A 72,089-nucleotide genomic window follows, 5' to 3' on the forward strand; every position below is an offset into this window, starting at 1 on the left:
GTTATCTTACCATTAACATGTACTATTTTAGCACAAGTCCCATTTTATTCGATCAGACCTGGGGCCCTGTTTACTAAGCTGCGCTGTAAGTGTGCTAGCATTTTTAGCGCATGCTAATGTGCTAATGCTAGAGATGGGTGTCTCTAGCATTAGTGTGTGTTACCTTTTAGTGCGCACTAAAAATGCTAGCACACCTTAGTAAACAAGGCCCCTAGATACTAGTAAATGGGGTTAACAGCAAAATAACACATCTAAAAGATAGCGCACCTTGATAACTTCTCTCTTAAGCCATGCATATATCTATGTGTTGGCTGCCCAATGAACATAGACTCCAATATTTCTAAGCTAAACAAGAATGTAAACTCTTAAAATCTGTAAGTAAATTATTTGTTCATTTTATAGGAGATATTTATTGAGAGCAACAGTACTGTTTTCACTATGCTGTTTTAAACTAAACGTTCCTTGTGTGTTAGCATTCTTCTTACTGCAAGGATTCCTTATGTTTGATTATATTAGCAGCTTCCTGTGCTATGCTTTTCCCCTCTGTTTGCATAACAAACATGTAATGCACTTGGCCTTTGCAAGCTGTATTAGCATAACCTCATGCTCTAGACTATTAGTTCTTCTTAAGCCTGTCTTCTGTAAACCTCTAAGCTCTGTAAATGGCCAAATATCTTAAGATATTCAGCTCACAGCATTTATTTTTATCATGGTGCAAAATGCGCATTTAGGTTTATGAGGAAAAGTCTGGACCTCTCCCTCGTGCATAATTTTTTGAACACTTTTGATTTTGTAGAAACATGGCAATCATAACAAAGAGCGGAAAAATAATGTATCTATGTAAACAAAACACAGACAAAACACCTTATGAATATTTAATGCAAGTTACAGCACTGCTAACAAAGGCTACCTCTGTATGAGTGCATAACCTGTACGGATGCCCCGCAGTAGAGAACAAGCCCAGTGCCAGGCAGGCATTTACAATCTGTGCCCTGAAAATGGCAAAGACAAATCAAGATCAAGTATACATAGGTAGTATCACATCATACCTTATGCTACAAGTTTATCTTGTTGGGCAGACTGGATGGACAGTGCAGATCTGTCGTCATCTACTAGGTTATTATGTATTTCCAATTTGTTTTACATTCAATGTGCTTTTCCCCAATTTTTGTTTGCTTTTTAAAATTAACTCGGGGCCGCACATTGGCAGCTTTGATAGGGAAGAGGGTAGATGCAGCTTGCTGTGCTGTTAGGTCGATGTTGGCTGGAGAAGCTTCGGTTGGGGAATCAGCAAGAGCTGGGGAGAGACAGAGAGAGAAGGCATGTCGAGATTCTCCACGCTGACATCTCATGTCACCGCGTTTGAGAGGAGGTGATGTCAGTTGCGCGTGCACAGGGGAACCATTGCAGGCCTGAGGCTTTACGGGGAGTGCGGGAGAACAAATTGCAGCTCTGGATTATTTGCAAGGAGCATGGGCAGTGTCAGAGGAGCGGGACCCTTGCGGTGGAAGGGAGTTTGAGCTTCGGGAGAGTGTGGATCCGATTTGCTGTGCGCGCATGCACACTGAAGATGCACAGACAGCGGGAGGACGAGGAGGTGGCGCTGGAGTGTGCACGTGCCTGGTAGCTGGCTTGAGGAAGTTGCATGCTGGCTGAATTTATAAGAATTAACTTCCAGATTTAATAAAAAGGAAAGGTATGTGGAAGAGGGAAAAATGTATCTTAAGTTATTTCAAAGTTGGAAAGTTTTGCTGTGACAAGTGAGTGATGTGAACATTTAAAGCTGTGAATGTCTCCTGGCAAAGGGGTCATGAGGCAAAGGCTTTACAAAGATTCTAAACTGCCTGTATGGGCAGTTGGGAGGGAACTGTGAGTGGGTGAATGAGAATTTAGGAAAAAAATTTCACATGCTCATCTTCCAATGTGGCATATATCATTCAGTGTAAAAAATGATGCTATATTGAAGAAACAGGCCAGATGCTAAAAACAAGACTTAATTTACATAGACATATAGACATCACATGAAGAATGCTGGCGCCAGCCTGCTTCCCACCCCTGTGGGGCAGCACTTTACAAAACCAGATCACTGTACCAGTGACTTCATAAAATCCTGAAAGGTAACTTTAAAACAATACAGGAACGTAAGACCTTTGAAGTCATAATGATTTAATATTTTGACACCCAACAGACAGGACTTAACAAAGATCTGGGTTTTCTAGCCCATTATAAACCATAAAGTTGTATTGCTCTGTTTATCCCCCTCCTCTCACCTATCCACTCCCTCCCTGTTAGACTATCTCTGAAATGCTTTGATGTTCCCATGCATACCTCCTACCCACCCCCACCCTGTTAGACTATCTCTGAAATGCTTTGATGTTCCCATGCATACCTCCTACCCACCCCCACCCTGTTAGACTGTCAATGAAATGCGTGGATGTTTCACTTATATATACTGTCATCTACCAGATTTGCTTATTTCCGATCTGACGAAGAAGGGCAACCTTCGAAAGCTAATCAAGAAATGTATTAAGTTATGTCCAATAAAAAAGATATCATCTTATTTTCTTTTCCATGTTTTATTTTGTTTGATTTCTATTGATTACAGAGAAAACTTTAAAAATCAGGATTTAATGACTGATGTGTGAAGGTGCCTGAGTTAGTTAAGTTTGAAGCCCGTAGCAAAATATAGCTTCAGGAGACTGAGTGGTTGTTTTCTTGGCTGGAAAGAATTATTTTAGAATCAATTTTACTTATACTTTTGATACACTTGATTAAAGTGACATCTGGGGTTGATTTTACCCTGTTTCGGGTCATAATTGTTTATGACAAAGGCAGAAGCAGGTGTTGTAAATAAAAGCAAATAAAATAGAATAACATCAGCACTGTGTGAGAGTTTAAAGTAACTGTCACAGAGGAAAGCTTTCTCGTTATAGCACAGTAGCGGTCAGAGATATTTAAAACTGTGAGCAAATTTAAGAGACAGCAATGCTGTAGATGCAAGTATTGAGAGAAAAGAGATAATAATAAGAAGCTGACATCATTGTAAAAGTATTGCAAGGTCTAAGCTGAGAATTTAAAGGCCAGGAACTTGAGGAAATAGGGTTTTCACTTAAGGAAATCCTCCAGTCAAATTGTTTATGTTTAAAAATAAAATAAAATAAAATAAAGGAAGGGGAAAGTGTTTTTAGTGCTGCTCATTTGACCAGTGTAATAAAGCAGGTATCCAACACAGTGACCAACACGAGAGTGACATAAGGGAGGGCTCCAGAAAGGTCTCCAATTATCTTTTCTTTTCTTAAAATAGCAATAGGGGCCCAGAAGGGGTACTTACTCAAACCAAGCTCTGAGGTTAGTTTAAGGTTTTGCCTATATTGAATTAATCATAGTCAGGCTGTAGGTACTTGCAGCAGAAAGAAGAAGAGAGCTCCAGAGGCAAGAAAGGAGAAGACAGAAAAAAATAAAGGCTGGTGAGACTACACAACACAACACAGAGACAGAGACTAAGACAAATGACACATAAAAAGGAAAGAGAGAAAGAAAGAGAGAGAGAGAGGAAATAAAACAGACTTCCCTGTAGTTTATTTCTCTTCAGCGCTTATTTCTGTGGGGAAAAGAAACCACAAAGAATCAGTTATTTTAAAGAAAAGGCATTTGTGGAGTTAAGTTCTAGTACTGAGAGAATAAAATTGTTAGGGCCCTGTTTACAAAGGCACGTTAGCATTTTTAACACACGCTAAAACTTAGCTTGCACTAACCGAGTAGATGCCCATAATATTCCTAAAAAGCTAGCATGCTTTTGTAGACAGGGCCCTTAGATACTTATCTGATATTTAACTTGCTATTTGTCTAGTTTGTAAGCTGGATTCAGTTAGGAAATCTAAGAACAAAATATAAAAAAATATTTAACATGACTTTAATCAATTTATCATGCACTATATTTTAAAAGCATGCTAATGACTCAAATGCACAACAAATACAGATACCCTAAAAATATGACTGCCAGACCCCGTTTCTCTCCATACGAGAAGCAATAGTTAAAAAGGGTGGGGTTTAAAAGAATGGTGGGTTTGTCTCCTGGCTGGACAAAGACAATCAGAAATCAGTTTCCTATAAGATTATGTTGGGAAGAATAGAAGAAGGAGGAAGCAAGATTTTAAAGGTAAGGTAGTCTGCTCAGGGACAGCTTTAGCTCATGGAGAGTAATTCTATGACAGGGCTCCTTCTACAGGTGCTGGGTATGGCACCTGTTTTAAGACTATGCTATCAAGAAGAGTAGCTATCAATTTTCTTTACAGAATAGTAGAGCAAGTGGCTCAGAATGCATGTACATCGAGGCGCAACCACTTATGAGCCCTATAGCTGGAACAAATGCCCTCCCCTAGATGTATGCATGAATGTGTAAGTGATAGTATTCTATAATTTGTACATCTATATGTGCACTTCATCCATACTCTGCCCAAACTCTGTTCACTGAAAAAGTACACACCATCAAAGCATGGTACGTACTTTTCTGCTAGTCAGTATTCTATATGACATCATTTACACAGAGAAGTACCAACTTACATGCAGAAATGACTAAAATATGACCATGTATGCACCTTCTTGCTCCCAAAACGAGGCATTTCTTTATAGAATTAACCCACACTTTTGTAGTTTTACAACCAGATTTCTGGTAATGAGTTGAATAGTGTCTGGAAAATGAAAATGATAGAGGGGGACTTCTGCTAGACTACAGCTAGGAGTCTATTGTGCCAGTTTGAATTGACGTTGCCAGCAGGGCAGGAGAGACTGTGGAATGCTCCTTCCTGGACCACTAGACACAAGGGATTTTATTAAGGTAGGCCAAAGAGGGTTGGGGGGGGGGCTGGGAGAGTCCTCTGTTGGGTGAAGGAACAATTCTGGGTGCAGTGTTGGCCACTAGGGAGGCACTTTGAGTTGGGGAGTCTGTTTGAGGTGGCACTATAGGGGGCTTTGATCAAGGGGGGGGGTATGAGGAGTTTTATCTTGGAGGGGGTGCTCTGTCCATTGCTATTACTGAAGGGTGCCAGACCCTTTAACATGTGGCCTTGGAGCTTGGCAGCCTGATACTCCTGCGTCAATGGAATAACAATGCTTTTTACCACACCTTGATAGCTCCCCCATCCTCTTAGTCTGATACTCTCCCACCTCCCAGTCTCTGAGATCTTAGATCTGGTCTTGTTTATGGACTTCAAAACCTTAAATCTGGCCCTGCTTGTTACCCTTTTAGAATACTTACTTGCTTTGGCATTTACCCAATTACAGACTTTCTTTTTAACTTTTATTTTTTATCTCTCTGCCTAGGCATACATAGAAAGCCATCTAAAGTTCATGCCTCTATCCATACCAGACAAGTACCTTTTACTTTCTTCCCCCAGTTTCCTGATTGTACTGTGTAGAGTTAGCAGATCTTTTCTTATGCCCCCATAATTTACACTATAACACACCTACTGGAAAAAAAAATCACATCTTTTCATCAGTTACTCAGAAAGTGAATATGCTCCAGTTTTGTGAAAACCACTGAAAAACAAATTAGGGATCAATCATGAAAAGTGGTTATTAGCAGCTAGCTTGTAATAACTTGTGATAACTGAAATTCAGCGTGTTCAGAGGAAGATAAGGCCTGAAATAAGCTTAGTACTTTAACCAGTTCTGGGCATTCTTGTGACAGAGGTATGAAAGGGATTGATCATGTCGATAAAGGATATAGAAAATGGGTGGGAATTTGGTGTTGAACAGAGTATGTTCACCTATCCAAAGTAGAAGAAAAGTGACTGAGCAGATTAAGGTGAGCTGATTTGATCTTTTTTCTGTCATCATGTATTATTTTACTGTGTTACTATGGTACAGTCAGATGTTCAAGGTCAACTCTTCCTGATCCAATGGAAAAAGAAAGAAGATAGAAATCGTATTCAGTTCTGCACTCAGGTACAATATTTTACCTCTAACAGATACATATATTTTAAAAATTAAAATATTGTAATGTGCACGTTTTTCTTGCTCAAGAAAAACTGTATGTCAAAGCCTTGTGTGTGGGTGGATATGTTCAGTACTAGAAGGCCTTGTGAATGACATTATAAGCAGGGATTAGTCTAAGTGTATCGAAGGTTGTGCATGGATCACCTAGGACCTCATAAAATGCTTGGTAGAATTTTGTGATGTTTAACAGAGACCTTGTGAAAGGAGACAAACATGTAAATGAAGTCAACTTTACAGACCTCTGGGATCCATTACAGCACGAGATAGTCTTAACAGATAATTAGCTGGGACTGTTAATCAAATTTAACAGGTGTTGAGTAATGAACCAAGACAGGGCATCTGCTATGACCTGCCTCTCCCTTAATCTGGTTAGGGAACCTAATGCCAGTTGGAGCCCAACACACTCTGGAATGAGCTTCAATATTGTTGTTGGGGTTTTTTTTTTACTCATCCATTAGTCATCTGATCATTGAAGAACAGTGACATTCACAGCAGGAATCCATAAGGAGCCTGTACAAAATTCCCCAAGTGCAAGGTATAAATTAATGTGTGTTCCTTCCCTTTAAGATGTCATTTTCTTCCCTTTTCTCAATATGTAGTTCAACTCTCAACCTTGTGCACACTTTTAGCTGCGAAATGCTAATTAAATTACCAGTTGAGAACAGCAGGTTGCTCATGCTCTGAAAGTTAAATACCTTTCTTTTTATACTTACAAAGCATTTTGGAATGTATAGACAATTCTTTCCAAAGCGAACAAGTATGTCTGCAATATTTGCTAAGCTGAAATGGAAATGTCAATGGTATATGCAACCATTTTATTGCTTATACTCTAGTAATCTGGATTTTTGAATCAGCAAGCAGTAGATACTAAACTGATGTTTTCTTATGAAAGTGGTGGTACAAAATGTGATTTCTTTAGAGCATTAAGAATTAATTTTATAATTGATTTCCACAGCTTAATTATTAAACCAGTGAGGTAGAATGGGACAAGATAGCTCTGGAACTACAGTGGGGGAAATAAGTATTTGATCCCTTGCTGATTTTGTAAGTTTGCCCACTGACAAAGACATGAGCAGCCCATAATTGAAGGGTAGGTTATTGGTAACAGTGAGAGATAGCACATCACAAATTAAATCCGGAAAATCACATTGTGGAAAGTATATGAATTTATTTGCATTCTGCAGAGGGAAATAAGTATTTGATCCCCCACCAACCAGTAAGAGATCTGGCCCCTACAGACCAGGTAGATGCTCCAAATCAACTCGTTACCTGCATGACAGACAGCTGTCGGCAATGGTCACCTGTATGAAAGACACCTGTCCACAGACTCAGTGAATCAGTCAGACTCTAACCTCTACAAAATGGCCAAGAGCAAGGAGCTGTCTAAGGATGTCAGGGACAAGATCATACACCTGCACAAGGCTGGAATGGGCTACAAAACCATCAGTAAGACGCTGGGCGAGAAGGAGACAACTGTTGGTGCCATAGTAAGAAAATGGAAGAAGTACAAAATGACTGTCAATCGACAAAGATCTGGGGCTCCACGCAAAATCTCACCTCGTGGGGTATCCTTGATCATGAGGAAGGTTAGAAATCAGCCTACAACTACAAGGGGGAACTTGTCAATGATCTCAAGGCAGCTGGGACCACTGTCACCACGAAAACCATTGGTAACACATTACGACATAACGGATTGCAATCCTGCAGTGCCCGCAAGGTCCCCCTGCTCCGGAAGGCACATGTGACGGCCCGTCTGAAGTTTGCCAGTGAACACCTGGATGATGCCGAGAGTGATTGGGAGAAGGTGCTGTGGTCAGATGAGACAAAAATTGAGCTCTTTGGCATGAACTCAACTCGCCGTGTTTGGAGGAAGAGAAATGCTGCCTATGACCCAAAGAACACCGTCCCCACTGTCAAGCATGGAGGTGGAAATGTTATGTTTTGGGGGTGTTTCTCTGCTAAGGGCACAGGACTACTTCACCGCATCAATGGGAGAATGGATGGGGCCATGTACCGTACAATTCTGAGTGACAACCTCCTTCCCTCCGCCAGGGCCTTAAAAATGGGTCGTGGCTGGGTCTTCCAGCACGACAATGACCCAAAACATACAGCCAAGGCAACAAAGGAGTGGCTCAGGAAGAAGCACATTAGGGTCATGGAGTGGCCTAGCCAGTCACCAGACCTTAATCCCATTGAAAACTTATGGAGGGAGCTGAAGCTGCGAGTTGCCAAGCGACAGCCCAGAACTCTTAATGATTTAGAGATGATCTGCAAAGAGGAGTGGACCAAAATTCCTCCTGACATGTGTGCAAACCTCATCATCAACTACAGAAGACGTCTGACCGCTGTGCTTGCCAACAAGGGTTTTGCCACCAAGTATTAGGTCTTGTTTGCCAGAGGGATTAAATACTTATTTCCCTCTGCAGAATGCAAATAAATTCATATACTTTCCACAATGTGATTTTCCGGATTTAATTTGTGATGTGCTATCTCTCACTGTTACCAATAACCTACCCTTCAATTATGGGCTGCTCATGTCTTTGTCAGTGGGCAAACTTACAAAATCAGCAAGGGATCAAATACTTATTTCCCCCACTGTATAGCTCAGCAGCAAAAAGTGGAACGAAACTACTCTACATTTGCTATTTAGTCCAGTAAATGTGGTAAATGTGCCCTCATCTAACATTAGCTAGACATTAAAACTGTCCACTATTTACTTCAGTCTCATGTGAAATCTACCCATCAGGTTTTAAAATGGTTCATTAAAAGCTTGTCTTAAGCATTTAAGCTGTAACATGCCTTCTTGTGTTTTTAAATCCATTCTCTGGAATCTCCAGGGATTAAAAAATAAAATTAAATGCCCAGCCTGAGCTATTGCAATAAAATGCAGTACTATACTGTATTCTGCCATCACAATACTGAAAGTAAATAAAACAATAAAAACAATTAGCCCATTCAGTATGTACAGCTAAGACTCTTCCTCTGTGGGCTTCTAACACTGCAAGGCGCAGATAAAGAAGGCCAAGAGGGATTACGAAAAAAAGATAGCATTAGAGGCAAAAAAACATAGTAAAATTTTTTTCGGTATATTAAAAGCAGGAAGCTGGCAAAAGAATTGGTTGGGCCGCTGGATGACCGAGGGGTAAAAGGGGTGATCAAGGAAGACAAAGACGTAGCGGAGAGACTGAATGAATTCTTTGCTTCGGTCTTCACCGAGGAAAATTTGGGTGGGATACCGGTGTCGGAAATGGTATTTCAAGCGGACGAGTTGGAGAAACTTACTGACTTCACGGTAAACCTGGAGGACGTAATGGGGCAGTTCAGCAAACTGAAGAGTAGCAAATCTCCTGGACCGGATGGTATTCATCCTAGAGTACTGATAGAACTGAAAAATTAGCTTGAGGAGCTACTGCTAGTGATATGCAACTTATCCTTAAAATCAAGTGTGGTACCGGAAGATTGGAGGGTGGCCAATATAACGCCGATTTTTAAAAAAGGCTCCAGGGGAGATCCGGGAAATTATAGACCGGTGAGTCTGACGTCAGTGCCGGGGAAAATGGTAGAGGCTATTATTAAAAACAAAATTACAGAGCACATCCGAGGACATGGATTACTGAGACCAAGTCAGCACGGCTTTTGTGTGGGGAAATCTTGCCTGACCAATTTACTTCAATTCTTTGAAGGAGTAAACAAACATGTGGACAAAGGGGAACCAGTTGATATTGTGTATCTGGATTTTCAAAAGGTGTTTGACAAGGTACCTCATGAAAGGCTACAGAGAAAATTGGAGGGTAATGGGATAGGAGGAAATGTCCTATTGTAAATTAAAAACTGGTTGAAGGATAGGAAACAGAGAGTGGGGTTAATTGGGCAGTATTCACAATGGAGAAGGGTAGTTAGTGGGGTTCCTCAGGGGTCTGTGCTAGGACCGCTGCTTTTTAATATATTTATAAATGATTTAGAGATGGGAGTAACTAGCGAGGTAATTACATTTGCTGATGACACAAAGTTATTCAAAGTTGTTAAATCGCGACAGGATTGTGAAAAATTACAAGAGGACCTTACGAGACTGGGAGACTGGGCGGCTAAATGGCAGATGACGTTTAATGTGAGCAAGTGCAAGGTGATGCATGTGGGAAAAAAGAAACCGAATTATAGCTACATCATGCAAGGTTCCACGTTAGGAGATACGGACCAAGAAAGGGATCTGGGTGTCGTCGTCGATAATACACTGAAACCTGCTCAGTGTGCTGCTGCGGCTAGGAAAGCGAATAGAATGTTGGGTATTATTAGGAAAGGTATGGAAAACAGATGTGAGGATGTTATAATGCCGTTGTGTCGCTCCATGGTGCGACCGCACCTTGAGTATTGTGTTCAATTCTGGTCGCCGCATCTCAAGAAAGATATAGTAGAATTGGAAAAGGTGCAGCGAAGGGCGACTAAAATGAAAGGGGGGATGGGACGACTTCCCTATGAAGAAAGGTTAAGGAGGCTAGGGCTATTCAGCTTGGAGAAGAGACGGCTGAGGGGAGACATGATAGAGGTATATAAAATAATGAGTGGAGTGGAACAGGTGGATGTGAAGTGTCTGTTCACGCTTTCCAAAAATAGTAGGACTAGGGGGCATGCGATGAAACTACAGTGTAGTAAATTTAAAACAAATCTGAGAAAAGTTTTCTTCACCCAACGTGTAATTAAACTCTGGAATTCGTTGCCGGAGAAAGTGGTGAAGGCGGTTAGCTTAGCAGAGTTTAAAAAGGGGTTGGACGGTTTCCTAAAGGACAAGTCCATAAACCGCTACTAAATGGACTTGGGAAAAATCCACAATTCCAGGAATAACATGTATAGAATGTTTGTACGTTTGGGAAGCTTGCCAGGTGCCCTTGGCCTGGATTGGCCGCTGTCGTGGACAGGATGCTGGGCTCAATGGACCCTTGGTCTTTTCCCAGTATGGCATTACTTATGTACTTATGTACTTCTAAAGCTGTTGCCCCAGTCCAAAAGCATGATCCAAGGTGAGGGACTGGTTCCATGTGTGAGATGTCTGCAGTTTGAATCCCTCATGAGAGAAGTGGATGAATTGAGTAAGGAAGTGGCGAGATTGAGAAGCATCAGTGACAACAAGAAATACATTGAGGAAATACTTCATGAGGCATCAAAGATCTCCAGCAGAGGAGAAGAAGCAGCAGCAGCTGTGCAGAAAGAGGACAATTGGAAACAAATTATGAAACCAACAGGACTGATGCCATGACTCCACCTGCCCTAGTACTGAAGAACCCGTATTCAACCCTGGAAGTGGAGGCGGCGAGAGCATCCCAGGAATAGAGGAACCAAAGCTTGAAATCCCTAAAGTTGCCAGGTAAGTGACCACTAGGAAATTAAAGTTATGGTGGTTAGTGTCCATCTCCCAACCAGACATGATGTCCGGGGGTGGCTGGGTTGTTGTCTGCCAGGTGCCAAGATTCAAGATGTTAAGGAGACTCATCAAGTCTACTGATTATTATCCAATGCTACTTATCCATGTTGGCACAAATGATACTTCTAGGTACTCATCCAAACATATAAAAGTAATTCCTGGCTCTGGGAGAAGCAGCAAAGCAGAAAAGTGCACAGGTGATGTTCTCATCAATCCTCCCAGTTTACAGCAAAGGCCAAGGCTTTGAAGCTCACATCATGGAGATGGTGTAGAGAGGGTTCATTAGACTTAAAAGATAGAAAACAAATGTTGTTTAGATGGGGAACACCTCAAGCTGTTATCTGGATGGGAACCTCTGGGAGAAGTAGAGAAGCAGTGGGCAAAACTGAAAGGAACCATTTTAAGGGCAACAAACCTTTTTGTTAGGAAAGTGAGTGAAAATAATAAGAAAAGAAGGCTACTTTGGTTCTCAAAAGTAGTAGCTGAAACAGTAAGGGAAAAAAGAGATTAAACTTCATAAACTAGAAGAGATCACAGAAAGAGGAAGTCAGGCAACAATATCTGGAAAAGCTAAGAGAAGCTGGTCAAATGGTCAAGAAAGCAGAGATGCAAATTAAGGCTGCAAGTTAATCGGAGTTAACTACACGATTAATGCATTAATCATTAATCGTGATTTAAAAAATTAATCACGGTTAAAGAATCTGATCACACTGCAGCATCTCCTATCTCCTCCAAACATGTCTTCTACTCTTTTCCACTGACTCCTGTCCTCAGCAAGATCCAACATTTTCCCTTCTAGCCAGGATTCAACATCACCCCCCATACATCATCATACCTTAAAAATGGTCTTCTGTTGGTCCCCAGCAGCAAGTCACAAGAATCGGCAGTGTAAAATAAATAAATAAATAAATGGATAAATAAACAAGCTTTAATCTCACGATTAATCATGATTAAAAGGTCCTAATCATAGGGTTAATTGCGATTAAATATTTAATCAAAATGCGGTCCTAATGCAAATTGGAGAAAATTAGCTAATACAGTAAAATGGGCGGTCGGGTCAATATATTTTTTAAATATGTTAGAGATAGACAGATGTGCAAAGGTGGAATTTTGAGACTCAAGGATGATGGGGAGGAATATGTAGAAGCTGATATGTGTAAGGTGGAATTGTTTAACAAATATTTCTGTTTTATGTTCACAGATGAAGGGCCAGGGGTAGGACCACAGAAGACAAATATAAATAGGAATGAAAGAGTGATAGACCCTTAATGATTTTCAGAGGACTGTGTTCATGAAGAGCTGGCTAAGCTAAACATGGACAAAGTGACAGGGCCAGATGGTATACATCCAATAATACTGAAGAAACTTAGGGATGTTCTGATGGCTCTGTTGTTTGACCTTTTCAATACTTCTCTAGAGTCAGGATTGGTTCTGGAGGAGTAGAGAAAGGTGGATGGGGTCCCTCTCCACAAAAGTGGAAGTAAGGATGAGGTTGGATACTACAGGTTGTTTAGTCTGACCTCTAAGTACATTAATGGAAACATTAGGATAATGAGGTTTCTGGAATCCAATGGATTGCAGGGACCATGGCAACATGGCTTTTACTAATGACATGACTTGTTAACAAATCTGATTAATTTCTTTGACTGGGTGACCAGACGGTTGTTTCAAAGGAAATTGTAAGATGTGATGTTTTTCGATTTTACCAAAGCCTATGACACAGGTCTGTACTGATGACTAATAAATAAACTGAGTGCTCTTGGTATGGGCTCTAAAGTGACTGACTTGGTTAGGAACTGATTGAGTGATAAATAGGCTCACCCTGAGGAAAGAGACATTTACAAGTGGAGTGCGGTAGGAATCAGTTCTTGGTTCAATTCTTTTTAATATTTTTGTAAGCAATATTGCGGAAGGGTAGTCTAATAAGCTTTGCCTCTTTAAGGATGATATCAAAACCTGCTATAGGGAAGACACCCTGATGGTGTGGATATCATTAAGAAGCAAAAGCTTGGAAGAATGGTCCAGAATTTGGCAGCTAAGATTTAATGCTAAAAAATGCAGGGTCATGTATTTAAACTCCAAAGACCCAAGGGCACAGTACAATTTAAGGGTTAAGTATTTCAGTGCATGAGCAAAAAGCAGGACTTGGGTGAGATTGTACATCATGATTTCAAAGTGGCCATAGAGGTAGAAAAGTTGATGGCAAAAACCATAAGGATGCTTGGGTACATAGGAAAAGGAATGGCTAGCAAGAGAAAGGAGGTGATAATGCCTCTATATAAGTCTCTGGTGAGACCTCATTTAGAATACTGTATACAGTTCTGATGATTGCACTTTCAATAAGATATAAACAGGATGAAGTCAGTCCAGAAGACCGCTACTAAAATGATCAGTTGTCTTCATTATGAGGAGACATGTCTTCATCATGAGGAGGTATGAGGAGAGACTTAAAGATCTCAGTATGTAATACTTTGGAAGAAAGGTGAGAGAAGGGAGATACGATAGAGATGTTTAAATACCTCTGTGGTATAAATCCACAGCAAGTGAGTCTCTTTAAATTGAAAGAAAGCTCCAAAATCAAGGTGCCTAGGATGAAAGAAGACAGACTCAGAAATAACCTGGGGAAATACTTTTTCATGGAAAGGGAAATGGGACTTGATATACCGCCTTTCTGAGGTTTTTGCAACTACATTCAAAGCGGTTTACATATATTCAGGTACTTATTTTGTATCAGGGGTAATGGAGGGTTAAGTGACTTGCCCAGAGTCACAAGGAGCTGCAGTGGGAATTGAACTCAGTTCCCCAGGATCAAAGTCCACTGCACTAACCACCAGGCTACTCCTAGTGCATGGAATGGCCTCCTAAGGAAGCTTGGGAGAAGTACATAAGATTTCTAAGGGAGAAGAAGAGATAGAAGATGGTATAGATGGGAAGACTAGTAGGCCTTATGGTTTTTATCTGCCTTCATTTTTTTTATTTTTCTATGTTTCTGTATAACTTCCCATGTGCAAAACACCAGCTCCCTCAATTTCAAAACTGATCTTTCAATTCTTTTCGAGAAATAGCCTCCACGTGTGTCTCAAGCATGTTCAAAAACACTAATATTGCTGGCCTCGTCCACCTCGGCTGGTAGGCCATTTTAGGCCAAATCTTCTTCTTCTTTAATGCTTACAAAGCTGATACTTTACTTTGGCTTTTCCCCCTGTCCTATTAGAATGCTTTGCAATCAACCAGATAGCATCTGGCCTCCAGGGCTGCAGAGAGGGTACCAACAGTTTTCTTAGAAGCCTTGTGCAGTTGTATCATTATGTTTAGGGTGTCCTGCACAACGAAATCATAGCAACAAGTGCATCATCTTGCAACATGGTTCTGTCCTTCTAGAAATGCATGAACATTTCAATAGTAAAGTTGAGTGAATCAACTCTGCTGTACATTCTCCCAACCAATATTCAATTGCAAAGGTTTTACTACAAAGTTTGCTTCCCTGTTGGTAGAAAAAAAATCATTCAGACAATCTTGAAAGCTCCAATGAAATGTGACATTTAGATATTTGTGGGTAATTCACCACACCAGATGGCACAAAAATTACCTCTTTTGATTTTGTTTGTGTTCTACCAGTTGATGCAAATTAGCAGCTGTGTATTGGATTAAAAGCTTTATAGATTTTGCAAAAGTAAGTTCTAATTTTTTTATTAGAAATTAACAATTTCCAATTACTTTGATATACATCTCTACTTTCTTTACATTGTTACCTGAATGTTACATTCATCCCATAATACATTAGGGACATTATCATGCATTAAAGAATGACAAAATTAAAGGTGTACATATGAAGTAAAATATCTCACTCTTTTCTTGCCTTTTACATTTTATTTTCCTTTCTACTTTTCCGTATTGCTATAATTTAGGAGGAGATACCTCAGAAAGGGGTTTTGTAGATAATTAATGCCCATCTACCTAGATTAAGCTAAAGCGTATATCCAGCCAATTAGCTGTGTTTATTTTTATTTCAACAGAAGGGACCTGAAGATTATTATTCCCCAACAAACAAGAACATCATGTACCCATCTCATATTAGAGTGATCCAGTTGGGCTTGTGTAATAAAACTTAATCCCTAGTCATTCTTGCCCTATACCTCAAAATCAAATGAACATTAAGAGGTCCTTTTACTAAGCTGCATTAAGCAGCTAACAGAAGGTTAACCATGCAGAGGACAATAGTGCAGGCCTAGCTACTGTATCCTGCATTAAAAAGGCAGCCACTGTGGTAAAAATTCCACATTAGCTACCAGTGTGGGGTCTAGCCATGGCATGGATAGGTGGAGGTGTGGCCAGCTTTGACAGCTAGCTCATAGGTCAGTATCACATGCTAGCTGTCACAACTGCCAATACTGCTACCTCAAGAGCAGGTGGTAAGTGCAGCTGCGCTAGCCTAGACTTGCAGCAGCCCTCTTCCCCCCTTTGGCATCCCAACCCCGATCTCTCCATCATACTTTAAAAGCACCCAATAGCATCTAATCCCCCCTACACCCCTGAACCAACTTAAAAGGCACTCCCACACCCTTGATCAAACTTTGAAGCCCCTCCTACTTCCAATCCAGCTTAGAAAGCCCTTCACAACCCTGCCCCTGAAGCACAAACCACTCTGCTTCCTGGAAAACACCACCCCCTGCTATCAAAACCCTACCTCCCAGTGTATCCTCCCCCATCCCACCCTGGGTGTCCTCATTGGTGGCTAGTGGTCCCCCAGGCAGCAGCAATCCTCTTTTGCTCTCACTCAGGTAGGAGCTGGAATCCAAAATGGTGCCGATGACCCCTGGCAGTGCTACTAGGGGTCATCTTTCGGTGTAAGATATACGAATTCTGATGGCTTGTTACGCTAGTAGAAGCTCTCACTCCTAAAATGTTATCATCACTTCAAGAGCATGTTTGCTGTACATGTTTATACGATTCTGTGAAGTTTACTGATTTGAAAGGATTCGACCCTCCTGAGGAAGGCTCTTTAGCCGAAAGACAGCCCATGTTGGATTTTTTTTCTTTGGGCCAGATTTTCCACTGGAAAATAAACTTTTGGACACTTTTCCTCGTGGTTTGCCTTGGTTATTTGGTACAGTCCCACTTCGAATCTCACTGTGTGTTTTTTGTCTTTCCCTGTGGAAGGCGTGTGGACCTTTTTTGTTCTTTGTTTGGATTGTTTGCCATGGTGGAGGGGGGGGGGACCATGGAATTGTAGGGAAGGGATGGGGCAGGGCTGGGCTGCAGGAAGAGCTTAGACACCCCCAAACAAAAAGGTGTTCCTCTGCCCTTGACGGAGGCAGTACATGCAGAGCTGTCTCATGGATATCCATTGTGGACATCCTGAAAACCCAACTGGCTGAGTGTGTTCCAGAGAACCACTGCACTAGAGGTATACTGAGAGTGGGGTCAAATGTTTTATAGATTACAGTGATATTTAGTTGCTATTCATATACTTTATCCATGTCAAACTGCAGAAATAACAGGCTTAACTTTACACTAAAAAGCTCACCCATATGTAAAGCAGTCAGACATATGTGGTTATTTTACCTTAATTTATAGAGATAAATTAATGTTATCCTGATATCTTGTTCTGATTTTTCCTCTACTATAATCTGCTTCCTTATTTTTGTGTCTGTCTTAATGTCATTATAATGTGTAGAAGATGGTCACAGTCTTTGTTGGTCTGAATGGCATTGCACTATATCACTGACTGACAGCTGCTATGGATGTCTCTTTTCTGCTGCATACATGATACTGGCAGCTCCCTACTAGGATACAAATTAAGAAAATCACTAGTCAGTAGTCATTTTGGACTAGAACACTGTGTCACTGCAGGTTTCAGTCAGGCGCAAGCTATATAATTATATGGGTCTGCAGGACTACCTTTCAAAACTGCCTTTCTAAGCATCTCCTTTTTTTCCAGACCTTTTTTTTTCTTTGTAGAATAAACAACTAAATTGTGGATTTCCTTTTCTCACTGCCTTTATGTAGCCTTCCTAACTGTCTTTCTGTGGCCTTACATTATCCAAACTCTAGCGTTCCTTCCCTGCAGAAAAACAATGGAAAATAGCAAGGTAGACTGGGCAATTCTGTGCACAATCTCTGTCTGGTGTGGCAGGAGTCATGGATACAATGAACTGCACTAAAGCAGCCTACACTATCATTGCCCAGATAAAGCGTAATAACTATATTTTATATGAACAATAAAGGCATCTGCAGTTTGTCCCCAATGTTTTATCTAAAGAGTTTCTTCCATTGAGGGTCAAAATTCAAAGCACTTTGGGTAACTTCAGGAGTGACCTGGACAAAATACTGGTTTTAAATCCACTCCACCACACTGAATGCTTATAAGTACATAAGTATTGCCATACTGGGAAAGACCAAAGGTCCATCAAGCCCAGCATCCTGTTTCCAACAGTGGCCAATCCAGATCAGAAATACCTGGCAAGATCCCCAAAAAAGAACAAAACATTTTATACTGCTTATCCCAGAAATAGTGGATTTTCCCCAAGTCCATTTCATAACGGTCTATGGACTTTTCCTTTAGGAAGCCGTCCAAACCTTTTTTAAACTCTGCTAAGCTAACCACCTTTACCACATTCTCTGGCAATGAATTCCAGAGTTTAATTACACGTTGAGTGAAGAAAAAGATTCTCCGATTCGTTTTAAATTTACTATATTGTAGCTTCATCGCATGCCCCCTAGTCCTAGTATTTTTGGAAAGCATGAACAGGCGCTTCTTATCTACCCGTTCAACTCCACTCATTATTTTATAGACCTCTATCATATCTCCCCTCAGCAGCCTTTTCTCCAAGCTGAAGAGCCCTAGCCGCTTTAGCCTTTCCTCATAGGGGAGTCGTCCCATCCCCTTTATCACCTTTGTTGCCCTTCTTTGCACCTTTTCTAATTCCACTATATCTTTTTTTAGATACGGCGACCAGAATTGAACACAATACTCGAGGTGCGGTCGCACCATGGAGCAATACAAAGGCATTATAACATCCTCATTTTTGTTTTCCATTCCTTTCCTAATAATACCTATATTTTAACCAGAAAATGCCCATGCAGTGTTTGGCTGGTATAGCTGTGAGTGTCTAAATGTTAAGTGTGTTGATACCAGGTTATGCCTAATATTCTATAATTGGGTTTCTGTCAGGTATTTGTGACCTGGCTTGGCCACTGTTTGGAAAACAGGATACTGGGCTAGATGGACCATTGGTCTGACCCAGTATGGCTACTCTTATGTTCTTATGGAATCTGGGTGCTCAGATCCTTTATAGAATAGGTTTTCACCATGTGGAATTATGGACATGGAAGTGCCCAATTATTGAATTGCCCCCATAGACCATACATAGTTATGGATATTTCAGAGCAGGTGTTAATTTGTGTGAGTTTGTGCACGTAGCTAGGTGGGTCGCCAGGGGAGCGACTGCTCCCCTAAACAGACTTACAATGGCGACAGCACCTATTTTTTGATTTGATCTGTTACATTTAAAATATGAGCCGGCGCCATTGGCAGTCCACTCTTCGCTCCACCCACACCCTCAACCTGGCTACGCTTCTGTTTGTACACTGCTGGGGGGTCACTGTAGAGACCTCTTTTATAAAGACATAGGCATTGATATTCAGCAGGCTGCAGCATTGAATTTACGGATTTACAGCATTGGTGAAACCATAGCTGGTTAAGTGCAATATTCAGCGCTTAACTGACTATGGCAAACCGCGTAAAGATAGGACTGACTTTTATGCAGTCCTATTATTGTAGTTACCTTAGCTGGTTAAGTGCTAGATGTTGGCACTTTTAACTGGCTAAGGGGGACTTTTACTAAGCCGCGGTAGCATTTTTAGCGAGCACTAAAAATAAGAGTGTATATATTCCTATGGGCGTCTCTAATGTTTAGTGCATGCAAATCATTACCGCAAACTACAAATGCTACTGCTGTTCAGTAAAAGACCCCCTGAGTGCTGACTCTGCTTCCAGAATTCCCCCCAAATATCCAGTTTTGAGTTGGGCAGGTAACAATACATCATATATAATAGCAAAAAATACAACAATGCAGACTACTAATCGATGCCATAATATCAGTCCTGCAAAAGTACGGCAGCAAAGGATACCAGAAAGCATTATTAATCGACAAGATGATCCGGCAGATAGCACGTCCAGATCTGCTTAAATGATGTAGTATTCTGTTATGATTTCAAAGAAAAAGGCAGTTTATTCCAAGCCTGAGGTCCAGCCACAGAGAGAGCTCCAGTTCTAGTGAGTAGTAATTGCAGACACCTCAGGTCCGTATTACAAGTAAACCAGCATCAGCTGAGCATAACGCCCTTGATGGTACATAGTGTTAGAATCATAAAATAATAAAATAAATATGCATGAGAGACATTTTCATGTCTATCACTTCCACTGTATGCAAATTTATTATGCATATCCTGAAAACATGACCCATTGGTGACATCAAGAACAGGAGTGATCACCATTATTCTAGCGTAAAATGAGTCACTGTTCAAAAATTGTGCAGCAAACTGAAGTGTGGGCTCTTGCCCTCCCCTACTTTTTTCTTAAAGTTAAATTTGACTTTTAAAGTTGACTATGTGCAAATATTCTGCCAGTTTTATATAACAGTAATATTGGGAATTGCCAAATGAGCAGGAACAGCGATGACAAGAATCTCTGTGAGAAAACCTCAATAAAGTAAACTTGCCATTCTACTGCATCTACCTATATTTGATTACTCACAAGCCTTTCCCAAATATATTCACGACAAATGCCTAACAGGGATTTGCCAATGAGAAAAAATGTCCATCTATAAAAAAGAAGGATGTTTTTTTATTTAGACCTGTTTCAGTCATGTCTAAGTTACAAAATGTTGCTCTAATTGAGCAGCTGACCATTGGAGGGCTTAAGGCATGACCCTTCATTACTCCCCCAGTGGTTGCTGCCCTCCTCCATCTCCTCTGAAAGTAACACTGGAAAGGAAAACCAGGCTCTATGTCAGCTGCAGGTATTATGGCCATTCTTAAAAAAGCAGCAAGCAAGCTGGAAGAGTAGCCTAGTGGTTCATACAGTGGCCTGTGAACTAAGGGGCCCTTTTACTAAGCCGTGTAAGCAGGGCCCCCGAGAGACTAGGCCGGGCCCGGGGCAAGGCCGCCCCCCCCCCCCCGTCGCTCCCCTCACCGCTGCAGTCCGCGGTCTCACCTGCCTGCCTCCACGGCTCCGGCCCCCTTCATTCAAAGTGGCAGTCGCAGATCGCATCTCTTCTGGCCTTCCCTCCCTGTGTCCCACCCTCGTCTGATGTAACTTCCGGTTTCCACAAGGGCGGGATACAGGGAGGGAAGGCCAGAAGAGACGCGATCTGCGACTGCCACTTTGAATGAACGGGGCCCGGAGCCGAGGAGGCAGGCAGGTGAGACCGCGGACTGCAGTGCTGGCGGCCTGATCCTGGTGCCGGGCCCCCCTTGGAGGCCCGTGGAATTTTGCCCCCCCCCCCCCCCTCGGTGGCTCTGCGTGTAAGCATCTACATGCACCCAAAATGTGCCAAAATGGAGTTACCATTCGGCTACCATGTGGTTCTTCTGGTAATTTCATTTTTGACACTTGTCTGAAAAGTTGATTTCATTTTCGGATGCATGCCAAGTGGCATTTGACGAGCGTAGGTAATTACCACCTGGTTACCATGTGAGACTGGTGGTAAGGTCTCAGACTCAAAATAGACGCGCAACGATTTTCATTTTGCCGCACGTCTATTTTCGGCAAATTTTTTTTAAAAGACATTTTTTCCAGGCGCGCTGAAAAATGATTCTGCACGCACCCAAAACACAAGTCTACACTACCGCAGGCCATTTTTCAGTGCACCTTACTAAAAGGGCCCCTAAGGGATCAGGTTCACATCCTGCTTTGGCTCTTTGCTTGTTTATAATTCTGTGCCTTACAGAAAAAAGAAAAAATATCAACTGTACCTAAATATATAAGACACCTGTAAGCCTGAAGGCTATTGAAGTAGTGAACATTCAGGTACAGTAGGTATTTTTCAGGTCCTGGAGGGATCACATATATTTAAAAAAAAGAGTTACAGTGGGGTTTGAACCTGTGTCCCTTGGTTTACAGTCCACTTTATAAACCAATACGCTGCTCCTCTGCTCTGTAGAAAGAGTTTTATGGCTATAGTTTTGAAAATGATGTCAAATGTTCATGTCCCTGGTGCTTTGCTGTTCAAAAGTTGGATGTTTCACTTTGGAAAATGGCTATTCATTTTGGATGTGTTCAGTGTAAAAACATCCATCTCACAGCTATAATCAAACAAGAAATCTAGACATTTTTCCTGTTTGATTATGGCTGTGAGATGAATATTTATTTATTTATTGGACATTATAAGCAAGATGTTTTTTATGTACTTAGACTTTATTTGAAAATATCCCTCCACATCAATTTTGCGTGCCCTTAAATTGTCAAGGTGCAGTAGCAAACCAATTGCATATAAAAAAATGTCTAATTCACCAACCACTGTATAATTGGTGAATTAGACTTCTATACGTAAAGCCATAGTGAAGGGCAACATATTAAAAAGTGTGTAATCTCTAATCACTATTACCTGTATTTGAAAGCAGAGCTAGTCATTTTAAGCTAGGCATGCTGAATTTGACAGCACACATTTTCTGATATGGAGATGTCAGGAGGATCGAAGGAAAAGTCGAATCCTTTGATAACAGCAGCAGGTGCAATTGAGGGAAGTCAATTAGAGGAAACCACAGAAGAAAGGGGGGGAAATATGTCTCTTCTTGATTTATAGATATGGACTTTGGATTCCAGGCATATTTGCATTTTAAGTGTAAATGCCATTCCTTTAATTTCAGCTGAGTAATAAATGAGGAATGAATTGAAAGGGTACCGCAATTCTATTGCTGAAATACAATGATTGTTAAAGGACATGGAAATATCTTTTGAATATAATGGCTTGTAATCTTCAAATTTCTTGCACTTGTGTTGCATGAAATCATGTGTTTTGTTCTTTACATTTTTGTTGCTTTCTCTCTTTGCTTTTCCCTGCCAAAGCCAGTTAATTTCTTGTTTCCATAGTCAGTGGCCCTGTCTCTGGCTTTTTGCCAGTCAGTGACATGTTTATACGAGTTATGGAAATGACCGCAAATTGTTTATGCAAGATTTAACAGAGTTGCAGTAATGACAGAGAATATAAGGAATGGTTCCATCCTACAAACCATGAGCAGTGTTGGCAGTGGTACCTACGACAATAAATGTCATACAGATATGTAGGGGAGCCACTAGCTACACAGTTTTTAAATCATGTTCATTTAACTTCTTAATACTAACTGTTATACAGTAGACTGTCGTATTCCCAGGATATATATTTCAACTTCCATGTTAGAGAGCTGTTTTCAGTGCATTATAAGGCATTGGCATGAGTGTGAAATGTTATCAAATGAACAGATGTAACAACATTCATTATCGGTACTGTTTACAGTACTTGGTGCTGGGCATATTGGCAGTTCAAGATAATGATTTTGGCATTGAACTTAACCTTAATAGACCGACTCATTGCTCTCTGGTTTTGCATCCTTGTGGCTTTCTGATAGGGGTGTGAATTTAGTTTCCAGTTTGGTTTGGAAAGTTTTGTGTCTATAAAGAATGCAGATGTGAAGGTCGCCGCATCTCAAAAAAGATATAGTGGAATTAGAAAAGGTGCAGAGAAGGGCGACGAAAATGATAAAGGGGATGGGACGACTTCCCTATGAGGAAAGGCGAAAGCGGCTAGGGCTCTTCAGCTTGGAGAAAAGGCGGCTGAGGGGAGATACGATAGAGGTCTATAAAATAATGAGTGGAGTGGAACAGGTAGATGTGAAGCGTCTGTTTACGCTTTCCAAAAATACTAGGACTAGGGGACATGTGATGAACCTACAATGTAGTAAATTTAAAACGAATCGGAGAAAATATTTCTTCACTCAACGTGTAATTAAATTCTGGAATTCGTTGCCAGAGAATGTGGTAAAGGCGGTTAGCTTAGCGGAGTTTTAAAAAGGTTTGGACGACTTCCTAAAGAAAAGGTCCATAGACCATTATGAAATGGACTTGGAGAAAATCCACTATTTCTGGGATAAGCAGTATAGAATATTTTGTACTTTTTTGTACTTTTTTGGGTTCTTGCCAGGTATTTGTGACCTGGATTGGCCACTGTTGAAACAGGATGCTGGGCTTGATGGACCTTTAGTCTTTCCCAGTATGGCAATACTTATGTACTTATAATGGGCATTTTTGGCATGACATCTAAATCCGATTTGGGATGTATGGGGGGGGGGGGGGGGGCAGCATTCTTAGTAGACTGGCCACAGACATCCCAGCAGAGCAGTGTGACACTCTAGCGAGCACTGCAGTTGACTTCACATAAAAGGTCCCAGATACACATCTGTTACCCCCTTATATTGTATGACGAGTCCTCCAAAACCCACCAAAAACCTATTGTACCCAACTGAACATTTACTACAATAGCCCTTATGTCTGCAGGTGTCACCTGTATGTGGGTACAGCAGGTTTTTGGTGTGTTTTAGAGGGCTCACACTTTCTACCACAAGTGTAGCAGTTAGAGTGGGATATGGGCCTAGGTCCCCTTCTCTACAGTCTACTACACCAACCACTAGGCTACTCCAGGGACCTGATTGCTGCTCTAATAGGACTGACCATAACATCTGAAGCTGTCATACAGGCTGGTATGCAGGGCCGGTCTTAGGCAGAGGCGACCGAGGCGGCCGCATAGGGCCCCGCGCCTAAGGGGGCCCCGCGCGGCCTGCCTCAAGTCTGCCTCGCCTGCCCTCCATGTCCAGCGACGTGACTCTCCAGTCCTCGTTACCCTGCTCCCCCTCCCTCCAGCCGTCTGAGCCCCTCCCCCGTCTGAGCCCCCCTTACCCGACCCGCCAAACGACCCTCGTCTACCACCCGACCCGCCGGCACCTCACCTGACCCAGCATTTTAAAAAAAGCTACAAGCGGCAGCCGGCAGTGCCTCCTCGCGTCTGTGAAAGAAGAAAAGTCGCTTCGTCCATTGGCCGGCCTTCCCTCATGTCCCGCCCTCTGATGTAACTTCCGCAAGGGCGGGACATGAGGGAAGGCCGGCCAATGGACGAAGCGACTTTTCTTCTTTCACAGACGCGAGGAGGCACTGCCGGCTGCCGCTTGTAGCTTTTTTTAAAATGCTGGGTCAGGTGAGGTGCCGGCGGGTCGGGTGGTAGACGAGGGTCATTTGGCGGGTCGGGGAGGGGGGCTCAGGTGGCTGGAGGGAGGGGGAGCAGGGGAACGAGGAGAGTCGCGTCGCTGGACATGGGTGGAGGGCAGGGGGCACAGAAGGGTTGCTGGACATGGGGGATAGCAGGAGAGGGGGTCTGGAAATAGGTGGCGGGCAGGGGGCACAGAAGGATCGCTGGACATGGGTGGATGGCAGGGGAGTGGGTTTCTGGACATAGGTTGAGGGCAGGGGGCACAGGAGGGTCGCTGGATATGGGTGGATGGCAGGAGAGGGGGCTTCTGGACATAAGTGGAGGGCAGGGGGCACAGGAGGGTCACTGGACATGGGTGGATGGCAGGGGAGGGGGGCTTCTGGACATAGGTGGATGGCAGGGGAGGGCAGGGGGCACAGGAGGGTCACTGGACATGGGTGGATGGCAGGGGAGGGGGTTTCTGGACATAGGTTGAGGGCAGGGGCACAGGAGGGTCGCTGGACATGGGTGGATGGGCAGGGGAGGGGGGCTTCTGGACATAGGTGGATGGCAGGGTAGGGGGTTTCTGGACATGGGTAGATGGCATGGGAGGGGGGTTTCTGGACATAGGTGGATGGCAGGGGAGGGCAGAGGGGAAGGGGGGTTTGCTGGACATAGATGGATGGCAGGGGGGACAGGAGGGTCGCTGGACATGGGTGGATGGAGGAGAGAGAAGAAATGCTGGACATGGATGGAGGCGAGGGAAGAGTGAGGAAGGAGATGAGGTGAGGGAAAAGGGAGAAAAAGTGCACATGGATATAGAAAATAGGCAAAGCTGGATCCACGTTATGCCTCCTCCAGTCAATTCCACGGAGGAGGACCCAGCTTTTACTTACGGATGTAGGGCAAGAAATTAAGAAGAAAGGCGGAAAGTAAAGAAATAAATGGAAAGGAAGCCCTGGAAACGGAGTTAAGAGGACAGATAGCAGCACTATCGGATACTGAGCCAGCATGATCAGAAAAACAAAGTCACCAGACAACAAAGGTAGAAAAAACTATTTTATTCAGGATTTATTAATTGGAATATGTCAGTTTTTGGAAATGTGCATCTGTGATATTTTTCATGTACGTTTCAATTTTTGTAGTATTGCTGCATGCTGAGTCTGACTTCTTGAGGTAACTTTCCATTTCAGTATTTTGCCTTCATGTATTTTTCAGGTGTGATCAAGGAAGGTGCAGTATTCTGCTAGCGTATAGTTTGAATCCCTTTTTGTTTGTTTTTTTTCACTAGGTTGTGCACTGGTGTTTTAGAGCCAGGTGTAATTACAGTTGCCTTTCCACGCCACGCATAAGGTTGTAGCTCGTTCTGTCCTTGGAATTAGTGCTGTTTATGGTTTGTTAAGGTTATGAGTGTATTTTTGCACAAGTTTGTGTATAGTGTTTTGCAGTGGAGAGATTGTGTGTTGGCCTTACTAAGGTGGCACCAAACACCAGAAAGGGTGTAGAGCCTAAATCATGACACACTACCTCTAAAAGGGTGTTTTGTGGCTCTGCATGAGAATTGTGGTATTATGATCCCTTGCTAGCTTCATATTGTTGACGGTCTGCATTTTCCGTATGGCTGGTATATTGGTGTATAAGGTATTAATTGTGACAATTTGTTTTTACTTATTTTTTTTCTGTGTGTTGTCAGACAGTTATGGATGACAGACAGAGTCGGAGTCTTCTTGAGTCAGAGAGCTGTGGTATATATTTTAAAACAATTTTAATACCTTGGTGGTCTATATGATTTTATATTGTACATTATATTTCACACATCACTTTATTTTATTGTATATCTTTTCATTTCATTTTTATTTTATTGCATATATGGATTACAGAGTAATAGGGGAATTTGAAAGTACTGAATCTTTTCTTAATATTTTTCCTTTATTCTCCTTTGTTATGAGAATTGGAACTGCTAATTGTAGTGGACTTGAACTGAATAATTTCTGGGGAGGGGAGGTTTCATGATAGCATTGTGCTTATTATTTCAATCAGTTTTTTGTACAAGTTTAGCTTCATTTGTCTTTATTTGAAATTTCATAAATAAAAAATGTTCTGAAAATGGAATAATCTTATCAATGGGGTGGAGGTAGGGGCGGGGCTACATTGGGGGCGGGACTATGGTGGGGCGGGGCTAGGATGGGGCCCCACCAAATTGGTCTGCATAGGGCCCCGCACTTGCTAAGACCGGCCCTGCTGGTATGTACTGTTTCAAATCTTTGGGGGGTGGGTGGGATGTGGTCAATGACCACTAGGGGAGTAAGGGGAGTCATGTCTTAATCCCTCTAGTGGTCATATGATCATTTAGGACAACTGTTATGACTCAGGGGTCCTTTTACTAAGGTGCACTGACAAATTGCCTGCGGTAGTGTAGATATGTGGTTTGGGCACGCTGTAATATCTGTAATCCCGGTAGCAAACCTTCAGGGGTGGTAGGCTCCCTTCAGTAGGCAACAAACAAAGTCCTTCCAGACAACACAGCTTTTAGTTCCAAACAGTTTATTTCCCCTCCTCCACAAAATCTCAGTTCAAGGGGGTTAAAATCCCATTCAGTTTCCAAAAATAAAGCAACAAGAAAAAAACTGCCCTTTAAATCCAAGTTCTCCCCCAGTTCAACAGCCTGGGTTTCAGTTTTAAAAGTCTTTCCGCTTGGGTGGTTGCAGAATGGCAGTACACCGCCCACAACACAGCCAATTGACTCCTGTGACCACCCACTGCCTTCAGTCCCTGCAACTCTGCCCCAAAGTACAATTACAGTCCATGTCAACTGGCTCCTCCAAACCTGGTGTGTTGGTCTCTCCAGCCTCTCCTTCCTCCAAGCACTCCAACTCCATTAACTCTGCTTCTCTGCTAGGCTGTTGGTTGGAGACCTCCTCCCCCTCCCAGGTGGAAGGAATCTTGTACTGATTTCTAACCCAAGGGTATTGAGTTTTGTCATCCCTGCTCCCCCTTCTGGCCCTCGCCTGCCATAGCAGCTGCTCTTTCCAGTCCTTTCCCCCCTCCCTTCCACATGGGGGCCATAGAGGGTTTTGGGACCTACCACCCCGATCCCTTCTCTCAGGGCCTTGTGGGGAATGTAGTCTGGCCCCATACCTCCTCCTGAGCTGCTTAGACCCTCCAACCTCCTTACAACGCGCAGAATTATTTTTCAGTGCACCTACAAATAAAATGCTTCTTTTTTTGCCAAAAATGGATGTGTGGCAAAATGAAAACTGTCGCACGTCCATTTTGGGTATGAGACCTTACCACCAGCCATTGACCTAGTGGTAAAGAATCCAGGTGGTAATGACCTACGCATGCCTGAAAATAAAAAAATATTTTTCAGACACACGTATTGGACACATGCCAAAAATGAAATTATTGCAAGAGCCAGATGGTAGTCGGGCGGTAACTCCATTTTGGCGCACATTGGACGCTCGTAGACTTTTACGCGGCTTAATAAAAGGGCCCTTTAGTCATGATTGAAACAGGTCTAGACCAAAACGTCTTTACCCTGGACGTTTTTGCGTTGTTCCATTATGGCAGACAAAACATCCAAGTTTTAGGAACACTCAAATCCCACCCCCAACATGCCCCCGGCAAACCCCATTGTGATGTGGATGCACTGCAGATGAACAGCATAGAAAAATGTCTTTAAAATATGTTTTGAAAATTGGGACTTGGACATTTGGATAAAAAAATGCCCGTCTGCCGCTTTGTGCCGCTTTTTGGACATTTTTCTGTTTCAATAATGCACATAAAAAAGTTATTCTACAACTAGCCACCCACATCTATGCACCACTTGTGTGCATAAATATACATAACAGGGGCATAGCTAGGTGAGGCCACAGGGGCATGGGCCCCATCTACTTTCGACCCCCTCCGCCGCCGCTGACCCGATGCCGACGCCGCCAGGTACCTCTGCTGGCGGGGATCCCCAACCCCTGCCAGCCAAAGTCTTCTTCAGCACTGGACTCCAGCGCCTTCACTGATCTGTTTCTGTGAGTCCTGACTCCTGATGTCCCGCATACACATACCGTCAGGAATGAGGACTCACAGAAACAGATCAGTGAAGGTGCCAGAGACTGGCGCTGAAGAAGACTTCGACTGGCGAGGGTTGGGGACCACCGCCAGCAAAGATACCTGGCGGCGGCGATGGGGGAGGGTTGGCGGCCGGAGGGGGGGTTGAAAGTGGCGGGGGTGGTCCGCGGCAGCAGGGGGGGGTTGAAAGTGGTGGGGGGTCATGTTAAACTATGCCCCCCACCTCGGGCTCTGGACCCCCTCCCGCCGAGGTCTGGCTATGCCCCTGATACAGAATATTGCTACTTTCACTGGTAAGTATAAACTTATGCGACCAATTGGCATAAAATGAAGATACAAAGGGAATTTTCAAACGGGGGGATGGGCAGTGCTTCCAGTTATGCAGGTAAAGTACACAATATTGTAAGATACACTTGCCCTTGCCATGCTTAGGTGGCTGCAGTTACTCCAGGTCTATTGCTGGCATTACTGTGTATGCATAAATGTAAGGTGCCCTGATGCCAGGATTAGGTTAGTATTAAACATATAAATGGCAAGTGATCGACTCACCTGCAAATGTGCAGTAGAGACTTCCCTCTCTGTCCCGCCCTTGCGTCAAGACGTGATGACGTCAGAGGGCGGAGCAGAGAGGGAAACGGAGTCAGACTGTCGGACGCTGCCGCTGGAGCCTGGAAACGAACATCGTGCGCACCAACCTCCACCCTCCCCCCCAATCCCCGCCGCCGCTCCCGCCCCCCTCCGTATCAGGCCCCCTGCACTGACCTGACAGCGCCTCTCACCTCCATGTGGAAGCGCTGCAGGCAGCAGCAGAGCGATCTGTTGCTGCCTGCAGCGCTTTCACAGGGAGGTGAGAGGCGCTGTCAGGTCAGTGCAGGGGCCCCGGCACGGAGGGGGGAGGGAGCGGCGGCGAGGAGGGTAGCTGGAAATCTCGCCCGTTTTAACGGGCTTAACGGCTAGTTATATAATAACCCACACTAGCAGTACTATAGTGCCTATATCAAAAAATAGGGGGGAAAAGTCTCAACAGTTGCGGCAACACTCTAGAATAATAAATTGCTCGCAAAAAAAGTCATCATCGACTAAAAAACCCCATTAATTTTTCAATGTTTTAAGTTTTTTAAATTTTTATTTCCCTATTGCTCTTTAGTCAGTTACTACACTATCCGCTTTATGAATTCTCCAGCATGACGCATTAGCGATCCACAAAAGTCTTGCGGTATGGTTTCCTGAGGAAGAATACCGAAACGGGACTGTTGGAATCAACACGTAAGCTGGAGCTTACAAGATAAGTGGATTCGTGCACTTTATGAAATATTGCTATTTAAAGCGGATAGTGCAGTAACTGACTAAAGAGCAATAGGGAAATAAAAATTTAAAAAACTTAAAACATTAAAAAATTGATGGGGGTTTTTTAGTCGATGATGACTTTTTTTGCGAGCAATTTATTATTCTGAAGTGTTTATTTATTTATTACATTTGTATCCCACATTTTCCCACCTATTTGCAGGCTCAATGTGGCTTACATAGTACCGTAAAGGCATTCGCCAATTCCGGTATGAACAAATACAGTAATGTGGTAGAATAAGGTTCGTGTGTACAGACACATTAGGGAATTGTAGAGAGGAAGAGTTATTATATGTCCATTACGAGCTTTGGGTTCGTTGTGTTGCAAGGTACAAGTTGGGTGTTGCCACAACTGTTGTGACTTTCCCCTCTATTTTTTATATAGGCACTATAGTACTGCTAGTGTGGGTTGTTGTGACAACATTATCAATAAGCAGTATTTTGTGATCTGTGTATGGTATTTTGATAGTATTATATAATGGCATCTGGGCACACAGATGCCGTGATACAATAGGCTCTTACTTTGTGGGATCAGGATGCCTATAAGGAGGCTCCCGTATAGAATTGCCCCCTAACCACTTTTTATAAGGTACATCAACTCCAGGATCCTGTTTCCAACAGTGGCCAATCCATGACACAAGCATCTGGCAACATACCAAAGAAGTAAAACAGATTCTATTCTGCTTATATTAAACATAAACAGTGGGATTTTCCAAGTCTATCTTAATAATGGCTAGTGTACTTTTAGAAATTAGCTACACCTTTTTTAAACCCTGCTAAGCTCACTACTTTTACCACATTCTCTGACAATGAATTCCAGAGTTTAATTCCACATTGAGGGCCAAATTTTATAAATAGCACTGAAAAAACACACATTTAGCATGATTCTATAAACTACATCTAAAGTTATGCTTAGTCTGCAGAATATGTTCATGTGCTGTTGTTACGACTAAATTTTAGATGCACCTAAAATCAGGCCAAATACCTAAGCCTAACTTAGACATAGATCGGGTATATTCCATAATAGTGCATGTAGTTTTTTGAAACTCCCACGATTCACTCATTCCATGCCCATGGCCACACCCACTTTTTGACTATGTGCATTAGAATTTATGCGCATCATGTGATAAAATATGCCTAGAAATTGTGGGTGTAAAATCTAATTAAAGCCAATTAGTGATGCTAATTGGTTAAGTACAAATTATTGGCAGTGATTGGCTTGTAAATCAAAGTTGTGTGCACAAACAAGGCGCCATTTATTGAATCAGGGGTGAGTGACGAAACATTTTCTCTGGTTTGTTTTAAATGATTATTTTGGGCTTGTGTGAGTTGGGGGTTTTTTTGGTGTTAATAATGACTAAGCCATATAAAAGTGCCTTAAACGACCAGATGGCCATTGGAGAAATAAAAGAATGACCCCCCCCCCCCCTTTACTCCCCCAGTGGTCATTGACCCTCTCCCACCCACCCCAAATGTAAAAGAAACAGTACATACCAGCCTGTATGACAGCCTGAGATGTTATGGCCAGTCCTATTACAGCAGCAAGCAGGTCCCTGGAGTAGCCTAGTGGTTGGTGCTCTGTAGAGAAGGAGACCCAGGCCCCTAATCTACTCTAACTGTTACATTTGTGGTGGAAAGTGTGAACCTTCCAAAATCCACCAAACACCTACTGTACCCACAAATAAATGTCACCTGCAGGTATAAGGGGTATTGTATTGGTTTATGGTTGGGTACAGTAAATGTTTGGTGGGTTTTGGAGGGCTCACCACAAAATATAAGGAGGTAAGGGTGAGCTTTTATGTGAAGCTCCCTAGGGTGCTCCCTAGGGTGCTCTGCTGGGATGTCTGTGTGGCCAGTCTATTAAGAATGCTGGATCCCCCTATATCCCAATGGCTTGATTTTGTGTGTTTTTCACTTGGACTTTTTTTTTTTTTTCAAAAATGGACCAAAAAGGTAAAAAGCACAGATCACAAAAACATCTAGCAAATAGCCATTAAAAAAAAAAGATAGGCATTTTGCTGTTTCAAAAATCACCAGTCTGCATACTGCTCTAAGATATCACGGTAGCTTATTGAAATGAACAATGAAGGTGAGAGGATAGGAGAGGAAATAGCCTAAAAGCATTCAATAAATTTCTCTTTAATAAATTAAAATAGTGTTGTGCCTCTCTTTGTTAAATATTTGTTTTACATGCTGCTTGTCTTGTTCACTTTCTAACTACTTAGAGAGACAAGTGGTGACAGCCCTGATTCTAGCAGTCCTTTAGATGAATAAAAGCCATGCCTACCATACTTAAATTTAATTTACTATACACCTTATTGATTACATTTGTCTACTCAATAAGTACAACTATAAATTTCAACCAAACATGTCCAATAAAATCCATTACAATGTAACCTTATGAAAAGGAAAGATGGTCAAAGAAAGAAAACAGTCAGTTTTTTAAACATAAGAAATAGTTTTTTTCAGACATTTTTATACTGCTTCTAATGAAGGACTTTGTAAGCAACTCCCACCACCAGATGGACTACTTTTGTGATTTTTGTAAAATACGACAGCTAGACTTATCTATGGATTGAATAAGTTCGACAGAAGCTCTTCAGTCTTATACGATTTGCATTGGTTGACGGTTAAACAGCGAATACAGTTTAAGATTATCAATATGATTTACAAAACTGTGTATGGATTAAATTCTGAGGGAGTAGTTGATCTATGAGTTGACTCATTGTGAGGCTGTCGGCTTTGTTTTTCAAGGACATTATGTTTAGGTTTTTCACTTACTAAGAACATACGTTATAAAACTCTATATGATAAACCTTACTTTCTAACTCTTCTTACTCTCTTACCTATCTATATGTTCCATCTTTGCTTTACCCTTCACAATCAATTAAAATGTTCTATTACATATCGTGTTGACATTGTAAGTCGTATACTATGCCATACTTTGTATTGTTATTTGAACATTTTTACTGCTGTAATTGCCTATTGCTCATGTTTCACCTACTCTTACTGTACACTGCCTTGTGTGGATTCCTTCAAAAAGGAGGACTGAGCAACCACAAAATACTTTTTTTGTTCTACGAGCCCTGAAGAAGATCACGAGGCTATGGAATAGAGTTGCTGTAGAGAAGATCCAGCACTTTGATGCGAGCTGAAATTTAACTATTAGCTCATTTTTTGATTTGAAATAAACGCATCACTAAAAGAATTCAGGGAGGTTTTTTTTTAGCCGATGATGACGATGAGAACTAGCCCTAAAGGAGTCAGTTGAGGCTTTTTCCTTCCTTTTTATGTGATGCTGACTAATTGATCAATATATTTAAAGAACATTTTTTAAAAATATGAATACTTACTAATATATACTCACCTGGAGAGGATTTGAATAAGACTCCATGTTGGGCACCATTTACAGAATAGCGCATAGTTCCAGAGTATATGTTCAACTCTGGTTGCAAGGATTTACACCAGCTGAAACCTGGTACAAATCCTCATGCCTAAATGAGGTACGGATCCCCCAAATTTGATAATACTGTTTGTGAACACCCCTGACCTGCCCATGCAATAGATTTATGAGTGCATGCTTATAAAATAGTGCTTACCAAGATACGTGCATAAATCCAAATTGTTGCCAATTAGCTCCAATAATTGATCGTGCCCAATTATTGGTACTAATTGGCTCATTAGTTAATTAAATTGCATGCATAAATTGGGCACACGCCCAAATCTGTGCATGCAATTTTGAGCGCCATATATAGAATCCAGAGGTGTGTGTATAACAGCATGGCAGGGAGTCATGTGACTGGTTCTTAGAAGGATTCTGGTCATTCTAGGGATTCTGAATTATTCAATGGAGCTATTCTTATCTCTGCACACTCCAGTAAAGATGCAGTCTTGTATTTTACATTGTAAACACGATCCTCCTATATGCTGGCAGTGAACATTTCTCTATATATCTCCAATATGACCATGCCAGATGACACAGGCTAGACTTTAATTGCCAGGCTACTACTACTACTACTACTTATCATTTCTATAGTGCTACAAGGCATACGCAGTGCTGTACACCATACACAAAAGACAGTCCCTGCTCAAAGAGCTTACAATCTAGATAAGACAGGTAAACAGACAGAACAATTAAGGGTAGGGAATAAAGAGGTGAGGATAAAGGACAAGGCAAGTGAGTTAGGAGTCAAATGCAGTGGTAAAGAGGTGGGTTTTGAGTTTGGACTTGAAAACGACCAAAGACGGAGCTAGACGTACAGACTCGGGAAGTCTATTCCAGGCGTGAGGAGCAGCGAGATAAAAGGAACGGAGTCTTGAATTAGCAGTAGAGGAGAAAGGGACAGATAAGAGAGATTTATCTACAGAACGGAGTACTCGAGGGGGGGCGTAGGGGGAGACAAGAGTGGAGAGGTAGTGGGGAGCGGCAGAGCGAATGCACTTATAGGTCAATAGGAGAAGTTTGAATTGAATACCGAAACGGATAGGGAACCAGTGAAGTGACTTAAGGAGAGGGCTAATGTGGGCATAGCGACTTTGGTGGAAAATGAGTCGTGCAGCAGAGTTTTGGATTGATTGAAGAGGAGAGAGATGGCTAAGAGGGAGGCCGGTGAGAAGCAGGTTACAATAATCAAGGCTATGAGTTAAAACTGTAGTTTGTTATCCCAATTAACAAAATCACAGTGCGCATAAGACTGTCATACCACAGGCCTAAATAAGAAAGCGACATATCACTCTGAAATCACATTTTGACCAAAAGAAAGGGTATGTCACTGTAATTTGACCAAGTAATAAACTAAATAAAAGCAATTATGGAGCTCGATTTCAAAAGAGAAAAACCTCTCAAAAACGGCATAAAGTGACATTTGGACATTTTTTCTCAAAAAAAAAAAAAAAGCCCAAATCGTGATTTTCAAAACTCATATTTGAGACATTTTTCTCTGCAGTGCATGCAAATCACAAGGAGGCTTATTGGGGGACGTGTTTTGGGCATTCCCAAAACTTAGATGTTTTTCTGCCATAGTGGAACAAAGCAAAAATGTCCAGGGTTAAAAGTTTGATGGTCTAGACCTGTCTCAGTCACAAAAAGATGCCCTAATGACCAAATGACCACTGGAGGGATTAAGGCATGACCATCACTTACTCCCCCATGGTCACTGATCCCCTCCCCCCCCCAAAGATGGGAAAGAAACAGTACATACCAGTCTCTATGACAGCATCAGATGTTATGGCCAGTCCTATTAGAGCAGCAAGCAGGTCACTGGATTAGCCTAGCGGTCGGTGCAGTGCACTGTGGAGTCCCAGGCCCATATCCCACTCTGTTACATAAGGGCTTTTGTAGTGGTATACAATTGAGTGTAGTAGATTTTTGTTGGGTTTCGGAGGGCTCCCCATACAATATAAGGGGGTAATGGTAGGATGTGTACTTGGGACCTTTAATGTGAACTCCGCCACAGTGCCCCTCTAGGATTCCCCCACTGATCTGCTGGGATGTCTGTGTGGTCAGTCTACTAAGAATGCTGACTCTTCCTACATCACAATGGCTTGTTTTCGTGCGCTTTTCCCTTGGACAAACGCACTGAGCACAAAAACCATCTAGCAGATGGCCATTTTTGAAACAAAAAGTTGGATGTTTTTCTGGTTTGAAAATGGCCACATTCACTACTGAATTTTTGGATATCTACTATAATAAAACTCACCCTCAACGTTCTGAAGACACTGACGTCACTGCAGGCACTCACACACCGGTTCGTAAGTTCATGGTGGTGAAGCCACAACACTGACCATGTCTCCGTGCCCCGCCCTCGCGTCACACGTGATGACGTCGAGGGCGGAACAATTAGAAAAAAACGAAAAAGAATGAACGAATCGCTGCAGACTGCCAAACAAAGAAAACCGCCCGTGGACGTGCCCAAACGAAGCCATCTCTCTCTGCCCATGTCTCCTAGCCCCGCCCTCACATCTAACGTTATGATGTCGAGGGCGGAGACATGACCAGAGAGAGATGGCTTCAACCGATGAACCCTACAGTGACCACAAAGGCCCAGCTACCCTCCAACCACCCCTCCACAAATGGCGCCGCCACAATCGTCATCGCCGTCAACGCCGCTCCCACCCTCCACTCACCCCTCTCCATCTGCCACCGGAACGCCGGACAAAGTGGTGAGTTACAGGGGAGTGGGAGAGGAGAGGGAGGACAGTCTGGAGGACAGGAAAGGAGCGCGTGGGACTCGGGAGAGAGGGAGACAGCAACGGAGGGAGGGGGAGCCCTTGCTAGCGCCCATTTCATTTCAGGCAGAAACGGGCCTTTTTTACTAGTCTTCCATAAAATGTCCAAAATCGGAATTAGACGTCATATCGAAAATGCCCTTGCACATGACTCATGTAAGGAGGAATTACCAAGACATTTAACATTGATCATAGCATGAGCAGGATTAGCTTTCCCTATAACCTTTCTTGGTTGAAATCCTTAAGGCCTTTTTGCAATGTTATGGCACCCAGGAGAAACATAACACAGTAAATAGGGCAAAGCTGTTACCAGGCAACCAGAGAACCAGGCCAACAGCCTAGTGGACCATAACCTAAAAGAAGAAAATGGTGAACTTTGCTGGCCTGGCAGCTTGCCTCCTAGGCTTCCAGCTCAGTTGGAATTAGAGCCAGGATATGGTACATGAACTTTCATTTGCAACAATCATGGATTTTTTCCCCTGCATTTTAAGTTTCCTCTCAGCATATTTTAGTTCAGGCATGGTGACAATGGCAATGTATGAGGGATCATTCTGGAACCTCCTTCCATAGAGGTCTCCATAGCAGGGGCGTAGCCAGACTTCGGTGGGAGGGGGGGGGGGCAGAGCCCAAGGTGAGAGGGCACCCCCCCACCGAACCCCCCCACGCTGCCATTTTTGACTCCCTGCTGGGAGAGGGCACCCCCCGCCAGCACAGGTACTCGACGGCGATGGCGACGGGGGAGGGTTGGCGATGCCGGGGGAGTATCCAGGGCCAAATCTGAGGGGGGCCCAGGCCCCCCAGGCCCCACGCAACTACACCAGTGCTCCATAGTACTCTCAGCCAACCTGGGGAGTGGAGAAACCACAGCTGGGAATTGAACCCAGTCCAAGGGCCTTCTGCATGGCAATGTTCAAGGACCCTATGGGGCATATTTATTAAATTTTACTTTACTGTGGGGCCCTCTTACAAAGCAGCGGTAAACCCAATGCAGGCTTCCAGCACACTAATCTGGTGCTAATCTGGAATTCGTTGCCAGAGAATGTGGTAAAGGCGGTTAGCTTAGCGGAGTTTAATAAAGGTTTGGACAGTTTCCTAAAGGAAAAGTCCATAGACCGTTATGAAATGAACTTGGGGAAAATCCACTATTTCTGGGATAAGCAGTATAAAATGTTTTGTACATTTTTGGGATCTTGACAGGTATATTGTGACCTGGATTGGCCACTGTTGGAAACAGGATGCTGGACTCGATGGACCTTTGGTCTTTCCCAGTATGGCAATACTTATGTACCACTGACCCAATGCAGGCGCCGGGGGTAGTTCCAGCCCCAGCCCATATTTTTTTAGTGCGGCGCTTTATTCTAACATTTCTGAAGTTGTTGTCAAAGCCCCTGAAATGCTCCATTCGACCCATGCAAATCTATTCAGCCTCGATCAGGACACAGACCATAGACATTTGCCCAGCACTGGCTTCCCTACCTAATCTTTGCTAAGCATCTTTGGATCTGCTCCTTCTAAACAGGATTCCTTTGTGTTTGTCCCACGTATTTTTGAATTCTGTTACCATTTGTATCTTTACCACCTCCCGTGGGAGGACATTCTAAGTATCTACCACCTTCTTGGTGAAAAAAAGTACTCCCTTCCAGCCCCCTTTCAACCTCAATTCATATCCCTTCTCTGGAAAATGTTTGTTTGCAGATTAATACCTTTCAAATATTTGAATATCTGTTTCATATCGCCCCTCTCTCCTTTCCTCCGAGGTATACATGTATGCATATATCCTCAAAAAGCATGAAACGTGCACTTTGCTAATAAAATGGCTAACACAGACTATGGGGGAGGGGGGAGGGCTGCAAAGAATCTCAAAATTAAAATAAACAAGGCCTCAAAGTTCAAAGAGCATCGGCCTGACCAAATATGTCAGCTTTCCTAAAGGAATTCCCAGATATTATCATTGGCCTCAATAAATCATCAAACTCCAACTTATTTTAGTTGAAGCTTTGCAAAAGACCACATAGTTTTTAGAAATGCCCACGACTCGCACATTCCACACCCATGGCCGTTCCTCCATTTCAAACACGCACCTTAGAATTTATGCACATTACTTTAGGGGCTCTTTTACTAAGGCATGCCCAAAAGTGGCCTGCACTGGTATAGGTGTGTGATTTGGACGCACACACGTTATTTTTTCAGCGCTCCTGAAAAAAAGGCATATTTTTGTGCCTGAAAATGGAAGTGCGGAAAAATTAAAACCAGACCGCATCAATTTTACTGCCACCCATTGACTTAGCATAAGGTCTCATGCACTAACTGTGTGGCAAACGGCCAGTACACATAAACTGCTGATTACCGCAGTTTTGGATGCACAGCAAAAATGGAATTACCACCCAGAAATGGGTGGTACTTCCAATTTGACACACATTGGACATGTGTAGGCGCCTTAATTAAAAGGCCCCTCACTGAATTTTTTTTAGACAACTGTGCATGTAAATTCTAATTAATGCCAATTAGTGTCAATAATTACTTAAGAGGTAATTATCAGCACTGATTGGTTAAGATAATTAAGTTGCACACGATTATCAGAATATGACCTGATTTGCGTACATAAATCACGTCACACTATATAGAATCCGGGGGATAGTGGCTGAACAAAAAGTTAAGCATAGCAACTTATTAAGTGATATTTAATCTGATGTGCTGAACAGCATCACTTCACATCGTGTTAAAATGCATTTACAAAAATGTTCATAGGGAGGAATTAATTCCTATCAGTTTAAATTATATTGTGTTGCAGACACCCTGTCAGAAAACATTTCCATGTCACATGAAAATGACTTGTAAACATGCAACAGAGAAATATCTTTTCCCCAAAGAAAAGCCTTAATTGAAATGATGTTTAAGTGTATCAAACTTGAAATCTGGTTTAATACAGATCAGATATGAAATGGGCAATTAAAGTACCTTTTTATAACTTAAAAGGCTATGTCATATTGATCTGACATCCTGTCTGCTTCACCCAAAGGATGAAATCTAGAAAATGCACCAATTGAATCAAGTTAATCTGGCATTCTAGATCTGGTTTACTGTGGTACAATGGTATCAAAACCATACATATTACTTTTCTCTGTATTAACTGAATGGCAAATTGTTGGGAATGCATTGCCGTACACTAATTTTGGCCAATAATATGTGATTACAGCAAAATTGTTCAACACTTCTGTAAGTAAGGTCACGGAGAACGATAAAAATGAGCAATTACCTCATGTCGGTTTCAAAAATGAACATGTAGCAGCTACAAAGCCTCTGTGATAACTGTTGGTGATGTACCCAGCATCTTCCTGTACAGATAATGCAGAGAAAAAAAAATTAACATGGTTAAATGCATTGCAGATAATACAGACACACAGCTTTAGAGGTGGTGTTAAACGCTACCCTTCATTGTAGCAACTGTAAGCTCCATAGTAAGTTACCATGTGTAAACTGCAAGGAGCATTACATGTCTAGTCCCCACCCATCCCCCCACCCCATTCCATGCTCTGTATTTAATGAGTGAATTAGCACGCACTAACCCCAATCGTGCCTTAATTTCCATATAGAAATCAAAGCGTATTCTATAACAATGCGTGTAACTTAATTAGTTAACTAGCTAATCAGCGCTGTCAATTGGATGTTAACAAGCAATTACAAGCACTACTTCGCATTAATTTAGATTTACCATCACAACTCGCTAAGTGTATTCTGTAACATGGTGCATGTAAATTCCAAGTCACATATTTCAAAAGGGGTGTGGTTATGGGCATGGAATGGGTGGGTTGTGGGCGTTTCTACAATCTGTTGGGTCCTTTTACCAAACTGCAGGGTAAAGGGCCCTCCGGTAGCGGCAGGGTCCGTTTTTCCTGCGTGCCAGGGCCCTTGTTACCGCAGCAGATAAAACCCCCCCCAAAAACAAAATGGCCATGCAGTATGAAAATTCTTACCACATGGCCATGTGGCAGGGAGCCCTTACTGCCACCCACTGAGGTGGCGGTAAGGGCTGTCACAGTAGCCTGTGGTAAATGGGCAGCACTCGGTGATACCCGATTACCACCGGGTTACCACCGTGCTTACCATTTCCGGGGTTTTTTCCCCGCAGAAATGGTTCATGCTCGACCCTGAACTACCATCAGTGACTGCACTGGGCCGGTGGTAGTCCCGGAATAGCGAGCGGTAAGCCTGCATTGGGCTAGTCACCGCTCTGTAAAAGGACCTCAAAGTGCATTATTATAGCGGACTTCAAAAAAAGGTTGGACGACTTCCTGGAGGAAAAGGCCATAAAATGTTAATGAATGGACGAGGGAATAATACAGTATTTCTAGGATGGGTGGGACAAATTGCTTATTCTTTTGGCCGCTGTCGGTGACAGGGTGCTGGGCTCGATGGACCTTTGGTCTGTCCCAGCATGGCGATGCTTATGTACTTATGTCATTTAGGCATTTTTGCCACAGCTTGATAAAAAGGACCCCTCAGAGCACCGTTTAAAGACTAGCTTCCAGTGCTTATTATTTTTTTAGCACCCAAATTTCGGCGCCATTTATAGAATCTAGTCCTAAATGCTGAAGATATACAAAAAGTGACTGTACAGGAGGTTTTTTCATGACAACGACTGAACTGTAGCCCTTATTGACCATTACTGTTTAGCAAAAGGTCTGGACATACTGAGGCTTTTTCCTTCATTTTTCACTTTTTTGAATTGGGTTCTTATTTATGGTGTAGATGGTACTGCACCACCTTCTAGTTTAATAGTAGTGAGTTAATATTATCGACCCTAAGAAAAAGAAAATTAATTACCAACAAAAGCTTGCTGCAATAAAAATATAAGTGAACTGTTATGGAAGACATTTATTTATTTGAATTGAGTTCACACATTTCAGTCGTAGGTCAGAAAACCATCCCTTGATTCAAGAAATGATCTACCTTGGCCCCTCCAGCCATATGACTCTGAAGAGATACACAGTCTAGTTTATTAATGGAGTGGAGGAGTGGCCTAGTGGTTAGAGCACCAGTCTTGCAATCCAGAGGTGGTTAGTTCAAATCCCACTGCTGCTCCTTGTGACCTTGGGCAAGTCACTTAACCTTCCATTTCCTGAGGTACAAACTTAGATTGTGAGCCCTCCTGGGACAGAGAAATATCCAGTGTACCTGAATGTAACTCACCTTGAGCTACTATTGAAAAAGGTGTGAGCAAAATCTAAAATAAATAAATATGGCTCTGAAGAGATACACAGTCTAGTTTATTGAGCTTGTTTCCCCTTAGAAACAGAATGAGAAAAATGCCTCAGTAAATCAGACCTGCAATTAGATACAACTAAAATGGAAGTCCTCCAAAAGCAGAGTATTTTTTTTATAAAGACTACAAACGTACAAGTAGTCATGTGACTTTATTTCCTTGAGCTTCTTAAATATCAAAGAAGGGTTTCGTGACAGTTTTATCACTGGACTTCTACATCAGATTTTAAAGCTGCTAGTTGCTGTCTTAACATCTTGAGCTGGCCTGTTTTTGATGTGCCAAGAACGCAAATAACGATCCAAGTACTGAAGGCTAGAGCAGTGGTCTGTATGCATTGACCTTGACTGCTATAAATTGAAAAAAAGGTTAGATATAGCAGGTAGCACAATCACCCCTAGAAAACTCAGTCTCAGTGTTTCTCTTTGATGCTTATGGCAGCTGGAAATGTTTTGATGCAAAAAACTATTATTTCCACGCTTTTGCTGCCCTTGTTGAAATCTTATCAATGCTGTACTTATCAGCAACTTATATCCTACAAGCTTATTAACAGGTTGCTGCAACAGTCACATTTGGAGGCAAGTATTCTTAGAGTCTTAGCCTTCTGCATATCTTTTCACACATCTGAAAGAACAGAGTTCCTCTTTCTGTCTCAGGCAAACCTTTGTTTTCAATAAAATATCTAGTCAAATCACTATTCCTATAATACATGGAGTTTATAGGGATTTTCACCTTTTCACTGCTGCTTTTAGCTCCTAGCCACAATTGCCCTCCCCTTGTCCCTTCCTCCCTTCTCACCCATTACTTCCCTCACCCGTAACTGTCTTGTTTGTCTGTATTACTTAGATTGTAAGCTCTTTTGAGCAGGGACTGTCTCTTTGTATCAGGTGTTCAGCGCTGCGTGCGTCTGGTAGCGCTATACAAATGCTAATAATAATAATAATTTTAAGGCTCCTATGGACCAAATAAATACTCTTTTAAAAATTGTCACAATGATTATATACATATTTTTTGTAGAAAGCATGCAGCACATGGGTTTATGTACTAAAAGGCATAAATCCTTTAATGCACAAATATTTCAGGATTAACCTGAAGAATGTTTAAATGCAAAGTTGCTCATAGGTCAGCCCATGCTGAACATTAACTCACAGTATAGCTGGTGAGGTGTAGGCCTGATGCAAGCCAAAATCTTTCCCTACCTCACAAATTAAACAGACAGGCCAAAATAACTAAACCCATTCTCCTGAACGTGTGAAAGGCTTCTCTGAACCAAAGACCCTCCCCCATCTAGAACATACTAGAACATCAACCCAAGATGCAGGTATTACCTACAGTTGAGGATGTAGCACAATGGTAGAGTGTGCGTTTTGTATTCATGAGGTCCTGGGTTTAATTCCTGGCATCTTCACAAGTATCCCTTTAAGGGGCTTCCTTGACCTTCAGCTGCAGTCATGTGAACAACAGGGGCAGGAGTGACTGGGGATTGCTCCTGTCCCAGTTAGGCCACTAGATCATCAGAGGTTAAGGTAGGACCAGGGAGGGAGCCCATGGGTGGGGGCTCTGTCTAGTCATGGTAGGAACACAGAGATGGAGGAACTCCACAGCTCCTCCAGGGAGAGGGGGAGGGATACGGTCCAAAATTTCTGTTTCAGACAAAAAATGCACTGGCGTTTGTGGCCAAAACCAAAATGAGACAGAACATGATTTCAGGTTGGTTCTGGTTGTGAAGTTAAAACTGAACCCAAAATTCAGTCAGCCTTTATTTTGATATGTAAGGTTGTCAGTCCTTTCATTTTTTATTTCTGTTATTGCATTTCTTATATTTATTTGCTATTTGTCTTGTTATTACTACTGTCACAAACCTCATGATATAATAGTAGAATACAATGCAACACAACAATAATACTTATATTCCCCTAATTACCTTGCAGTTCATTGCAGAGTACAATATAAACTTACTAGTCATCACTAGGAATTATAAGAATAAAACTTAAAAACTCCAATTTCTATGTTCAACTAATCATGAGAGAGATCTAGAAATTTCTGAAACAAAAGTTTTCAGTTTATGTCTGAAAGTCATATCATCATGGCATAATCTAAAATTAGATGGAACGGCATTGCAAATTGTCATTATTTGATTTGGTAAAGATTGCAAAAAGACGTGCCAAGACTAGCGCAGGCCACTTTTGACCACTGCTTTGTCAATGGAACCCATAGTGCAAATAGGTTGGAAAATATGGGATACAAATGCAGCAAATAAATAACTTAAAAGTCAACTGTACTTGTGCAGGAAGCCAAAGTAAGGGACGGACCAGTGAAGTTGCGCTATCATAGCATTTAGCTGAACATTATACGGCATTCTGCAATGCTTGTAGTAATAAGAGAAATAAATTATGCAATATTCAGTCATTTGTCCAGACAATGTCCACCATTATCCAAATAAATGGCTTACACTGGGGTGTCTGTGGATATTTAGGGGGAAGTTATCAATGCGGGCTACTGTTAAGTCAGATTATTTTGCAAAGACAAGAGAAAACCAAAAAAAACTTTCACACAAAATTGGAAGCCAAGAGTTGGAAAATGATAAATGCCAAGATGACCAAATGTTGCAAAAACGTTCCTTTAATGGGTAAAAAAAACATGTAGATACAAGTACCAGGCAGAGAAACTCAATAGAGGCTGTGTTTCGGCTGGTCAGTCTTCATCAGGAGAGTCTGTCAAGACTCCACAAAACAGAATTTAATCCAACCGAAAATATCAAACACTGCATTAATTAAACTGTCTGTAAGGGTGTATATGATCAACATAAAATGTCTAATCTACAACGGAATAAACTTGTATTTACATGAACCTACGGCATACCAGCAGTCCAAACTGGAATATCTGCATCAGTACACAAACTGACAAAAAGTGTCATTTTCTTGGAAGTCAATTTATTTGACCATAAATTGGGTTATTTTAGCACAGGCTTCCATTTCCCCCCTGATTCTATAAAGGCCGCCGAAAATTGCACGTGAAAATTTAGGCATGGTCCCAATTTGCGTGCACAATTTAATTAAATAACAAGCCAATTAGAGCCGGTAGTTGGCCTTTTTGACAAGCAACTATTGACACTAATTAGATTTAATTGGAACCAGGTGCCTAAAATTTACACACAGTCCAAAAAAAGGGGCACAAAAATGGGAGGGTCATGGGCATTTTGGGGTAGAGCAGGGGCATGGCTTTGAGTTACATGTGTAATTACAGAATAATGGTGCTCCATGCATACATTTTTGCTTGGGCACTTGCACCATGTTTTTCTTTGTGCAAATGGCCACGTCTAAATTTACACCCAAATTTCTACTTAAGCATAAATCTATAAGCCACACCAAACTGTAGACATAGCTTATAGAATACTGTTTATGTGGGTATATTTCGGTGCCAATTTTTTAGGCACCAAATATAGAATCTAGTCCTTTATGCAATGAGACCCTGTACTAAAATAACCTGAATTGTATTACAATAACCGGACAGAAGTGTCCCACACTGAAAACTCTCCCCTTCCCCCGAGGTTTTGTCTGGATAGAGCTGTTAAATATCCTTACATGTCACCTTGGCACTCTGCAGATACTGCTGAGGCAGTCTGGGGGCAGAATTAGGAGTTATTGAATTAGTGGCAATATTCAGTTCACTAACCAAATAACTATCCAGATACATAGTAACATAGTAAGTGATGGCAGATAAAGACCTAAACAGTCCATCCAGTATGCCCAACAGTCACACTCATGATCAGTTCATGATTAAATCAACAATTAATGTGATGTAAAATACTTGATCATGGTCTTTCTTAGGCATTTCTGAGACCATAGAAATCTGCCCGGCCCTGTCTTTGCGTTCAAACTACTGGAGTTGCTGTCGAAGCCCATTCCAGCCTATCCATTTTGTCATTTGCAGAACACGGACTGTAAAAGTCTGTCCAGCACTGTCCTCAAATTCCAGCCACTGAAGTTGCCGTTGAAGCCCTTTCCAGACCACCATAAATCGGATCGCCACCAGCACTGACTCAGGGGCGTAGCCACGGGTGGGCCTGGACGGGCCCAGGCCCAGCCACTTTTGCTGCAGGCCCACCCAGCCTCTTCTGCCCGCTCTCCCCATCCGCGTGGTCTGCTTACTTTTACTGCCCTGAAGCGCCGTTCTCCCTCCAGCACCGGTGATTCCCATAGCCAGCCTTCTGCCAGCATGCGTCATCAGGGCCTCTTCTCAGACACATCCCGCCTACTATGCAACTTCCTGCGTCCCACCTTTGCGGAAAACAGGAAGTTGCAGAGTAGGTGGGACGCACCTGAGAAGAGGCTCTGATGACGTGTGCTGGCAGAAGGCTGGCTATGGAAATTGCTGGTGCTGAAGGGAGAACGACGCTTCAGGTCAGTAAAAATGACCAGAACTAACCATGTGCAAGGGGCTGTCGGGGGGGGGGGGGGGGGGGTAGCGGGTGTAAAGGAAATGCGAGGCCTGTGCCCACCCAGACCACCTCCAGGCCCATCTAAAAATTAAACTCTGGCTACGCTACTGCACTGACCCTAGTTCATCACAGCCATAGTCGCCATCTAAGTGTCATTCGACACATCCAAACACAGCCATTTAAGTTTAGGGTTTTTTTTAAATATCATTCATTTTCTAATTAGAGATCCTCTGTGCTCATCCCACGTCATTTTGAATTCTGTCACTATTTTTGTCTTTACCATTTCCCTCGGGAGGGCGTTTCCAGGATAGTATAAAGGCTGCCCAAACTTTATCCAGTATGCTATACAGACAGCAGTCTTAATATCTCCGCTATCTGGATAGAAACACTGGTCACCACTGAATCCAGATAATCAGTGATGGCCACTATTTGGATAATATCTGCACTTAGGGCTTCTTTTATAAAGCTGCACTAGCGATTCCTGTGCGGTAAATGAGAGGAAGCCTTTGTAAAAGAAGCCCTTAATTCAGCCAGGCGACTGGCTGTCTATTGACTCATAATGCCTTTGGGAATGCTCAGCTGAAGAATCAAGTTCAACCAGGGGTATAGCCAGACCTTACAGTGGGAGAGTACCAGAGCCCGAGGTTGGGGGCACATTTTGAGTGCCGCCCTGCCGCCCCCCCCCCCCCCCCCCACACTGCCATGGCTCGCCTCACCTTCCCCCCGCCACCACCTCATGCCTCCTCGCACCCCCCTCGCCTCCTCGCACCCCTCTCCTTGCCTCGCAAACAAATATCTTTGCTGGTGGGGGTCCCCAACCCCCGCCAGCTGAAGCCTTCTTCAGTGCCCGTCTCCGGCGCAGCCGTGTTCCTGCCCTGCTATTCTTTCTTCTTGCTCCTCCTGTCCTGTGCACGCTGACGCTCCGTCTCAGTTTCACCAGCCCCGACAGCCAAACCAGGGGCCCTGATGAAATTTGCGGGGGCCCAGGCCCCTGTGTTCTCCAGTAGCTACGATCCTGGTTTCAACATTCTGCTCTAAGTTCCGTAAAGAAGGCCAGTTTAAGAGGTTACTGATCAATACAGCTTAAATTGCAGGATTTTGCTTCAGTTGATCAGCTGTGGCCCACGTTCAGCCTGGAGCCTGTGTTCTCACTTTCACTTAAATTGTCACCATATTTCTATTTACAGCATTTGAACAACTGAAGAAACATCTCAGTTTGTCCTTTTACTCTTCTCCCCTGCTAGGACCACATGCTTCTGAAAGTCTTCCCTGATGGGCTTCTTTAAAAGATCATTTCTTATCTTGAGACACTTACATGATCATAGCAAGTCTGCTTAAACTTGAAATATATTGTAACCACCTCAGGCTTTTTCCAATATGCTGACACTTGAGACAGCTTGTATAGCACAGTAGAAGAATCAAAGCAGTGTCTGAAGTAAGAGGACATAAAACAAACTTAGAGTGAACAGTGCTGAGTGCTACAACGTTTCTTTCTTTCCTACACTTTTTGCTTTAAATCACTTGGGAGTTATTTTGTCTGAATTATAGCTTCCTTTCGGTGACTTACATGTCTGGATTTTGAATAATTATAGTGGTCCTTAAGAAAACTGGATTCTGTGTGAGTTGTTATTCCTTTAATTGTATGGTATACATATGATAACTATCTTAAAATGATGATGATCTGTTGAAATCTCATACGGAGAAGGGAGAATCACCTTCCTACCTCTCATCTGACGTCAGATACTGAGATTAAACTCCTTTTCCACATATATCCCTATACTGCTATGGATTTACAGCCTGTCTCACTGACATAGCCTACTCAATAATTACTGTGGATTCTTTTGGATTCGTATTAGGTAAATGAGACCTTTATTAGAGGTGCTAAAATCTACAATGATTAAGATATATACAATGATTAAATCATCTAACTAAAAGAAAGCTATAAGACAGATATATACATATTAAACATACAACATCACTGGTCAGGAATTTCAGACCCTTATCTCATCAGCTGGGAAGCCCGTTGCAGCGAAAGTCCAAAGTCTCTTTATGACCAGGAGCAAGTTTTTTCTGCGCGATGCGTCCATCCACAAATGAGCCTCAGAGCTCTGCTGCAACAAGTCCCCCTTTTTATTAAGCTAAAGCTTATTTTCAGAGCCAAGGAAAATTACAGGAATGCACATGAGGATGCAGTCACACGCTCTCGGTTCAGGTAAACAAACCACTGGCCAGGTGGCTTATCTCCTGAACTTCAAGCATGCCCTGCCTCCCTCCTACACAAGCTGGCTTCAGAGATGTGCCTTATCTTCTACATTCCAACTTATTTTCACACAATCAAAGTTAAACAATCATTTTTAAACAGAATTACTTCTAATCAACAATACAGACCCCAAGTGCACTTGTTAGTCAAGGCAGATAGAGTTGAAAAGCAATCTCTAAAATCCTTTTTATTACAATCCCAGAACCACTTTGCTAAGAAACTCGAGCCTGCATTTATATGACAATTAAAATAAATAAACAAATGAAAGACAGAAGCAGTGGCACTTTAGAAACCAAGGGGTCCTTTTATTAAAATGCATTAAAATCTGGGTTTAACACATTGTAAAGCAGAATTTGACCTTGTGCTAAGCAGAGATTCTATATGGTACATTTGGGGGGCATTCCCTCTATTTATTTTACTGCAAGTCATACATTAATGTAACCATTAGCGTGTGGTGCCTGCATGGTTCCTTCTCCTAGAAAACCATCAGGAAAGCAATCTGCACTGCGCAGCAGGTACAATCGCCCCAAAGTAAAAACAGGCATGGAGAAAATAACTTGCAGTGCACAGAAGATAAAATCACATAAATAAAAAGAGGCATGGAGAAAGTAATCAGTATTGAATGGCAAGTACTGCCTTGGTAACCCTGTTCCACAGACTAGATTAACCATTTTTTTTGGTGCAGGCTGACATTAGCACATGCTAAATGAATAATGCAGGATTGATGCGGGAGACCTTAGTGCCTCCTAAACAGGCAGTGGTAAGTGTTCCCGCCTCAGGGACCCTTTTACTAAAGCACAGTATCCACTGTGTCTAATCCAGCTCCATTCTTGCTTCTACCACCTCAGGGCGTAGCCAGACCTCACGATGGGAGGGGCCCAGAGCCCGAGGTTGGGGGCAAATTTTGAGTGTCGCCCCCCACCACCAAACACATACCTTTGCTGGTGGGGGTCCCCAAACCTCACCAGGCGAAGCCTTCTTCAGCGCTGGTCTCTGTTGCAGTTGTGTTTGCTGCCCTGCTCTTTCTTCTTGCTCTTCCTGTGCATGCTGACGCTCCTTCTCAGGGTCATGTAAAGGAGCGTCAGCATGCACAGGAGGAAGAAGAAGAAAGAAGAGCAAGGCAGCGAACGCAGCTGTGCCAGAGACCGGCGCTGAAGAAGGCTTCAGCTGGCGGGGGTTGGGGACCCCCACCAGACAAACCAGGGGCCCGGACAAAATTTGTGGGGGCCCAGGCCCCCTGTGGCTCCCCATAGCTACACCACTGTACCACCTTCTTTAGGAGGGCATTCCAGGTACCCATCAACCTTTCTGTGGAAAAATGTTTCCTGGTGGTGCTTTTGATTCTACTTCTTTCTTGTAGCATCATATCATGCCCTCTAGTTCTAGAATTTCCCTTCATTTGAAAAAGACATTTATTTTGTAAATCATATCTCCTCTGTCCCTCCTCTCCTCTAGAGAGTATATTTAGGCTCTCCAGTCTCTTCTCATATGTCCTCTGATGCAGAGCGCTTCAGGACTGGCCCAACCATTAGGCAAGGGCAAGGCTGGTGGGTCACCTAGCGGCTTCTTCAGAGCAGCAAACAGCAGCTGCAGTCTAAGCATAACAACAGATCCTAACAACCTCACAAACTCAAAAGATCCTTCAGCACATACTTTCATATACAATTTTATAGGAGGGTTGCATGAAGATCATGATTATTGAGCTTAATTATCAAAGCCTTGGGAGGGGGAGGGAGAGCTGCAGGCTAGGGGTCTGAAAGTTAATAGAAGGGGGTGAGGACAAACCTTGCATCAGCTCTGGAGACTTTACCATTTTGGTTGCTTTCTTCTGTACTGATGCCAGTCTTTTTATGTCCTTAGCAACTTACTGCCTGCAAAGCTAAACACAGAGGTCCTTTTACAAAGGCGCGGTAAAACGTGGCCTGCGGTTGTGTAGGTGTGGGCTTTGGGTGTGCACAGAATAATTTTTCAGCGCACCTACAAAAAAATGCCTTTTTTAAATTTTTGCCGAAATGGACTTGCAGCAAAATCAAAATCGTCGCATGTCCATTTTGGGTCTGAGACCTTACCGCCAGCCATAGACCTAGTGGTAAAGAATTTGGCTGCTAATGACCTATGCGGGTCAGATGCAACTTGGCGCGTATCCACTATGTGCGTCCAAAAATTAAAAAAATATTTTTCAGACGCGCCCCAAAAATGAAATTACCGCAAGTGATGCTTTACCAGTGTGTTATGCAAGGACATTATTACTTCCTCTTTTCTGATAGTGATGCTTCTCTCTAAGCAACCGAGCATCCTTCTGGCTTCAGCCACCATCTTGTCACAGTGTTTTTTCTACCTTGAGATCCTAAGACACTTAAATTATGGTGGCCAAAATGATGTGCCCAAATTTGGGTGCATGCGCAAGTTGAGCGTGCATCTTATTGAGTAACACTCCATTAACTATCAAAAATTCAGCACTAACAACTAATTATTGCAGTTAATTGGCTCCAATTAGAATCTGCACACGCATCTTGCTAAGCACTATTCTATAAAGATCTGCGTGGAAATATTTGAGTGCACAACTCAAAAAGGAGTGTGGCAATGGGAGGGGCATGGGGGTTGAGGTTTTCACTAACGATGTGTGCAGTATTATAGAATTTGGGAGAGTTGCATCTGACTTACGCACCAAGATTTACACCCGGTTTCATTTGATGTAAAACTTCACGCCCAATGGTTGGTGTAGAAATTGGCGCTAAGCCCTAGTCTATAGATTGCGTGCAACTTGGAGAATCATTTATAGAATAGCGTTTTCGTGGATGTCTTCGGTGCCCAAATTTAGGAGTCACAGACCAAGAAAGGGATCTAGGCGTCGTCGTTGATGATACGTTGAAAACTTCTGCTCAGTGTGTTGCTGCGGCTAAGAAAGCAAATAGAATATTAGGTATTCTTAAGAAAGGAATGGAAAACAAAAATGAGGATGTTATAATGCATTTCTATCGTTCCATGGTGCGACTGCACCTCAAATATTGTGTTCAATTCTGGTCGCCGTATCTCAAAAAAGATATAGTGGAATTAGAAGAGGTACAGAGAAGGGCGACGAAAATGATAAAGGGGATGGGACGACTTCCCTATGAGGAAAGGCTAAAGCGGCTAGGGCTCTTCAGCTTGGAGAAAAGGCAGCTGAGGGGAGATACAATAGAGGTCTATAAAATAATGAGTGGAGTGGAACAGGTAGATGTGAAGTGTCTACGCTTTGCAAAAATACTAGGACTAGGTGGCACGCAATGAAGCTACAATGTAGTAAATTTAAAACAAATCGGAGAAATTTTTTCTTCACTCAACATGTAATTAAACACTGGAATTCATTGCCAGAGAATGTGATAAAGGCGGTTAGCTTAGCGGAGTTTTAAAAAGGTTTGGCCGGCTTCCTAAAGGAAAAGTCCATAGGCCATTATTAAATGGACTTGGGGAAAATCCACTATTTCTGGGATAAGCAGTATAAAATGTTTTGTACTTTTTTGGGATCTTGCCAGGTATTTGTGACCTGGATTGGCCACTATTGGAAACAGGATGCTGGGCTCGATGGGCCGTTGGTCTTTCCCAGTATGTACTTATTTACTGAAACTAGTCCTAAAAACCTAATACACTTGAGTAAAAAGTCTAATGCACTTTAGTAAAAAGCTCTCCCAAATCTTTGTTATTTTTTGCTTGTGCACATCCCTATATGTAAATTATTAGATGCACATCTGCCTATTGGCCACCATAATATTTTGAACATGCCCCTACGTGTACTTTTGGTGTCAAAAGAAGAAAGCAGGCATTCACTGCTACTTTCCAGCATCCATTTCATGTCTAAAAAAATCATACATGAAATTAGATAAAAATATTTAGATTCATTTAGAAAGAAATAGCAGATGGGCAATCTTCTTCTCCCAGTCCCCATCAGTTTAGTAATTTGTTGATCGCTCTTTTATACACCGTTCAGAGTGATTCATTGTTTCCTGAATGAGGTAAGCAATTTGCATTTACTATTCAGCATCCTGAGAGGGTTATTTTTTTGTGTGTCTATCTGATAATAAGCAAGTGATGGAACCAAGCAACGACACAAACAACAAACAAGAAAAAGGAAGCAATTTTCACTAAATGTAAATAGTTATGGAATTTTGCAAGACTAAAACACATTAAGGTCTAGGACAAAAGGAGAGCCACATGTGAATTACACAATGAATAACTTTTGAATAGGTGATTGGATTAATCTGGCAGTGTTTGCTTTATCTGTGTTCCAGTAATGGTGTTATATGCATAGGTTCTTTTCTCTGGAGGGTCTTGCCAGTATCCTCTTGTTCCTTTAGGCTTCCAACTCAATTGGAACTGAGGCTGGGATTTCAGCTAGCCCAGTTATTACAGTAATGTCCTCAGCTTCTCCCAGACCACTAAGTGTCACCAATGTGCAATGAGCGGGACTCTCTCCAGGGCTTTTATAGCATCACTGTCCCGTTCTGGCCAGGTGAGCAGATGACCTAACCTGGAAAATGAGCCATTTTCTCCTCATGACAATGTGCATGTCAGGCTAATCCTATAAGAGCACTATAGAACTTGTGTGCAGAAATGTACAGAATAGGAGCAGTTACATGCACACAAGTGTATTTCTACTAGAAGCCGACTGAATTTCAGTTACAGTTCTGTATGGTTTTGGTTTCAGCTAAACGGCTACGGCCATGATATTGGTTTTGGCTGAAACTGACTGTGTGTTTTCGGTGGAAGCGAAAAATTTGTGTTCTGTCCTGTTTGCCTACTTCCCTCCCTCTCCCCCTCCAAACAGAAGTTGCCTTTCTTCCCTGTCCAGCTGTAGGTGCCCCCCCCCCCCAGGCCTATTTTGCAATCTTTGGCAGTCTAGTGGTGTAGTCAAGACAGGAGTAATCTCCAGCTCCTCTTGCTCATGCTTACTCTGCTCTCAAAATGGCTGCCATGACCTCTAGTGGCAATCTTGTGAGACTGCCACAAGAGGTCATAGTAGCCATTGTGAGAGTAGAGCTGACATGGGTAGAAGGGATTGGGGATCACTCCTGCCCTGACTACATCAATAGACCACAAGGTATATTTCTAGTAATGCAGTTATGATCTAGTTTATATGGTAAACAGAGTGCTCCAAATAAATGTTTTTGATGCAAAGTTTACCAGGAATTTAAATCTGGGATTATAAACTACTTAGGAAATAGCCTCTCTATGGAGGTATGTCATCTTCTGTCATTCCAAATAAACTCAACCATTGTAAAAGCGCTGTGGCTTTTATTTTCAGTTTTCATTTCCTGAGGTCCATGTATGCAGAGGCTATTTTGTTTGGAGGTAAAAAATGATCTTTTATTATTTAAATTATTATATATATTCTGGCTTATATACTATTTAGGTGATTCTGAAGAATTTCCAGGCTTTGTTGGGTATAATGAAGATACAGCGTTTTAATGAAACTTCTGGTGTGCAGAAACTAAATTCTATGAGAAAGGAACCTGCAGTGATTGTTTTCAAGCACAAGTACTGGTCAGCTTATAGTGTTTGTAGGGAAATGACATTACAATGAAATAAAGAAACTAGTATGAGAAATATATTGCTCTTAATTATAATTTTTCAGAGCATATAGTTCTTGCATTCAGTAACATCAAAGTGCTTTTTTATTCCAGGTTATGCATCAGGCTGGTATATATGTCCGCAGCGTAGACCAACGTGTAATTAAACTCTGGAATTTGTTGCTAGAGAATGTGGTAAAGGCAGTTAGCTTAGCGGAGTTTAAAAAAGGTTTGGACGGCTTCCTAAAGGAAAAGTCCATAGACCGTTATTAAATGGACTTGGGGAAAATCCACTATTTCTGGGGTAAGCAGTATAAAATGTTTTGTACTTCTTTGGGATCTTGCCAGGTATTTGTGACCTGGATTGGCCACTGTTGGAAATAGGATGCTGGGCTTGATGGACCTTTGGTCTTTCCCAGTATGGCAATACTTATGTACTACCTGTAGCTTACTTTAGTAAGAATCTATATCATGCTTGTCCTTAATCAGTTTTATAACTAAATACAAAATGGGAAACATCTCAGTGCTACTTGCTATTTGTACACAGTTTGGGTAAGCATAAAAAATGGTAATCATTTTTGTTGTTTTCTTTTTTTTTTTACACATTCTCACAAACTTCCTGTCCCAGAGGATATTTAAGTATATCAGCTTTGACTTGGGAACCTAAACGTGTCAGACTTGTTGAGAAGTATTTGTTGCAATGGCTCTCCCAGTTGTGCTTGCGATTCCTTGTAATAATCTCTTGTGGGTTTAGCAGAGGGCTGTCAACTGCAAGCAATGACATTCCCCAGTGGGCTTCATTGGTTCACATTCACACAACCAAATGTTAGTTTTTGGTTTCGACTGAAACCAGGTGTAAGTTTTGGCTGCAGTTTTAGTTTCGGCCAAAAATGGATAGACAGTTTTGACCAAAACTGAAAAGAAGAATTTTGGTCAGTCTCTAATTTCCACGCCAATCTGCTGTTTGATGCTATTTCAGGGCCACCAAGAGACTAGGCCGGGCCCAGGGCAAGGGCACCCCACCTCTGCTGCCGCCCCCCCCCCCCCCTGCCGCTGCAGTCCCCGGTCTCACCTGCCTGCCTCCACGGCTCCGGGTCCCCTGCATTCAAAGCGGCAGTCACAGACCGCCTCTCTTCGGGCCTTCCCTCCCTGTGTCCTACCCTCATCTGATGTAACTTCCGGTTTCCGCGAGGGCGGAACACAGGGAGGGAAGGCCCAAAGGGAGGCGATCTGTGACTGCCGCTACGAATGCAAGGGGCCCGGAGCCGAGGAGGCAGGCAGGTGAGACCGGGGACTGCAGTGCCGGTGGCCTGACCCCGGTACCGGGTCCCCCTTGGAGGCCCGGGGAATTTTGTCCCCCCTGCCCCCCCCTCTCGGCAGCCCTATGCTGTTTTGGCACCTTGCATCCACTGCAATGCATTTTTGCACTGAAATTTGGGCACAGAATTAGTGTCTATCTTTAGGTACTATTTATAGAGTTCTCCCAATAGTGTGTAAACCTAAGGGGGTGTGCACATGGGCAGAGCATGGGAGTGACACAGGCAGGGCTCCCACTTGTAGATTGCAGAATGTTTAAATTATGCGCATCCCTGTTGCATTAATGTGACTGCTGTTATGCCAGGTCTATGGCAGGGCTGCTGAGAGACTGAGCCAGGCCCAGGGCAGGACCGCCGCTGCTGAATCCCACAAGGACACTGCATAGCCAGACTTCAGAAATTGTGTGTGTGTGTGGGGGGTGGGGGGGGGTGCCGAAGCCCAAATGAGGGCACATTTTGCCCCATGTCCCTGCCCCTGCTACAACTCCACATACCCAAGCTCTGCCAGCAGAAGCCTTCCTTCAATGCTGTTCTCCGCCGCATTGCCTGCCCTGCGGCTGCTTCCCCTCGCATCGTGCATGCTCTATTTCATCAAAACTGAGCATGCGTGATGTGAGGGGAAGCAGGGCAGGCAATGCGGCGGAGAACAGCGCTGGAGGAAGGCATCTTCTGGCGGGACCTGGGGACCTCTGCCAGCCAAACCACAGTCCCCGAACCTAAACCCAATTTGGAATCCTGTGTCTGCGCCTCCCCAGTCTCTAAGAGGAGCCCGGCACCGGAGTCCGTCTCTTTTCTGCTGCTGTCGGGACCCGCTTGATTCATCCGAATCCCATCAGGAGCAGGAGAGAGACAGACCCTGGCACCAGGCTGAGCCCTGGGGAACCATGCTTCCCACTCCCGCAACACTCTCGGCGGCCCTGGTCTATGGCTGGTTTAACTACAGGCATGTACCTTTAAAGTGTGCTGATGCCAGGTTAAACTGGTGTTCTATTTGTAATGGAATCCAGGTACCCAGATGCCACCATACAATAGTTTCTCATCATACAGCATCAAGACACCTAAATGGAAGCACCACTTGTAGAATTTTGTCACCTATGTGCATAGGGCCAAATTCTATAAGTAGCGCCTAAAAATCGGTGCTGAAGATTTAATGCACTTAGTGTGATTTTACAAGGTATATGTGTCATTTATAGAATTACACTTATCCCCAGATTCTATATAGTGTGCCTAAAGATCGGCACTGATATCAGCACAGATTCTATCAGGGGCGTAGCCAGACTTCGGCGGGAGGGGGGTCCAGAGCCCGAGGTGAGGGGGCACATTTTAGCCCCCCCCCCCCGGCACCGCTGACCCCCCCCTGCCATTGCCGACCCCGCCGCTGCTGCCATCACCAACTTTGCCCCTCCCCGCCATTGACCCTCTCGACCCGCCTCCAACCCGCCGTCGCCTGCCTTTGCTGGCGGGGGACCCCAACCCCTGCCAGCCGAGGTCCCTTCTTCCTGCAAAATGCAGTGCAGAAACAGAAGGAAGCCTTTTGCAGGAAGAAGAGGACCTCAGTTGGCGGGGGTTGAGGTTCCCCGGCAGCAAAGGCAGGCGACGGCAGGTTGGCAGCGAGAGGGGTGGGTTCGAGAGGGTCATTGGTGGGGAGGGGCAAAGTTGGTGGTGGCAGCGGCGGGGTCAGCAATGGCGGGAGGGGGGGTCGAGAGGGTCATCGGCAGGGGGTCCAGGGCCAAATCTATGGGGGCCCAGGCCCCCCAGGCCCCACGTAGCTACGCCACTGGATTCTATAACAGTACTTGTCATTTAACAAGCTTAACAAGTTAATGAGCGCCGATATCAGCACTTAAGAAGGAATAATGAGCACTAATTGGCACTGATTACAATTTAGGCACACAACTCGGTAAGCATATTTTCTGATGATGTGCTCCAAACTTCTAATGCACCCAGGCAAGAAGGGGGGGGGGGTGTAGTTATAGGTAGGGAAGTGGGCATTTTGTGGGTGTTCTGAAATTTACGTGCCTAGCTTTAGAATATGGCCCAGTGCACCTAAATCTATGCACTGAGATTTATGCTTTGTTTTCGTTGGTGTATGGATGCATGTAGATCTAGGCGCTGAAATATCAACTAAGTGTATTCTATAATTAGCGCCTATTTCTAGGCAAAATTATAGAATACGCTCAGTTGGCACTGATTTCAGCGTTGATTTTTTAGGCACCATATATTGAATCTCCCACTTAGCACATAACATACCAGGGAGTGGAGGAATGGCCTAGTGGTTAGAGCACCGCTCTTGCAATCCCACCACTGCTGCTTGAGATCTTGGGCAAGTCACTTAACCCTCCATTGCCTCAGGTACAAACTTAGATTGTGAGCCCTCCTGGAACAGAGAAATATCCAGTGTACCTGAATGTAACTCACCTTGGGCTACTACTGAAAAAGGTGTGAGCAAAATGGAAATAAATAAATGTTTGAGATTCTACATGGAATGTTGCTGAGTGTAGGAGTGGCCTAGTGGTTAGAGCACCGGTCTTGCAATCCAGAGGTGGCCAGTACAAATCCCACTGCTGCTGCTCCTTGTGATCTTGGGCAAGTCACTTAACCCTCCATTGCCTCAGGTACATACTTAGATTGTGATCCCTCCAGGGACAGAGAAATACCCAGTGTACCTGAATGTAACTCACTTTGAGCTACTACTGAAAAAGATGTGAGCAAAACCTGCAATTAAGTCCGCTATGAGCATGATTCTATTTGTATGTGTATAAAATTTATGAATACCCATGGAATGTCCCCAAAACACCCTTACAGCAAAAAACAGCACAAACAGCCTTAAAATAGGGGCACAGTTTCTTTAATCTTACACCACTGGAGAACAGTCTTTAAAAATGACCCGACCCTAATACTGAAGGAGAACGTTTCCATTTTATTACATGTGCAGAGGAGAAATACTGTTGCTGCACATAGATTCTATTACCTCTGTTGAGCAAATTGTATCGTTGAATATTGCTCCTGCAAAATCTGTGACCCCTGACGCAGGCACTGTGTGCCGCAACATGGCCCATGTCGGGTCATTTTTGAAGACTGTTCTCAAAAGGTGTAAGATTAAAGAAACTGTGTCCCTATTTTTTTGCTGTTTGGACTTGTCTGTACTTTTCTCCCTCTCTTTGCTGTACTACTATACATCCCAAAACACCCTTAGCCATGCCCTCAAATAATTGCATGCAATAGGATTTATGTGTAGATTGTTATGCATGTAAATCCTAATTAAAGCTAATTAGCGCTGATAATTGGTTATCACCAATTATCAGTGCTGATTGGCTCGTTATTCAATTAAGTCATGTGGGTTAAATTGGGCACACGCCCAATTTAACGCATGTAACTCTAGGCACCATATATAGCATTTGGGCAATAGTTCTAACATATGTTAATTGACCATACATTTTATGAACAAGAAGAATCACCTTCTAGAAATATCCAGATCATCATCTCTGTTTACTTTTCATGTCTTGTTTGTCAATGAATTTAGCATATGCCTTTGTTCTTTCATGCAATTTTTTGACAACAAATGTATGTAGCACATTTTACATATCAGACACCCTGTAAAGTTTCATCATTTGAGTTCCTTTCCTCGGCTGAATCTGTCATGTTTCTGTCTGTCTCACTGTTCCTGCATAATGCCATCTGTTTGGTACACAGAGGAAAACTGAATGATATGAAACTTAAAAAGTTCACAGTGACAATGAAATAAGAAATGACAGATTACGTAAGACACCATTAGATTGGTCTATGAAAGAACAGCCATCTGTTGTGCTAAACAGATTTTACCTTGGCAACACTGACAATTTTCTAAGACATCGAGAACTGAAATCTTATAATGGGAAAAAGAGGTTGTGATGGGTCTAACCTGGGCCCGGTGATTTGTCCCCTGAATCATAGGTAAGCAGTATGCTGGGAACCAGAAAGTTGTGTGTAGCAATTTGAAGGCTGGGAGCTAAGAGGGGTAGGGGAAACCAAGACCTAGAGACCTGTAAGAGTTTAACAAAGGGAGTAAATGTTCTAGTGTGCATTTTGAAGGCAAGGAGAATTTTTGTACAGCTTTTTAACCCTATGTCATCAATAAACCTTTATGTTGAACTGCTAAACACACAACATACAGACATCAATTAATGAGGAGTGAGGGACAGTATACGCTCTTTTCATGCTTTAACCTGCCATACATATGGCATGTGAAGAATCATACGTTGGACACCCATAATTTATATTTTAGAGATTACAAAGAAAAGTACAGTATAATAAAACATTATGAATTATACCTGCATAAACATGTATGGATTCTTTCTATTTATTTAACAAATTTCTATCCCACATTATCTATAAAATATAAGGGTCCTGTTTACTAAGGTGCACTAGCGTTTTTAGCATGCACTAAAATCAGCGCATGTTAAGTGCTAGAATCACTCATATGGGTGACTTTAGCATTTATTTTATTTATTTATTATTACAGTTGTACCCCGCGCTTTCCCACTCAGAGCAGGTTCAATGCGGCTTACATAGTAACAGGGATTACAGAGTATTGATGAAGAAAAAAATAAGTTAAGTATATCAGAATAATAAAAGAAATAAGTAGGTAGAGATGGGCAAGAGTGAAGGGAGTAGGAGAGGTATGAGCAAGGATAGGTGAGCATTGGAGGAGGGGTAGAGGAGGCGGAAGGGGGATGGGACATGGAATAAATACACTTAGTACTGCTTAGTAAACGGGGCCCTAAGTAAGTTACAACAAACGTTCATAAAATGTAAAACATAAAACAGACAATAACCATCAAAAAGCTTTTAAAATTAACAAATAAAACCTTCCCTTTCCTACCCTCCTTAATTAAACCTCCTTTAATTAAACATTTCCTGGTTACAAATGATCACCCTAATTCTTGGCCTATCTAGACTTAACCCTTATTGAGCTCAAATACAAAACGAAATGAAAATCCAGGCATATCCATTATTCTGACATAATGAGCAAAGCCAAGATTTTAGTGTCTGACAAAAAGACCCATAATGGCACAGCAGGTGTATCATGAGTGTTTTATCTTAGGGGGTGTTTTGCTAAAGCTTAGCTCGAGTTACTGAAGCAAGGCCCATTTTATTCCTATGGGGCCTACTGCAGATAACTTGAGCTAAGCCTTAACAGAAGACCCTGTTGTTTATTATGGGTTATTGTGGGGGTCCTTTTATTAAAATGCATTTTTACTAAAGTGCTTAATGTGGCTTAACACAGGATTTTAATGCATGCCAAACCCAAAACTAACACTGCCCGAAGAAGGATGTTACTGTCCAGGTCAGTGCCCAGTGCTACTGTTCAGTCCAAACACTGTCCAGTGTTACTGACCAATATGACCTTATAGTCAGTTAAACCTGCTCCTCCTCCCCTAGTAGAAAACTTTACCACTAGACTCTTAATTCTTAGGCAAATCTTTATTGCAATTCTCTCAATATACAAAGAGAATCTATACAATTCAACTGCCTGCAAGAACTGTGCCTATTGCAACATGGATGCAAAGCACAGACTGAGCATCTCACACCCAGCCTGCGGGGGTGGGGGGGGGGAGGGAGAAGAAAGAAGGCTCTCAGAGCTAACAACCAATAGAAACAAGTTCACAAGGAGCCAATCACAAGACACTGCAACTGTAAACAGGGGGAGGAGGGGAAGCCCCAGTAAACAGTGTAGTCTATACAAATATTATTCTTATTAAATACTAGTAAAAAAGGCCCGTTTCTGACACAAATGAAACGGGCGCTAGCAAGGTTTTCCTCGGAGTGTGTATGTTTGGGAGAGTGTATGTGAGAGTGACTGTGTGAGAGACAGAGTGAAAGTGTGTGTGTGTGTGAGAGAGAGAGTGAGTCTGGATGTGAGTGTGTTTGTGAGAGAGTGTATGTGTGAGAATGAGAGTGTGTGCAAGTGTGTATGTGAGACACAGAGGCATATTTTCAAAGCACTTAGCCTCCCAAAGTTCCATAGACACCTATGGAACTTAGCCTCCCAAAGTGCTTTGAAAATAAGCCTGACAGTGTGAGAGAGTGTGTGTGTGTGCGAGAGAGAGAGAGTGTGTGTGAGACACAGATTCTCTGTGAGAGTGAGTGTATGAGACTAAGCGAGTGTGTGAGTGACTGTGTGGCACATAGAGAGTGAATGTGATACAGTGTGAGACAGAGTGTGTGAGAGTGAGAGTCAGAAAGACATTGTATATGAGAGAGCGAGTGTGAGCCCTGCCCTCCCAATCCATGCCCATCTGTCCCCTGCCCCCTCCATTCATCCTTTTCCAGCAATTTCCCTCTCTCCCTGAGCCCTGCCCTCCCAATCCATGCCCATCCATGCTCCTCTGTCACCTGCCCCCTCCATTCATCCCTATCCAGCAATTCCCCTCTCTCCCTGAGCCCTGCCCTGCAATCTATATCCATCCATGCCCATCTGTCCCCTCCATTCATCCCTTTCCAGCAATTCCCCTCTCTCCCTGAGCCCTGCCCTCCCAATCCAAGCCCATCCATGCTCCTCTGTCCCCTGCCCCCTCCATTCATCCCTTTCCAGCAATTCCCCTCTCTCCCTGAGCCCTGCCCTCCCAATCCATGCCCATCCATGCTCCTCTGTCCCCTCCATTCATCCCTATCCAGCAATTCCTCTCTCTCCCTGAGCCCTGCCCTCCCAATCCATGCCCATCCATGCTCCTCTGTCCCCTGCCCCCTCCATTCATCCCTATCCAGCAATTCCTCTCTCTCCCTGAGCCCTGCCCTCCCAATCCATGCCCATCCATGCTCCTCTGTCCCCTGCCCGCTCCATTCATCCTTTTCCAGCAATTTCCCGCTCTCCCTTCCATGACCCCCCCTTGCATCCATGCTCCTCTCTCTCCCATGTCCCAGCCTGGCCCGCCCTTCCCCCCCCTTCGCATCCATGCTGTCGTTTCTCCCCTGCTCTCCCGCTCCCATTGTTCAACTTTACTGCCCACCCTCTTCTCTCCCACCAACATTCCTTTTTTTTTTTCTTTTTAAATTTACCTCCGTGGCGGTTCCGGCAGCGCAGCGTCAGGGAAGGAGGCGGCACTCCAAACGTCTAGCCTTCCCTTCGCTGTGTTCCGCCTTCTTCTGACGTCATCCTTGACGTCAGAAGAAGGCGGAACACAGCGAAGGGAAGGCTAGAGACGTCGGGAGCGCCGCCTCCTTCCCTGACGCTGTGCTGCCGGAACCGCCACCACGGAAGTAAATGTAATATAATAAAACGCACCGTGCGTGGGTGCGATCCATTTTTTTTCCGCCCTCGACGTCATGACGTTTGACGCGAGGGCGGGGCAGAGACGGCTGGCTGGCTGGCTTCACACCATGAATCCACGAACCCTACAGCCAGGGAGTGTTTGAGTGACTTCAGAACGTTGTCTTCAGAACGTTCACGGTGCGTTTTATTATATTAGATTAGATATGCAGCAATGCCCTCTGCCCCATGAATATGGGGGCAGCACAAAGGGGCATTCATAGTATTTTTTTTCTTGCAGGCCATATATGAATGTTTCCATTAGCACATGGTACTTGCTCAGAGTTAACACGAGACCACTTACTGCCTCCTATTTAGGGGGCGCTAACTTCAGTAATCAAAACCTGCTGGGTGGCTTAATGCTTCGATGTCCACTCTCCGCCCATTGAATGCAAGGAAGAAGAAGAAGGAACCCCCAGACAAACCAACAAAGAGAGAGAAAAAAACGGGAGATGACCAATTGTACACAAGGGTAACTGAATTATTAAAAAGCAAAAATGAAACAACAGAACACAAATGAGCAACAAAGTTCAAAAGTCTTTTTTATTGACACTAAACCTATCACAATATTATTTAATGTGTAATTTACTATTTTTTTTCAGTGATCGTGTCTATAAGTTTATCATTTCTCGTTTGTTTTCATTAGTTTAAAACCAGTAGGTGCAGCATTCTGTCAACCCCACTGGGGTATGTATTGTTTAAGATAAATTTATTTAAGGCATAGCACACATATGAATGATTAACAATTATTTGTTTTTTTTATATATGGTCTGTATTCTAATTTTTAGGATATTTTTTGATTTTATCATTTATACTAATATGTTTTTGTATGTTTATTGACAGTTCTGGGGTACAACAGTCATAAGGGCATAAGGTGCAGACACAAATCTTGAAAACACACCCACATGCATCTATTAGAAAAGAACCATTGTAAAACCAACATTTGTCTGATCTTTCTGTTTGAAATGTCTTCTGGTAGAGGTATTTATATTTTTACTTCTGGAAACTTTGCTGCTTACTTAAGTTCTACAAAAAATATATTGATTTGTGATGTGTCAATGTTTAGAACAGGGTCATACTGACCTCCTGTTGTTATCATTTATCTCCAATCTGGGAACAGTAGGCAGACATCTGCCTCAGATTTGATTTGTACCAGCTGGAAACGTTGCAGTAGCAATTGACATCGGCAGGACAGTAGAAAAAAGGAGCTCAGTAAATAAAGATTTAGGTAGAGAACTGACAAGTTATTCTTTGGTTGACTGACTTTTTTTCTATAATATCTAAGTGAAACATCTGAGCATTAAAAACAATTCACTGTATAACATCTTCTAAATCATGTCACACCATAATTTATTTTTTCTGCTTAGAATTATCAGTGCATGGGAGTCCCGAGCTCCACCTTCAATATTTTAAGTTTTTATGGAAAAAAGGTTTTTGGCACAAGGCTATCAAGTCATAATTTTGTGCACCTTTGTAAGCAAGGACTTTGCCCTCATCTCATACTTGTTTCTTCTGCAATCTCTAACACTAGGCCCCAGGAAAAACTAGAAAGAACAGTGCATACAACCCTATATTGAATCCTAGGCAAACATACATTCGTGAGTCCCCCTACCATGGACTATAAATTCAGTGGTGTGCTGGAGCAGGCTCTCACAGGCTCTCGAGAGCCGTTTGTTAAGTTTTTAAGAATTTTGGGAGCCGGTTCTCCATGGCTACTTTAACAAATGGATCCCAAAATGTGGGCTTGGGCCCCTCCTGAATTCTCTTTTACTTTGCTGGCGAGAGAGAGCCCCCTGTTAACAATTTACCAGCACACCCCTGACTATAATCTATACATACAGATGTTCAAATATTTGAAACGTATTAATCCGCAAATGAACCTTTTCCGGAGATGGGAAGGCAGTAGAACTTAGAGGACATGATTTGAGGTTGAAGAGGGGCAGACTCAAGAAAAATGTCAAGAAGTATTTTTTCACGGAGAGAGTGGTGGATACTTGGAATGCCCTCCCGCGGGAGGTGGTGGAGATGAAAACGGTAACAGAATTCAAAAATGCTTGGGATAAACATAAAGGAATCCTGTTCAGAAGGAATGGATCCTCAGAAGCTTAGCAGAGATTGGGTGGCAGAGCCGGTGGTGGGAGGCGGGGCTAGTGGTTGGGAGATGGGGCTAGTGCTGGGCAGACTTCCATGCCCCAGCCTCCACCGGTCCCCGAGATCATTCCAACCTCATCCCCACCTGCCCGCCCTCAGCTCCCCGACTTTCTGTTCTGCCCCCTGTAAATCTTCTATTTACCTGAAGTCGTAGCGGCGAACCGGTGGCAGTGAAAGCAGCAAGCAGGCAGGCTCGCCTCCTCGTCACTTCCCTGCCCTCTCAGTGTCCCACCCTCGCAGAAAGGAAATTACATCAGAGGAAGACGGGACACTGAGAGGGCATGGAAGTGACGAGGCGAGCCTGCCTGCTTGCTGCTTTCACTGCCGCCGGTTTGCCGCTGTGACTTCGGGTAAATAAAAGATTTGCAGGGGGCAGAACGGAAAGTCGGGGAGCTGAGGGCCGGCAGGTGAGACGGCCCTCAGAAAAAAGGTGCCGGTACACTGTACCGGCACAAAAAAAGCACTGCACTTATTTGAGAAACTGTGAGCCCTCCAAAACTCACCAGAAACCCACTGTTCCCACATATAGGTGCCCCCTTCTCTCATAAGGGCTATTGAAGAGGTGTACAGTTGGGGATACAGTTGAGATTTACACCAGGCTTTCGTTGGCGTAAATGGATGCAGACAGATATCAGCGGTGAAACATTAACTAAGCATATTCTATAATCAGTGCTTAAATCTAGGTGCCGATTATAGAATACGCTTAGTCAGCACTGATTTCAGCACCGAGTTTTTAGGTGCTGTGTATAGAATCTCCTCCTAAGGGCCCTGTTTACTAAGGTGTGCTAGCGTTTTTAGCATTTGCTAAAAATTAGCACACGCTAACTGTGTAGGTGCCCATAGGAATATTATAGATGTCTACACAGTTAGCGCGCACTAAAAATGCTAACGCACCTCTAGCACAGTTTAGTAAATATGGCCATAAAAGATTCATACGTGTATATTTAGAACAGCATTTAGCAAGATGCACACTCACATCCAAAGTGTTGCCAACTAGCACCAATAACTGGACTAGGGGGCATGTGATGAAGTTACAATGTAGTAAATTTAAAACAAATCGGAGAAAACTTTTCTTCACTCAATATGGAATTCGTTGCCAGAGAATGTGGTAAAGGCGGTTAGCTTAGCGGAGTTTAAAAAGGTTTGTATGGCTTCCTAAAGGAAAAGTCCATAGACCGTTATTAAATGAACTTGGGGAAAATCCACTATTTCTGGTATAAGCAGTATAAAATGTTGTGTACATTTTGGGGATCTTGCCGGGTATTTGTGACCTGGATTGGCCACTGTTGGAAACAGGATGCTGGGCTTGATGGACCTTTGGTCTTTCCCAGTATGGCAATACTTATATACTTATGTCCTTTTACTAAGGTGCGCCAAAAAGTGGCCTGCACTGATGAAGATGCATGTATTGGACACGGGCAGGTTCATTTTTCAGTGCACCTGCAAAAAAGGCCAAAAATGGACATACGGCAAAATGAAAATTGGCGCTCGTCCATATTGGGCCTGAGACCTTGCCGCCACTCATTGACTTAGCGGTAAGACCTCACACGTTAACCGGGCTGTAATCATTAGCGCATGTACAATGCCGATTACTGCCCAGTTAGCACTGCGCGCTGGAAATTTTCCACCGTGCGTAGTGGGCGTGCGTAAAAAATGAAATTACTGCCCGGGCCATGTGGTAGCCAGGCAGTAGACCAAAATTGGCACACTTTGGATGCACCTACGCAGCTGAGTAAAAGGGCCTCTGATTGTTAGTACCCAATTATTGGTGCTAATTGGCTTGTTACTCAATTAAATTGCGTGCACAAATTCGTGTGTGCAATTTTGAGCACCATATAAAGATTCTGGGGGGTAATGCAAGTGTAAATGAAGCATTTGTTTTTTTTAGAATTGCTCATCACATACATTTTGCTAAACATTTTATTCTTCCTAAAAGAAAAATGAGTAATTGAATGCATGGTAGCAGTTTAATTTAATGTAAATTTATCTATTGGTTTCCTCTCTTTTCAGTATATTGCCCAAGGCAGATTACAATAAAACACTGATTAAAAACACCATAATAAAAAAGCAAAACAAACCAGATTTTACGACATAATGAGTTTTGGATGAATCAAAATAAAATAAATCATTAAGAGGCCCTTTTACTAAGCTGCGGTAGGGTTACTGCGCGGATAACGCACGCCAAATCGACCCTACTGCCAGGGTAGTGCGGATGCCTGGTGGTAGTCCTGAAGTTGGCACACAAAAATTGCCCTTCACATACATTTTGCTAAAACATTTTATTCTTCCTAACAGAAAAATGTGTAATTGAATGCATGGTAGCAGTTTAATGTAATGTAAATTTATCCATTTGTTTCCTCTCTTTCCAGTATATTGCCCAAAGCAGATTACAATAAAACACTGATTAAAAAACCATAATAAAAAAGCAAAACAAACCAGATTTTACGACCTAAAGAGTTCAGAATGAATCAAAATAAAATAAATCATTGAGGGGCTCTTTTCTAAGCTGCAGTAGGGCTACCACGCAGGTAGCGCACGCCAAATTGACCCTACCGCCGGGATAGCGTGGGCGCCCGACAGTAGGCCCAAAGTTGGTGTGCGCAATTTCCCGTGTGGAAAATAATTTTCTATTTTCTACCACAGGGGGCGTTCCCAGCGGTAATCAGCAGTGCGGTGCTCGCTGCCTGATTACCACACGAGTAGCACGTGAGCCCTTATCACCAAGTAAATAGGTGGCAGTATGGGCTCAGGCAGTAAATAGTCATGCACTACTTTCAATATTAGCACACGGCCATTTACTGCCCCATTTAAAAAAAGGGCTTTTTACCCGCCACGGTAAAAAATGGCCCAGTGCGTGCCAATTTCATGCGTCCAAACTAGTGCAGCCACTGTTTACCACAGCTTATGTCAAACATAAAACATAAGACAAAAGTACAAAACAAACCTATGAAATATAAAATCCAATAAAATGAAGCAAAATCAATGCCTAGCAACATGAAAATACAATATCATCCTAATCAGCTTTTATGGGCTATAAACTTTATACATGCAAGAATAAATACTATTGTTTGCTAGCATGTCATGCGTCCAACTTCTCCTACATAAGCACACGACTATGGAACGCACTGCCAAAAGCTGTGAAAACAATCTACGGCCATCTAAACTTAAGAAAATCACTAAAGACCTACCTGTTTGGAAAGGCATACCCAACCGAACCAACATAAATGCCTCAATTCTGTAACACATCAATACAAATGATCGTATTGGACATTATCTACCCCTTCCTATCTTCAACCCCTAATGTGCCAGAATCTTACCTGCCCTATTGACCCTAACATCTAATTGTATTTGTTCCTCTACCGGACTTGGCGAATTCCTTTACGGTTCTATGTAAGCCACATTGAGCCTGCAAATAGGTGGGAAATGTGGGATACAAATGTAACAAATACAATAAATATATTTTTAAAAGATCAAACAACAAGGCAGACCTTGTAAGAAACTACAAAGTAGTAAATTTAAAACGAATCAGAGAAACTTTTTCTTACTCAACGTGTAATTCAACTCTGGAATTTGTTGCCAGAAAATGTAATAAAGGCAGTTAGCTAAGCAGAGATTAAAAAAAGTTTTGGACAGCTTCCTAAAGGAAAAGTCCATAGACCATTATCATCAAATTGGACTTGGGGAAAATCCACTATTTCTGGGATAAGCAGCATAAAATGTTTTGTACTTTTTTTGGGATCTAGCTAGGCATTTGTGATCTGGATTGGCCATTGTTAGAAACAGGATGCTGGGCTTGATGGACCTTTGGTCAGTCCCAGTATGGCAATACTTATGTACTTATGTAAACACAGTCTTTATTAATAGATTCAAAGCTCCCAGAATTTCGACATAAAATGCCCGACATGGCCATGTTTCCCCAGTACAAACGGCTGCGTCAGGGGCAGTAGGTCCCCAGCTGATGTAAAATTCCAAACTCAGCCTGGTGTGTTAAAACCTAGCAAGCAAGACTCTGGGATCAGTCTCTCATGAAACGCTGTGAATGCTATAAACTTCATACATGCAAGAATAAATACTATTGTTTGTTAGCATATCACATATTTTAAAAATACTGCCTCATTTTTGTCTCAGTTAATTCCATATTTGACTCATACCTTCCCTTGCAATTGCTAAGCTCCTCTTTATGTCTGCAATATATTTGTCAACTTACTTCAAAATATGTTTGTTCCATCTCATTTATTTGCAGGCAAGTCACTGTCTGAAATCCTTAGCTCCTGCCTTCTAATGATTCTTTTGAAATATTATTTTAATGAACCTATGAAACACATCATTGTATTCTTTATTTTGCAGTTGGATTGCTAATGATACCCATCCATTAAGTAAATGGGTTTGTAAGCAATACAAACGTAATAAATAAAGTTAGTCAGATCTTTTTTTTTTTTTGCTACTTTTCTGCTGATGGGTATGCCACATGCAGAGAAGGTAATGTTTTGTGACCAAAACAGTTCAGTTTGAAGGCGGATTGGGAGTCTTTGTATTTTGACTCAAAGAAATCCAGGGAACATCATGAAGGCGTATTTATTTGCACTCACCGACTTTTGCTATTGAGATCACATGGTTCAAAGGCAGGCATTCATACACGATGGCATGGATTTTAGATATATACATAAGAGAAGCACATCTCAATGCTAAGGCGGTTAACTTAGCAGACTTCAAAAAGAGGTTGGACGGCTTCCTGGAGGAAAAGGCCATAGAATGTTATTGAATGGACAAGGGAATAATATACTATTTCTAGGAGGGGCGGGACAAATTGCTTGTTCTTTTGGCCGCTGTCGGTGACAGGGTGCTGGGCTCGATGGACCCTTGGTGTGTCCCAGCATGGCGATGCTTATGTACTTATGTAAATTGATGTAGGTGGGTCATAGCAATTAAGGTACTTCTTTTATGTCTATCCAATTTGTAGAATGGTGAGGTCATAAGTTGAATTTATTTGGGGTTCCTTTTACTAAGCAACGGTAAACCCAACTCAGGCTTACCGCTCACTATAACAGAAGTACTGCCAGGCTACCACTGCAGCGCAGTGCTACTTCCCACCCTTACCGTGCTATCATTTCAGGCGCTACAAAAAATTATTTATTTTTGTAGCGCCGGACTGTAATAGGCGGTGATTGAGTAGTGCCACTCGCTGCCCAGTTACCGCTGGGTTAGCACAGGAGCCCTTACCGCCACCTGAATGGGTGGCGGTAAGGGCTCCCCTCATGAAATGGCCATGCGACAAGTGCTTTACTTGCCGTCCGGCCATTTCCTGCAGGAAAGCGAGACCTTCCCTTTTACCAGCTGCGGTATAAGGGGGCCTCGGCACGTGTGTAAAACAGATGCTGACAGCAGTGCCAGCCCCCTTTTGCCGCAGCTTGGTAAAAGGAGCCCTTGAATTGGGAGCACTTCACATACCCTGGGGATTTAAGGGCACCTACCTCTGGATATGAGAAATGTCATCTACATACTTTTCAGTAAGATGTTCAGAGATACCACAGACAAAAGCAACCATGAGTGGTGAAGGCTCTTACACTCTGCTTCTTTAGCCCCAGTATCATTTGTGAGCGAATGCCTGGGGAGTTAATTCAAGGACAGAAAAATGTAGAACAGAGGATACTAAAAGGACCCCATGTGGATATCACACAGTTAAAAAACGATTCCAGATGATTATCCTCTTTTCTAGATGTTCCTAAATTGCATGCTACACAAACATGTGATTCACTGCTTCAGTGAATTGCTATTCACTGTTGCCTTTGGTGCACTATTCATATCTCTTTAGTTATATTGGGGCTGAAAATTAAATGCAGCTTCCAATTTCCCCTGAAAAGTGCTGTACTCTATATAATTGTCAGCAATATCATTTTGTTGTGTTCTTCATAAGGTTCAAAATTCTAAGGGGCCCTGTTTACTAAGAGGCCCTCGAACTAAGCTGTGTAAGCGTCTATGCATGCCTAACGCATGCCAAAATGGAGTTACCGCCCAGCTACAGTGTGGCTGTTGCGGTAATTTCATTTTTGGCGCACATCCGAAAAATATTTTCGGCTACGCATATCGGATGCATGCCACGTGGCATTTGATGCACGTAAGTCATTACTGCCCGGTTACCCCTTGAGTCTTTACCACTAGGTCAATGGCAGGTGGTAAGGTCTCAGACCCAAAATGGACACATACCAATTTTGATTTTGATGCACATTCATTTTCAGAAAAAAGAATTTAAAAAGGCATTTTTTTTGCAGGCGTGCTGAAAAAATGGATCTGCGTGTGCCCAAAACACATGCCTACATCAGTGGCGTAGCTACGTGGGGCCATGGGGGCCTGGACCCCATAGATTTGGCCCTGGACTCCCCCTGCCGGTGACCCTCTTGACCCCCCTCCCGCCGCCAACCCTCCCCCACCGCCGCCGTGGGCTACCTTTGCTGACAGGGGACCCCAATCCCCGCCAGCCGAGGTCCTCTTCTTCCCACGAAGGTTTTGTTCTGTTTCTGACGTCCTACACGTTGTACGTGCAGGACATCAGACTCATAGAAACAGAACAAAGCCTAGCTGAGAGGGTCATCGGCAGGGGTCATCAAAGTTGTTGGTGGTGGTGGTAGCGGCGGCGCTGGGGGGGTCAGCAAAGGCGGCGGGGGGTCAGCGGCGCCGGGGGGCTAAAATGTACCCCATCACCTCAGGCTCTGGAGCCCCCTCCCACCAACGTCTGGCTACGCCCCTGGCCTACACTAGCGCAGGCCTATTTTCAGCGCACCTTAGTAGAAGGAACCAAAAACCGTATTGAAGGCTCACTAATGTTTTAGTGTACGCAAAAAATTAGCATTCGCTAACGTTAAAGACACCCACAGGAATATATGTGCGTCTCTACCATTAGCACATGCTAATTTTTAGCACGCGTTAAAAAGTTAGCATGCCTACAGCGCGGCTTGGTAAACAGGGCCCTAAAAGTTTCAAATAAAGGGGCCCCTTTTACTAAGACACGTAGCAATACTAGCTAATTTGTACATTTATGCCTATTCTCCCCACTTTACACCCCCCCTCCCAAAAAAAAATACTAAAAAATAAAATACCATTCACTTAATGCACGCAGATGGCACAACTAATGCAGAATGTTTTAGGGCCCCTTTTACCAAGCTGTGGCAAGAGGGGGCCAGCGCCGGCATCGGCAGTGTTTTACACCTGCACTGAGGCCCCCCCTTTTACCGCAGTCGGTAAAAGGGAAGTCTTGCTTTCCTACAGGAAATGGCCGGGTGACAAGTAAAGCACTTGTCGCGTGGCCATTTCAGAGGGGAGCTCTTACCGCCACCCATCGAGGTGGCGGTGAGGGCTCCTGCTTTAACCCGGCGGTAACTGAGCAGCGTGCAGCACTGCCCGATTACCGCTGGGTACACTCCGGCACTACAAAAATAAATAAATTTTTGTAGCGCCAGAAATGACAGCGCACTTGGCGTGGGAAGTACCACCGGGCTGCTGCGGTAACCCGGCAGTACTTCGTGTATAGCAAGACGTAAGCCCGCTTTGGGCTTACCGACG

Source organism: Microcaecilia unicolor, chromosome 6 (assembly GCF_901765095.1).
Source record: "Microcaecilia unicolor chromosome 6, aMicUni1.1, whole genome shotgun sequence".
NCBI classification, from domain to species: Eukaryota; Metazoa; Chordata; class Amphibia; order Gymnophiona; family Siphonopidae; genus Microcaecilia; species Microcaecilia unicolor.